Here is a 58,351-nt window from a genome sequence, read left to right as displayed (position 1 = left end):
TGGGATCTGTAAACACCGCAAACCCGGAAGGAGAAGAATTACGAATTACGAGAATTTCTGAAGCCTTATGCGCCTCGCCTCATCTATACGCTCTTGCCAGTATCTGTCCGCGTTGTCGGTGACAACAAGCCACAGCACCAAGACCAGCAACACTAACGACTCCATGTCCTCCATGTTTATTGTTTACTATCCGGGTCGTGAGACTACCGCTTAAAAGATCACTGATGTCACTGTTTGCGCTGCTTAACGACATCACCTGACGTCCACCCACTTTCGCTAACTCCACCCAATGTGTCCACCCACTTCCAGCCAGCACGGTTCAGCGCGGTTGTAGTCGAAATGCAACTCCAACAGCCCCGCTCAGCCCGACTCAGCACGGCACGGCTCAGCCCGACTCAGCCGCGTTTGTAGTGGAAAAGCGGCAATTGATGCTGCTAAAACATCCAGTAGTGTCTTTTCATCCTTGAAAGAGCTGTTGTGATATTGCGGGGAGTTCTGACATGTGATTCTTTGTTAAGGGCTTTGGTGCGACTGGCGTGGTGACAAACACACAAGATCGTCATGCACATACTCTGACAACGTAACTATTTTCAGTGTCTGAAGAGCAAGTTGGCTCTTCATGTAATGTTAGTCTATTTATAATGTTAACTAATCAAGTTTAAGTTGGAAATGGGTCTATTTTTCATTAAAATTAAATTATTCCATATATTATTCTTTATATTCTCTATTCAATACTTTATACGCTGCAACCATGCTAAAATGAACTCTTTTACTGTGAACTTTCGCATATATCGAACGAAGTTCATGTCCCTGCCTTTAATGACAGTCAGAGCAGTCGAGTTAACAATATGTGTTAATGCCATAAAACAGAGGCTTACTAACAAAATCACTCACCATTATCGAGAACTGCAATCATTAACTTAGAAAAATCCCTTAAAAGGACTTGGAGTTAAAATCAGTTTTACTTGAGTCTTTACTCTGTAAGCACTGTTGTCATGGCTACTTGTTGTCTCATCCATATGCGTTGGCACTCTGAGCACAGCACCATGACCATATTAATTACCATGCGCCTGTTCTGTATTAGAGCGCAATCACAGCGCGCACTTATAAGGACTCGGCGAAGTGTACACGCTGTACCCAGTGTCTTACATTATCAAGCCTTTGGATCTGTTTATTGCTTTTTGTTTATTGCTTTACTTTACTTTTTATTCTGTTTGTGCCTCACTCCACCGTTTCCCACTCCACGACCCTGCGTTTGTCTTACGTTTTTGAACTGTTTGCCTGCCTGTTTTTAAATAAACACTCTTCCTGTGATTACATGACACTTGAAAATGTAATATCCTCTCCATTGAAGAGAAACTTCTTCACATCCTGGAGCGTCTAAAGCTCAGTGAGAAGGCAACAAATTTGTCTAAAGAATACGGTATCATGAAAAATTCAATTTCAACTTTTCAGGAAAAAGAGCTGTGAGACTTCGTCCCTAACTGTAATCAACATGACAAGCTGAAAAGAAAGAAGATGCGGTAAGCAAACAGCGAGTGTGATTTATTTCCTTTACTTTGTAAATATGTAAGTGAATTAAATGTAAATATAAATTTAAACACAGTTGGTCTTGTTTTACGTAAGAGTGAGTGTTTGGTGTGATGAGTGGCTCTGTTTCAGGATCACAAGCTTTTCAGTATAATGAACTAGTTGGACACACCCCAAGGAGTTCGCTATAGCAGAGTTGCAGTATATTTTATAAAAAGATTATATAAAAAAGTTGAACACGGGTAACCACTTCTGCTTCATTTCTTTGAGGGCTGAAATGTATGCTCCAGTCTTTTATTTAAAAAAAAAAAAGAAAACTGGAGCATACATTTCAGCCCTCAAAGAAATGAAGCAGAAGTGGTTACCCGTGTTCAAGTTTATTTTTTTTGACCATTTGTGAACTATTAAACTCCTTTACCATGCTTTGTGGGTGTGGCCTTTTTGCTGTGCCATCACTATTCATAACTATACAACCAGTATGTCTCATCTCATCTCATTATCTGTAGCCGCTTTATCCTGTTCTACAGGGTCGCAGGCGAGCTGGATCCTATCCCAGCTGACTACGGGCGAAAGGCGGGGTTCACCCTGGACAAGTCGCCAGGTCATCACAGGGCTGACACATAGACACAGACAACCATTCACACTCACATTCACACCTACGCTCAATTTAGAGTCACCAGTTAACCTAACCTGCATGTCTTTGGACTGTGGGGGAAACCGGAGCACCCGGAGGAAACCCACGCGGACACGGGGAGAACATGCAAACTCCGCACAGAAAGGCCCTTGCCGGCCACGGGGCTCGAACCTGGACCTTCTTGCTGTGAGGCGACAGCGCTAACCACTACACCACCGTGCCGCCCACAACCAGTATGTTTGTGATTAAATTACTAAAGCACAAATCGTTTAGCACAAAGTTCTTCATATATCTAACCATTTAGTTTTGCTCTCAAAGTGCACTAGACTGATGCATTTATCTTTAAAATATATAGAATGTTCTTACAGGGGGCCGTGCCCCTGGACCCCCGAGAGGGTCTGAGCAAGGTCCACTCACCATCGTCTCAAAAAATCCTGTGGGAAACTCCATAATATGAATCCACTTCTATTAAAAGGAACGACTTAATGCAAGCCCTTAGCAAAAAGTAGTATACTTAAAGTTCATTTTATTCAGTATGCTTCAGTATAAGTATAGCAAGTATACTATAGACCACGTACTTTTAGTGTACTAGAAAGTATACAAATTTAATACTTTTTCGGACTAAATTGGAACATTTCAAGTTTATAAAAGTATACTTTAAAGTTAATTTTAAGTTTGCAAAAGTACACTTTAAAGTATACAACAAGTACACTCATCTACTATCAATGTACTTGGTATATCCCTCGCGTATGCTTAAAGTATACCACAAGTACACTTATCGATATACTGCCATTGTACTAGTTATATACTTCGAGTCCCTATTTTTAGTTTATTATTGTATACTTTAAGTATACTGTTATAAACGTTGGTTATTTCACTAGTTTATTTGTTATACTTTAAGTTTGCTTGGCATATTACTTGTAGCATACTATTTATATACTGGAAATATACTCCTTAATGTATTCTTAAAGTGTACTCATACTGTATGTATACAAGAGTGTGATGCATTTACAAAATCACAAGACAGAATGTTGAAAACAAGTTTGATATATTTTCAAACATTTCAAAAACAAAGACCTATGAAATCAAGTCCTTCCTTACTGGAGAAAATGAAAGGAAAAAGTGCACATTTGTATGTAAAAATGTAAACATAATGGTCTCTTGATCAATAAAGTCAAGTCAAAAGTTTGTTTTTGTGTATGATTTTAAGGTACATAAAGATAATGCAATTGAGCACACATACTATATACTGTAAAGTTTTAAACTCCAGCATTATATTATATTAATATATAAATTAAACGTTAAGTATGAGTCAATGACTTGACCTTATTATGCACTTGGAGCAAGATATACTAAGTATTAGTACTTTGTGGCAGAAAAACGTAAAAAGTACACTAAAGTATAAAGTATAAGTTTTAGTATTAAAGTATAAGTGTAAGTCTTAGTATTAATGTACTTAGTCTTAGACTTTTGTTTATACTTTTCAGTATAAGCCAAGTATACTTCACTATACTATTCTTAAGTATATAAAATATAGTTTATAAAAAGTCAACTTCAAGTATACTTCCTCAGTTTTAGTAAAAACTAAGTATACTCATAGTACACTTGAATAAACTTTTTGCTAAGGGAGGTTTTTCTGCTTACGTTCTTTAGCTTCTCACACTCCCTCTGACTCTCAACAAACATTATCCCAATGTTCTGGATGGTTCCTCGCAGTGACACCACATAGTCTGACAGGTCAGACTTCTCTGTCTCCAGCTGTTCAATGATCTCCATAGCCTTCTGATGTTTCTCCTCTGCTTCAGCCAAGGAGACCTAAAAGTACAATTAAGGCTCGTTATCGTCTCGTTATCTCTAGCCGCTTTATCCTTCTACAGGGTCGCAGGCAAGCTGGAGCCTATCCCAGCTGACTACGGGCGAGAGGCGGGGTACACCCTGGACAAGTCGCCAGGTCATCACAGGGCTGACACATAGACACAGACAACCATTCACACTCACATTCACACCTACGCTCAATTTAGAGTCACCAGTTAACCTAACCTGCATGTCTTTGGACTGTGGGGGAAACCGGAGCACCCGGAGGAAACCCACGCGGACAACATGCAAACTCCACACAGAAAGGCCCTCGCCGGCCACGGGGCTCGAACCCAGGACCTTCTTGCTGTGAGGCGACAGCGCTAACCACTACACCACCGTGCCGCCCACAATTAAGGCTTGTTGGTTTTATTTACTTCTACACACACAGGTCACAATAGCAGTGGTAGTTACATAAGGGGGAAAAACCCCTTTACCTTCAGTAACTCTTCTCCCCTGAGAATCACGTTTATCTCTTTGTTCTCTGCATGAAGGATGCTGAAAGCCTCCTGCAATCGCTCACACCCCTAAAAAACACACAGGGTTCAAATGAACTTCAAACTTGTATGTTTAATGTTCACATATTCAAGGTCCTTTTCTATTCAGGAAAAAAAAACTACTGCCTTGAAAGTACGGTTTACATTTTGGTTGAATGAACATCATGCAGCATAAATATGAAAATTCCTCATATTATTACGAAAAGAAAAGAACTGTTTTTCACAGAAGGGTTTTCTGCTTACATTCATGAGCGTGTTACAGTCCTGGAGAGTGTTATATAAAAGGCCCCCCATATTCTGTATGGTTCCTTGCAGTGACACCACCTGGTCTGTGAGGTCAGACTTCTCAGCCTCCAGCCGTTCAATGGTCTCCAAAGCCTTCAGATGTTTCTTCTCTGATTCAGCCAAGGAGACCTAAAAGTACAACAATTAAGGCGTGTTGGTTTTATTTACTTACACACACATTTAGAGACTTTTATGTTTTGGTGCCAAAAGGATAAAATTTTCCCAAAATGTTACTGTACAAGATTATACACACACACACACACACACTTTTTACTTTACTTACTTACTGGCTGTCTGTCGTATCCGACAATGACGATCTATTAATTGCTCTTTTCCATCCTGTTCTATCAAGTGACAAACGTTGCCAGGTACCAGGTGAGATGTTTCTTGCGGCTAAGTTCCTTTTTAAGGTGTCCTTGAAACGTAACCTAGGCCTTCCAATTGCGCGACTACCCTCACACAGCTCTCTGGTCTATAGGAGTGCTCTTTGTCAAGCATAGTGCGAATATTCCATGAAGCGAGATTTAAATTCATATTTGGTTGGACCTTTTTATCCTGGGCGACGTCCGGCCAGTATGAGACTTTATTAGTACAAGATTTCATAGGAGAACAATAGATTGCTAGCAAACAGAAATTTGTAAGGCTACTGTGAGTTTTGCCAGTTGTCATAGCAGCCCTCTCCACTGAGGGGTGAACCTAGAACTGGCAAGGGTGAACCAAGACAAGTTCATACACCCAACAGTCGCAGTGACAGGCCAAAAATACCGTAAAGTATGCAAGTATCACGCCCTTACAGAGTGTCACGTATCTGGCTTTTCTGTCTGGGTTTTTCATCCCATATCGGTTTCCGATGAAGGTACACACACACACACACACACACCTAAAAAGCACACCGAGTTGAAAAGAGATTCAAACTCGAGTACTTTTTCACATATGGAATGGGCCACTTCTATTAGACTTTTTTGTAAATTTCCGTTGTAAAAAGAACCTGTGATAGAATTAAACCTGCATCAGGATTTGCCTCGATGTTTTCTTTACTGTTGCTTCTCCAATACATATCAGGGATCACTTTATGATATTTTATTTTTTAATTTTTTTTTACCTGGCGGCACGGTAGTGTAGTGGTTAGCGCTGTCGCCTCACAGCAAGAAGGTCTGGGTTCGAGCCCCGGGGCCGGCGAGGGCCTTTCTGTGCGGAGTTTGCATGTTCTCCCCGTGTCTGCGTGGGTTTCCTCCGGGTGCTCCGGTTTCCCCCACAGTCCAAAGACATGCAGGTTAGGTTAACTGGTGACTCTAAATTGAGCATAGGTGTGAATGTGAGTGTGAATGGTTGTCTGTGTCTATGTGTCAGCCCTGTGATGACCTGGCGACTTGTCCAGGGTGAACCCCGCCTTTCGCCCGTAGTCAGCTGGGATAGGATCCAGCTCACCTGCGACCCTGTAGAACAGGATAAAGCGGCTAGAGATAATGAGATGAGATTTTCCATCAGTTATTTAAGAAAGTGAAAATGTTATATATTATAGACTCATTACACATAAACTAAAATGTTTCAAGCATTTTTCTATTTTAATTTTAATCAGTATGGCATACACTACAAAAACATAAAAAAACCCATCTCAAAATATTAGAATATTTCATTTCGAGTTTGAGTAAAACAGTATGAACACAGTGTATCTCTCGGTTTAGTTCAGTACACACAACCACAATCATGGGGAAGACTGCTGACTTGACTGTTGTCCAGAAGATGATCACTGATGCCCTCCACAAGGAGGGTAAGTCACAAAAGGTCATTGCTGAAAAGGGTGGCTGGAAAAGGTGCACAAGCAACAGGGATGGCCGCAGTCTTGAGAGGATTGTGAAGAAAAGTTGAAACTAATTCTAGATGTTTTTGTTTATACCCAGAAAAGTATTGAGAATTAATTGGTGCATTATCTTTTGCAGTGATTGAATAATGCCAGAATGCATTGTAATATATGGGAAAGTTTGCCATCCACATTACACTTGCGACGTTTCGTGCAGGGTATAGTGAAGTCACTCAATGAATATACACTACCGTTCAAAAGTTTGGGGTCACCCAGACAATTTAGTGTTTTCCATGAAAAGTCACACTTTTATTTCCCACCATAAGTTGTAAAATGAATAGAAAATATAGTCGAGACATTTTTCTGGCCATTTTGAGCATTTAATCGACCCCACAAATGTGATGCTCCAGAAACTCAATCTGCTCAAAGGAAGGTCAGTTTTATAGCTTCTCTAAAGAGCTCAACTGTTTTCAGCTGTGCTAACATGATTGTACAAGGGTTTTCTAATCATCCATTAGCCTTCTGAGGCAATGAGCAAACACATTGTACCATTAGAACACTGGAGTGAGAGTTGCTGGAAATGGGCCTCTATACACCTATGGAGATATTGCACCAAAAACCACACATTTGCAGCTAGAATAGTCATTTACCACATTAGCAATGTATAGAGTGGATTTCTGATTAGTTTAAAGTGATCTTCATTGAAAAGAACAGTGCTTTTCTTTCAAAAATAAGGACATTTCAAAGTGACCCCAAACTTTTGAACGATAGTATATATTGCACCTATGTTATGTTATCATAAAAGCTATAAAATAACTGATATGCTCTTGCTGTAGCTTCCTAGTGATGCACTCTGTACCCAAGAATATCGTGACTAGGTGTTCTGAATCCTTCTTTTTGATTGGACTGGAAATATTCAAGTTAGCAGATCTTGAGATGGATCCAAATTGTTCCTTCTTTTCAATCTTCTGTTCATGTTATTTATTGACTTGTCAAATGTTTTTCTATGTTTTTAACACTTTTTTTATTAAATTCATTGCTATTCTCACATCCTTGTTACGTGTGCAGCACAGTAAATGTGATGCCTCATTAATGTTTGAGTGGCAGTATTCTCTTCTGGCTCGTATGCCATCATGTCTGATGGTAATGTCAGCTTAAGGGTTCTTCAAAATACCCTTTTTCTGAATTTTCCCCTCACGTCACAGTTTGGCTGCAGTGTTCATGGAGTGACCCATATCGTCTGCAAACTTGAGCTTCACAGAGTCAATCTGAGAAGTACACTGATCGGTATTCAGTGAGTAGAGCAGGGAGAAAGCTGGTGTAAATGTTTTGGCATGAGAGATGTCCAGATGCTACAGGATGCAGTGCAAAGCCAATTTCATGGCAATGTCCACATATCTCCTAGCTCTGTGTCAACTGGAGGGAATACTGAAGGACCTCAGTCATGGTTTTGAGGTGGTGAAATATTCGTCTTCCACAGCACTTTAAAGCCACAGGTCTGTAATCCTAATGTTTGTCCACTTCCTGAGACCTGGGGTTTTGAAACGGGCAGGAACATGCGCTGACCTAGGGACTGATTAAACAGATCAGTAAGAATGGGAGACTGATTTTGTGCAGCACCTCGAATATCATTATTTTATTTTATACCTCAAGATTATTATAAAATTATTTTTATTTTATACCTGTTTAGAGCTTCAAAACGTGTTGTGGTCACAGTTACCTTAACTGGAACCACAAAAGTGCATTAGTCTTCCTACGAATATTTTTCTAAGATCATTGAAAAATTATGGTGTATTACAAAGCCTGAATTTGTGATATTCTACTGGGGGGGGGGGGGGGGAGTTCTCCATTTAAGCTGAGCCTAGGAACAATTTGGCTACGTTCACACTGCAGGCTGAAGTGACTCAAATCCGATCTTTTCGCCCATATGTGACCTGTATCCGATCTTTTATTGACAATATGAACGACATAGATCCGATTTTTTCAAATCCGACCCAGGCCGTTTGGATATGTGGTCCTAATTCCGATTCCTATCCGCTCTTTTCATATGCGACTTCAGTCTGAACCGCCAGGTCGCATTCATCCGACTTACACGTCATCAACAAGCCACAAACGTCACTATTCTGCGCTGAAGTAGGCGGCGGGTCTCTCAAAAAAAGTTACAACAACATGGCGCATAATCAAGGGCGCAGATAGAGGGTGGGACGAGTCATATTTAAATTCACCTCGTTCGGTCCCCCCCACTTATAGGGAGGAAAAACGTCTATGCTGTCTTTCTTTGCATAAGGCAAACCTCACGGAAAAATCAAAAGACTAATTACCATTCGGTTTATTGAGGTGCACAGCAGTGTATACATAGTTGCAACAACTCGCATAAAACAAAGACTGATATTCGGTTGGTTGAGCTGCGCAGACTGCACAGGTTGCGAGCTCGAGCTTGGTTGCTATGGTTACTAACAACAAGTTTGACAGGCGGGTTGGGGTTGGTTTGCTGGCAGCTTTGTCCCCCCCAGTTCAAAAAACGTATCTGCGCCCCTGCGCATGACATCAATGCGAGGGACGCTTCGGGCTGTGAAGGTTCTGAATCTTCTCAATGGAAGGACGCAGAGGTTAGGGAGCTGATTTCCATTTGGGGGGATGCAGCTATTCAAGCTAGATTGGATGAGTCATACCGCAACCGGGCGGTTTTACTTCCGTAAACACTGGCCATGCTCACTGCGTGTGACGTCGTCGTATCCTGCAATGCGCATGCGGAACACTTTTAGGTCGCTTTTCGTTCATACTGAGGATCACATACAAGTCGCATATATTTGTTAATGTGAACGACCTCACAAAAAAATCGGAATTGAGCATTAAGCCTTGCAGTGTGAACGTAGCGTTTGAGTTCAAATATTGAGAGGATCTTGTGTGTAACCACAATTGTGGAATCCCCCCCCAAATCACTGGTTGTTAGAATTGTGGATCACTTAAGGTGCTAAACACAGACCTGCTAGTGTGTGGTTTAAAAGCTTTGGAGGTCATGTGGTGAGAGTTATGAGTTGGCCTGTATGTGCTTCAGCCAATCAGAAGTCTGTGTTCAAACAAAAGTTATTTTTACTATAATTTTAATAGGTGCTGCCATTTTGTTTTGGGGTGTTTCTAGGGAGGTACTTAGTATTTGGTCAGTGGTTTTAAAGTCATTCCCATCTCCTGGACGATTTTTTTTTTTAAAGTGTGATTCTGGATAATGTTTCTACACAAAGACACATTAAGGGAACTTCTACTTTCGTGTAAGTGCATTTTTGGCTACTTTTGAGGTTCAGACTTCCATGACACTGACTGCAAGGCTGAGTCTATACTCAGCCTTGCAGTCATTGTCATGGAAGTCTGAACCTCAAAAGTAGCCAAAAATGCACTTTGTAGCTGGTAGTAGTGACACGAGGGCTAGCTTTGTTTTAATGCTACTCATTTTGTCTAACCCAAGGTTCTGTTAAACAGTGTACTAGTGCATCTCAAAAAATTAGAATATTGTGAAAGTTCAATATTTTCCATCAGTTATTTAAGAAAGTGAAAATGTTATATATTATAGACTCATTACACATAAACTAAAATGTTTCAAGCATTTTTCTATTTTAATTTTAATCAGTATGGCATACAGTACAAAAACCCCATCTCACAATATTAGAATATTTCATTTTGAGTTTGAGTAAAACAGTATGAACACAGTGTATCTCTCGGTCTAGTTCAGTACACACAACCACAATCATGGGGAAGACTGCTGACTTGACTGTTGTCCAGAAGATGATCACTGATGCCCTCCACAAGGAGGGTAAGCCACAAAAGGTCATTGCTGAAAAGGGTGGCTGGAAAAGGTGCACAAGCAACAGGGATGGCCGCAGTCTTGAGAGGATTGTCAAGAAAAGTTGATTCAAGAACTTGGGAGAGCTTCACAAGGAGTGGACTGAGGCTGGTGTCAGTGTATCAAGACCCATCACGAACAGACATCTTCAAGAAAGGGGATACAACTTTTGCATTCCTAATACTCCTGAGCCAGAGACAATGACAGAAGTGTCTTATCTGGGCTAAGGAGAGAAAGAAATGGACTGTTGCTCAGTGGTCCAAAGTCCTCTTTTCAGATGAAAGTACATTTTGCATTTAATTTGGAAATCACGGTTCTAGAGTCTGGAGGAAGAGTGGAGAGGCACAGAATCCAAGGTGTTTGAAGCCCAGTGTGAAGTTTCCACAGTCTGTGATGATTTGGGGTGCCATGTCATCTGCTGGTGTTGGTCCACTGTATTTTATCAAGTCCAAAGTCAACACAGCCATCTACCAGGAGATTTTAGAGCACTTCGTGCTTCCATCTGCTGACGAGCTTTTTGGAGATGCTGATTTCCTTTTCCAGCAGGACTTAGCACCTACCCACAGTGCCAAAACTACTACCAAATGGTTTGCTGGCCATGATATTACTGTGTTTGATTGGCCAGCCAACTTGCCTGACCTGAACCCCATAGAGAATCTATGGGGTATTGTCAAGAGGAAGATGAGAAACACCCGACCCCAAAATACAGATACGCTGAAGGCCACTATCAAAGCAACCTGGGCTTCAATAACACCTCAGCAGTGCCACAGACTGATCACCTCCATGCCACACCGCATTGATACAGTAATTCATGGTAAAGGAGGCTCCAACCAAGTATTGAGTGTACAAATGAATATACTTTTCAGAAGTTGGACATTTCTGTATTGTAAATCCTTTTTTTGATTGATCTTAGGGAATATTCTAATAATTTGAGATACTGGATTTCTGATTTTCATGAGCTATAAGCCATAATCATCAAAATTAAAACAAAAAAGGCTTTAAATATTTCACTTTACATGTAATGAATATATGAAAGTTTACCTTTTTGAATTAAATTATGAAAAAAGGAATTTTTTCATGGTATTCTAATTTTTTGAGATGCACTAGTACTGTATATGCTGTATTTACTGTATGGACATGTGATCAAAAAACTTTTATTTATAATCAGTAGCCCCATGGATGCATAGGGGACTGATATATATATATATATTTTTTTTTTTGCGATATCTTCCTTCATATTCATCATAAGTGCTACTGGGTGAAGTTTGTTTTGCCTGGCAACATTTGTTTGTTTGTCTCATCTCATCTCATTATCTCTAGCCGCTTTATCCTTCTACAGGGTCGCAGGCGAGCTGGAGCCTATCCCAGCTGACTACGGGCGAAAGGCGGGGTACACCCTGGACAAGTCGCCAGGTCATCACAGGGCTGACACATAGACACAGACAACCATTCACACTCACATTCACACCTACGCTCAATTTAGAGTCACCAGTTAACCTAACCTGCATGTCTTTGGACTGTGGGGGAAACCGGAGCACCCGGAGGAAACCCACGCGGACACGGGGAGAACATGCAAACTCCGCACAGAAAGGCCCTCGCCGGCCACGGGGCTCGAACCTGGACCTTCTTGCTGTGAGGCGACAGCGCTAACCACTACACCACCGTGCCACCCTTGTTTGTTTGTTCATTAATTCAGTTCCACACTTGCACATCAGCCAGAGGAGCCAGTAATAAGGTTTCACTGGAGCATTTACGGTATTGCTACCGGAGACACCTGAAAACTGTGCGCAAAGGTGTGACAGTTCACCTGCTGTGCAACTTTTAGCTCACATGTATATCTCTATGCATCGCCACCAAAATGCCTCATTTTCATTGATAACCCATCGCAAACCATTGCGAGCTGTAGTGTGACTGTAGCATAATGAGGCGGATGTGACGTCAGATGCAACCCAGCAATTGTGCCCTACTACGAGTAAAAATTAGCTTCAACTTGGGGGAAAAAACATTTGTGGCCCACTAGATGGCGCTTCACCAGTGGTTGAAAAACACTGCACTAGAGCAACTATAAATGTAGACGCAGTTTTCAACTCTCGCTTGATTTTAAAAACATAGGTGATAACAGACATAATGACAGATTTAACCAAGTTTTAATATTTTAATTGCAAGAACACACACACACACCAGATTATTCAAATGAGATGCAGGACCACACACTTAGCAATTATACTGAATGATTTCAGAGTGCCGATTGCAGGGGCTTGGGATCTGAAGGATTATTTTATACCTCAAGATTACTGTTTAGTTTGCTGTAGAGCTTCTAAATGTATTTAGATTCTTGTATCTGAGGCCACTGTAGAATGTATTTTTTTTCACCAGTTTAAAAAGTTAGTACTCTCTCATTCGAATAATTTAGAGGTCTGAGACAAAGGTTCATTGGCCTGCTACGAATATTTTCCAAAGATCACTGAGAAATTGTGTTGTATTCCTTAGCCTGAATTTACGATACTCGACTGAGGATTTTTCTGTCACAAGGCCATTGGCTGAGCCGCGGAACAATTTATGAGTTCAAATATTTAGAGGATCTTGTGTGTAACCATGATTGTTTTCTTTACCATTGATTGTAATCATTGTGGAAGCACTTAACACAGACTCCTATTATTTAGCTAAAAGCTTGGTGTTGTCTGACTAAAGTTACGAGAGTGGGCCTGTGGGGTTTTTTTGTTTGTTTTTTTTCTTCAAATTTAGCAGAAGTGTGTGGCCATTCAGAAGCCTGTGTTCAAACAAAGAAAGGTCCTTATACAATGATTTTAATAGGAGCCACCATTTTGTTTTGGGATGGTTCTAGGGAGGTGCTTTGTATCAGGACTATTTTTTTCGACTGCTCTCATTTGGGGTCGCCACAGCAGATCATCACCACCTGCATATTTGATTTTACACTCGATGCTTTAAGTAAAATACTTGGCGCCGGTCCCAACCCCAGATAGACCGGGGAAGGTTGCATCAGGAACGGCATCTGGTGTAAAACCTATGCCAAATCAAATATATGGATCCAAATGGTCTGCTGTGGCGACCCCTGACGGGAGCAGCCGGAAGATGAAGAAAAATTGCTTCTGACCAGCCTCGAAAAGGGAACGTCCCCGCAATTATCGGAAGGGGCAAATCAGACCCCAAATTTGCCCCCCCCCCAAAAAAAAGGATTATCCTCTTGTGTGGGGCCAGGCTAAGCTCACTGCATAATTCTGGAAAATGCTTTTAAAAAAAAAAAAAAAAAAAAGGTGGGTGGCGAGGCAGGGCTGAGCCTCAAACAGGATATATTTGTAAATGATTGCGGTTTCGCAGACTCGCGCTCAGAGGCTGGGACTGGAGGAGATTGCCCACTCACTTCTAGTTAGAGCAAATTATCATTCTTTGTATTTTGATAAATGATTTAATGACGGGGCGGCACGGTGGTGTAGTGGTTAGCGCTGTCACCTCACAGCAAGAAGGTCCGGGTTCGAGCCCCGTGGCCGGCGAGGGCCTTTCTGTGCGGAGTTTGCATGTTCTCCCCGTGTCCGCGTGGGTTTCCTCCGGGTGCTCCGGTTTCCCCCACAGTCCAAAGACATGCAGGTTAGGTTAACTGGTGACTCTAAATTGAGCGTAGGTGTGAATGTGAGTGTGAATGGTTGTCTGTGTCTATGTGTCAGCCCTGTGATGACCTGGCGACTTGTCCAGGGTGTACCCTGCCTTTCGCCCGTAGTCAGCTGGGATAGGCTCCAGCTGATCTGCGACCCTGTAGAACAGGATAAAGCGGCTACAGATAATGAGATGAGATGAGAAAATGCAATTTTTTTTAAATAATTGATGTTTTATCACAGTACAGTCACATCATTACAAATTTGTTTTACACCTCTTTTAAATTATTTTTTTTTAGATAATTTGACCTGTTATTCAAGATATACTTGGCAATAAAAGCGTTAAAGCAGCAATAATACAGCTGTTAAACTGCACATAAGGACAGATAAACAGTGTAATGTGTCATTTGTGAAAATAATAATAATAATAATAATGTAGAGAAACAGTCCAGTTTGAAAGAAGCTCTGCTGTTTAATCAGAGACTTTACACTGGAGGGTTAAAGTCAGGAGCAGGAAAGACTCACCGTGACCCGGTTCTTCTTAAGAACCGCTGTGGTTTGGACCAGAGCCGGTCCCGGAGTTGTGTCCTTACTTTTCACAAACCAGTAAATGCTGGTGGCAGCGGCTGCAGCTCCGACCGCAACCAGCAGGGGCCGCCAAAGACTCGCCAAACCAGCGCCGCCTCTGTTCGTGAAATTCATGACTTTTTTTTTTTTTTTTGTCTCCTGTTCAGAGCAAGTTCATAAAACTCACCTCATTCACAAAGTTCGGCGGAATTCTGAAAACGCCACACTGCTTTTCCACCCAGTTATGACGTCAGAGTTTATGTGACGTCACAGAAGCACGCGGCATTAAATAAAAAGCAGAGCACAGCAATCATGGATAAAAACACTAAGGCTCTTATTATTAAATACAGAATATTATCAAGTTCAAACTGTTTATTGTCATATACATAGTAAGGACATGAGCTCTTGCACAGTGAAATTCTTAGTTTGCTGTCCACCATGAATGCCAATTACAAATAAATAGACGGAAGAAATCATACAAAGTAAAGGCAATATAGTGCAAAATAAAAGCAAAAACCCAATATAGTGCAAAATAAAGGTAAATATAGTGCAAAAAATAGGTAGTGTAATACAAGAAATAAGGCAATGATCAGTCGTAGCAGCAGAAGGGCAGTAATGTGCAAATATGTGCAAGCAATGTGCAAGGTCACCACGACAGTGTGAGTTCCTTTTATATCATCAGGACGGAGATATAAAATACCACAATGTAAAACCGTGTTATAAAAACAATTTTGTTCCTGCTGCCATCAGTCTTTTTAATAAAGTCTTAGTGGGGGTTTATGTGTTTATGTTGTGTTTTATGTCACTTTTTTATGCTATATGTTTATGACGCTGTGTTTTATGTTAGATGTTTTAAGTGTTTAAGAAAGCTGACTCACTTCACTGCAAAACAAGTTTAGCTTCAAGTATAAATAAAGCTACTTGAGAGCCATTCCATCAAATTGGTGCCATTTCCGTCCCTAGAAAATTATATGTATAAATGCACATAAAAATGTACTTTAAAATACATTTCCTTATTATGCAGAATGTCCTGCACATTGATCTGATTTCAAATTTAAGATATATAATTGTAAGGATTAATAAAAACTACCTAAAACACTGAAAAATAGCATGTGTTACCTGTCCCCGCACTCTATCTTTATACTTAACTATGAAATATTATAATTAAAATCCTTCAGAAACAGTATTTCTTTTGCACTGTTGTGTGACTCCATATCCTATCCATGGTTTAAATATATTTTTTTCAGAAGAAATCCACAATATCTTAGTTAAAATACACATTTTAGTCGTGTCCCTGGGTTTTCACTCAGTCCTGTTACCCAAACATATTACCCCATCTGACAAATTTGGAACATTCCATAAATCACATGCTCAACAGGAAGTTACATCAGTTGTGTCTTCTGAAGGCCATGGGAAGACCAAAAGTTAGTTCTCTCATTTGCTTTTCTGTATATTTGATGATTTTTTTTAAACTTTGACTGATAAGGTCAATGTCAACATACTGTCCTGTTACTTAAATTATTTCTTAGATGATATTTGTTTATTTTAAAAATACAGATTTTTGGTAAATCACTAGAATGTGCTAAGTGTGATCATGCTATTAGCGATGACACCATGTGGCTTATTAGCTAATCCTAGGCTAAAAACTCAGTCCTGTTACTTTCAGTCCTTTTACTCATATAAAGAGTATGCAGTCATCTTTGACTTCCAAACCTTGTAAAAAAAATAACGTAGCCTGAGGTTGACCAATACACGTGTGTTATTATAATCAGTATTGAAAAGATATAACAAATTAAGTTTAATTTGGGAGTGGTACAACAAGCAAATGGCACCCATTCGGTGGAATGTCCCTTCTTGAATGTAAACAGTCAAGGAACAGCAGCAAGAGAGGCAGTAATGTGCAAACAAGAATCTCATCTCTCATCTCATTATCTGTAGCCGCTTTATCCTGTTCTACAGGGTCGCGGGCGAGCTGGATCCTATCCCAGCTGACTACGGGCGAAAGGCGGGGTTCACCCTGGACAAGTCGCCAGGTCATCACAGGGCTGACACATAGACACAGACAACCATTCACACTCACATTCACACCTACGGTCAATTTAGAGTCACCAGTTAACCTAACCTGCATGTCTTTGGACTGTGGGGGAAACCGGAGCACCCGGAGGAAACCCACGCGGACACGGGGAGAACATGCAAACTCCACACAGAAAGGCCCTCGCCGGCCACGGGGCTCGAACCCGGACCTTCTTGCTGTGAGGCGACAGCGCTAACCACTACACCACCGTGCCACCCCATCATAAAATCTATAAAATAAAATAATCACAAAATATTTTTTGGTCAGTTTAGTTTAGTAACCTATAATAATATGCTTTGGGCATAATAATAATAATAATAATAAACCACTGTATTTTGTCTATAGATAATGAACACAATGTGCACACACACACATATATTCCTAATGTTTTAGGTTACACTTTCTTTTCACTAAATTCAATAGGTGTTCTGATTTTTTTTCCTCTGATGAAAATATTCACTGCGCAGGCGCACAACAGGTCATTCACTATTTCATACACGCCCATAAACATGGAGTGAATTGAATGAGGGCTGGTGGAGGACTCGGGGTGTGTGTGGAGGTCTGAGGGGTTTCACTGCTCGGTCGTGTGTGTGTGTGAGAGAGGTTTCGCTGCTCGGTGGTGTGTGTGGAGGTCTGAGGGGTTTCACTGCTTGGTGGTGTGTGTGTGGAGGTGTGTGTGTGTGAGTGAGAGAGGTTTCGCTGCTCGGTGGTGTGTGTGAGGTGGTGTGTGTGTGTGAGTGAGAGAGGTTTCGCTGCTCGGTGGTGTGTGTGTGGAGGTGTGTGTGTGTGAGTGAGAGAGGTTTCGCTGCTCGGTGGTGTGTGTGAGGTGGTGTGTGTGTGTGTGGAGGTGTGAGTGAGAGAGGTTTCGCTGCTCGGTGGTGTGTGTGAGGTGGTGTGTGTGTGTGTGTGTGGAGGTGTGTGTGAGAGAGGTTTCGCTGCTCGGTGGTGTGTGTGTGTGTGTGTGTGTGGAGGTGTGAGTGAGAGAGGTTTCGCTGCTCGGTGGTGTGTGTGTGTGTGTGTGGAGGTGTGTGTGAGAGAGGTTTCGGTGGTGATGCTGTGCCTCAGTAGTCGCGCTGAAGGAAGCGGATTGTGTGTGTTTATTCACTGTGGAAGGATTTCTGTGTGAAAGTGAAGAGAATCGCGGAGCTGTTACAGTTTGGAGTTTATGGTTTTGGTAATGTGTGGAAAGGAGGAGCTGATGATGATGATGATGAAGGGCAGTGTGCAGCTGAGGAAACACAGCGCCGCCATTTTGTTGAGATAAAAAACATTTAATTTGATTGTAAACCGGAACTCGGCGCAGTTTTCAGAGCTGCTGGAGGTTTATAAAGTGAGTATTTTTTTTTAATTTCTGTGTCTTTTCCTTCTTTTCTGTCTGTATAAACTGAGATGATGAGTGTAATAGCTCATATTAATATTAAACAAGCCATCTTTATTCGCCATAATTCACAAACTTTAATTTTATCTTGCATTTTTTATTATTATTATTATTATTATTCCGGTATAAGTTTCATTAAGTTAACTGCCATTTAAAATTCACTTCAGCAGATACACATCCAGTGTTCCAATTTTATTGACCTTTGAAAAGCTTGTACTTTTTTGTCTGATTTTCTTCCCTGTTTTTAAATATTGTTTAACAATTATTCACTGAAAGAGAAGTGTTAATCTCTGTTATTATTATTTAAATAACCTGGGCTGGTGTTGAGTGGTATATCAGGTATATTCCATTCAGCTGGTCCGATGCTGAGGCGCGGAGCTGAATGGAGCAGATCTGATGGAGGAAATCCAGCCGTTAGTATCAGTAACCGTACAGGGCACAGTAAAATTAAGGATCAGTTTCACGAGTGATTTTTCAAAACTTTTTGAAATCACGAGTGAAATTGATCCTTAATTTTCCTGGGCCCCGTTCGATTACTTGTTTATAATATACAGGGCCGAATTCACACTTGGGAAGCCGTTCAAGTTCACAGCATTTGTCGTTGACGCTTTCTGAACCGATCAGGGTGCGAGACTATCTTGCACATTTGAACAAAGCGTTCCTCGTTTTCGCAAATCTCTCGCTTTTCCCTCAAGGACTTTCCGCAATTCTTGAAAAGTAACATCTTTCAGGATTGATCCCGGATATTTCTCTCGTCTCCGATGCCGATCCAGTGCTGCCTGCATTACTTTTAAGAGAGTCCGGCTCGTAGTTTTCCCCATTTTCTTTCCTCACTTCTGCACAAAACTGCGATCGCACCTTGTCCAACTCTCAGCACTCATACGCCACTGGAAAGCCATTTATTTGTCTTTCTGTGGCCCATTTCTTAAAATTCATACTTTTTTTTTTTTGGTTATTTTTGCTTGCAGCTTTCAATCGGTTTATCATTTCTTTGTCAAATATAGCGAAACTTGGCATTGCAGAGTCAGCCATTTTGTTGACACAATTTGCTAATTTTTGTAACCGTAACCAAGCAACGAACTAGCCAATAGCATTTCAGAAATACGGCCCCGTGTTAAGGAAAAAAGCCCTCCTTGATGGACAATCAGAATTGAGTAAATTGACCCTATGTTTTACTTAGTTATTTATTAATTATTTTATACACACATTCTCTTCATATCGGCATTCTGAAAGGCCAACATGACAAAGTGCATATCACGGGTAAATTCAGGAGCAAGATCAATGTAATTCTCCTATTTTATATTAAACTTTGGTCAAATATGTCACATTTTGCATTCTCTGCAATTTTTTTCCCTTGCGCAATACCAGAAAAATTCAGCTGAAATCAAGCCATTTGAGGCGAATTGGTCCACCTCTGAAAAAACTTGGCATTTGGATTTCCCGTCAAACATTGATTTTCATGACGTCGCGTGCTCTGAATCCTACGTCAGCGCTGGTTTGTTTGAGAAAACGACCTGGTGGTTTTCTGCAAATTTCTTCGTTATCGCGTAATTATTGAAATGGTTAACAGATGTATCGTAGGAGGGTGTAGCAACACCCATCATGATAGGATTAGTACTCATCGTTTCCCAAAAGTCCGGATGATGAGAGAAATGGGAGCACTTGGTCTACACAGGCTGTGCACTGAAACCGTGCAAAGCTCGCGCAGCCTGCTGGCACTTTCGCAGGTAATGTCACGATTCTGGCTCCAGACTCCCTTGGAATTTTTCCAGACGCGTTTTTTTTTTTTTTTTTCCTGCTGTAGACAGATGGCCTTGTGCAAAATTACCCTTCTGGATGAGTTTGTAAAGGGACATACTTTCATATAAAAAACGAAATTGGTCCAGAATATGCACTTTAACTGCAAGTCAGTGCAGCAGTGAAGTCGCCTTCCAGCCGGTGTAGTGTTCATCAGTAGTGTTTGCGAATGCTAGTAAAGCAGTCAAGCTAGTGCTATCTATCAAGAGCAGTTAGCACAGGCTAACGACCGAGAAACTAAGATTTCTGTCTTCAGACTTTTATCACACACTCACTACAGTATTTTTCACTCAGACTTAAGGATTTATTTCCCGACATAATTTACTGAGTTTCTTTTAAAATCAACTACACACAACGGAGCAACCTGGCAGCCTGCCGCTAATCCCTTACAAAATTCTTTACCCTGTTGCTTTTTTGGTGTCTGGCTCAGTTTTGGCTGAGCTCAAGTCCCAGCTCTAACAGTATCAGTTCACCAATGCTTGTAAATATGTATGAAGAATATCTAATGAAATTTTGGTAGCCTTTCAGAGGTTCAACGCGTCTTCCTTTTTCCCAGCGAGCAAAGAAATGCTTGTGTGCACGCACAGCAGAAAACTCTCTCTTTCTCATTGAATCTTCGCATCAGCTCTGACGTGTGACGTCATGTTGTCTTGACAACCATGCAATATTGTAAACCATATTCAACGCTCATTCTCTATTGGATAAAGTGATGTAATAGACGTAGGATAAGCGATTATGCTAACAATATTGCATGCTATCAAACCAAATGAATGAAACCCACTAGAAGGGAATAGAACACATATTTTTATTCCATCAAAAATGCGTCCTGTATGTAGAATAATTCCCGATATTCACTGAGCCTGAAAAAGAGAATTGTTTTAGTATAAAGACACAGGTGATTCTTTAAAACAATTTTTTTTCTTTAAATTTAAAATCATGTAAATGTAATAATGGCGTTGTGCAAATTTGTCACTTATACCTTTTTGTTTTGAAATTTGATAAAATATATCACAATTCCACCTTACCTTTTGAATAGTTTTAGACCAAATTTCGTAGCACCTTTAGTGCTTTTATTTTAGGAACAGCATTTTCTTTCATCATTTTGTAATTCTTCCTCACTTACAGTGACAAAGTGATTGGCTGCCATTTCGCCACAAGTCGCTCGAGGTGATGGTTGAGAAATTTGGACTACTTCTCGATAAATCAGACAAAGTGTGAGTTTGTATGATCGCCTGCGTATTTATACTAAATATAAATATTGGTAATCACAAAGAAAGCTGATAGCGTGGTCACTGCTTTGTTGTTGCTGGAGGAATAACATTTATTGCAGAATATTATTATCCTTTGTTGTTGTTGTTGTGGGGCAGTATGGAGTCACAGGAGTGTCATTAAAAAAGTAATAAATCTGAGAAAGAAAATAAATGCAGTCTTTATTGCTTTTTCGATTGCCTGAGTGCCCAAGTTGTCAATCAGCTGGTTGTGTGCGGGCCTTCTTGTCCAGTCACTTCCTGTACACCATGATTCCTGATTCCTGCCGCGTGAACGTGGTGGCGGTTTGAACCGGGAGGGAGAGGGTTTTGTTCTTCTGTGTACGTAGTCCGTTCTCTGCTCTTATTCTTTTATAGTTTTAGTGTAACTTCATAACAGACAAATTTCAGAATTTCTGTTGATGATGACGTAACGTGTCGCCACTGTTTAGCAAGTCGTTTACGTTGCTCAGTTGTCTGCAATGGAACACGGGGAAAAAATGCTTTCCCTGATCACGTTTTAGTATTTTTATAACCGTAGGCTTTACACACTACTTTTTTTTTCAACAATATTTTGTCTATCCAGCTCCATTGCGGTGTCAGGAGCAGCGAGCCAATCAGGATACAGGAAACCTATCAGTGATATGATGTCAGACTTCACCCACAAAATGGCAGCGTGTCTGCGCTCTGAAGTGAGCAGGAATACGAAGGAATTTTAAAGCACTGCTTTACGTGACGGTGTGTCAGTACAGCGCAGTCAAAATACATTTGTGTAAAATGTGTAATCTTTCTAGCCGATGTTTATTTTTCTCTCTCTGCGGTTTCCTTTAAAGGCAACAGATCACGTGTCTAAACTGGAAGGGCACGCGGTCAAATCCATGCCTCCGCCAAGCCACATACCTGGATTTGCATCAAAATCTAATCAGTTGTTCCTTGGCCCATGGCCCACCGTTCCTCCAAATCTCATCAGAATCCATTCCAGCAACGCTGGCAGGGGTAATAAATCTTATGCCTGCTTCGTTATTAGAGTTTTAAACTTGCTTCATGTTTTCATTCCAGCTTTCCATTTAAAAGGACATGCAGCAGGCCTGAGAGGAATGTGAGCGAGTCAGCGCTGGAGCGTTTAACTCCCAGTCCAGAGAGGAACTGGGAGAACTGGATTTTTACACGGTGGGCTGTGACTCGCAGCAGGTTACTGTCAAAGGCTGTGGGTGTTTTTTTTTTTTTTTTTTCCCTGCGTGAACGTTTCATATATACAGAAAGAAAGAAATGCGCAGATCTGAGTATTTTAATGTAGTGTCTCGAAAGTCCCTATACAACCCCAGGTTTAAAAAAAAAAAAAAATGACAAATTGGGCTCTGTTATAGATGTTGAGGGTGTTTCCTTTCAATTAGCCGAGTCCAGCAGCTCGTTCAGGTCTGTAAACACGTTTTTTTTTTTTTTTTTTTTTTTTTAAATTAACTGCAGACTAATTTGCATTTTTAGATGTGCACTAGTATTCGTTTTAGAAATGCATATTACAACGTGATTTTTAAATAATTTTTCCCCCTGAAGATTGAGTGGTTTCTATAATTTCCCCTGACTTTCTCTTGGGGGGGGGGGGGGATACCGTTTATTAAAAATGTAATTGAATTTATTTGAGGTATATTTCAGAGACAATGTTCAGCTGTTAAACCAAAATGTTTGGTGTCATATCTGTGATTCGTTTTTGCTATAAAGTCAAATCTTGCTGCATGTAAATGTGTGGATTCTGTAATTTGTGCCAGGGGTTGGACAGCCGACAGGTTTATTCGTCAGGGTCACGCTGATTGGCGAGGAAATGAAATGGAAACTGAAAGTAGAGATGAAACGATATGAAAATTTATCATCATGATCGTAGTGAACAAAATGATGAGTTATCAGTATCATGGTATTGAGAAAATGTGCTGTAAATGCTCAATCACTAAGTTTTATACTGAAAATTAGAAAATTAAAAAAGTGCATAGTGTTAGGTTTTTTTTTTTTGCATAAATACTATAATAGTATTAGGGCTGCCACTAACACTTTTCTATCAGTGAATCTATTGACTTATTTGACAATTCTGTAAAATAATAATTATTCCTCTGTGCTCAGAGATGCTGGGGGCGTGTCCACTGAAGCCACGCCCAGTCGTGGGAAAGGTACAGCTTCTAATAATCTCTGACTGCAGGGTCACGGAGCTGCAGTTTTACACCAACACACACTGGCACTTTTATAAGCACCAAACTGAAATATTATGTGTAAATGTCCCAGTTTTAAAAACCTACAGCGACTGTGTTTATTTGCGTCAGATAATCTAACTCCCGATGACTTCCTGCACTCTCACTCACAGATTACACCGTCACATTTTAAACACCTGTGTGTTTTTAGTTACACACATGGAAAGAAACTTTTGTGAAACCCGGTCACTTGACATTAATGTCATTTGAGTGAAATGTTAAATATGAACAAATAAAGAACGCAAGTCGAGAAAGCCTAAATCTGGAAATTATAATAATAAATTAGACCAGGGATTCAATTAAAAACGTTGGTGCAGAAGTTGGTTCCGTTTGCCACGGTGTCGTCTTTTAATCCTCTACAACGCACTAAACATTAAACAGGGCAGTTTCACTCCCTCCCTCCCTGACTGACTGTGCTCCTCAAAAGTTTGTACACCCCTACTCTACTCCTTCATAGATGTTTCTGTATTGCGACTAGTTTGCATATTTTTGAACAATACTGAAGACATCAAAACTTTAAAATAACACATGGAACATGTATGTTATTTACCAGCTGGGAGGTCTGTATGGTGAAATACCGTGACCGAGGTGTTGAAAGTACTGAGCGAGGCCCTCTGGGCCAAGGTCAGTATTCAGGGCCGAGGTCACGGTATTTCACCATACGGACCGACCTTAAGCTGGTAAATAATATATATTATTTTTTTCTTTACCAAATTCTAACAGAAAACGAGAGCGCCCAAAAGGGAAAACCGAGCCGAGCCGCCATTTTGAATCCTCATTCACGGCTGTAATGCAAATGGCTTCCTCCTCGGTATACAAGTGCACTTCCATGGCAGGAAAAACACTACATTTTGCCGCCTATGTCGTCCCCTATTTATACAAATAGGAGTCATTCAGGATTTAGCCATGTTTTTGCTCAGCGTTAACAGTTAGAGATTTTTATCTTTCTCCTGAAATGTTTTCTTTTATTTCTTCTTCCTCAGGGGAGTAAAACTGGCTTTCGCTGTGAACACTGTCGTTATCGCTATCCATGCTGTAAAATTAATGCTGTTCTCCTGAGAAATGCTGGCAAAAATTTATAAGATTTTTGATAATCTTATAAAAAAAAAAGATAAATGTTGACAAATTCTACTACAGTATGTTTGTTGCTGTGAACAAGCGAGTCGCCAAAGGTCCGTAACCGGGGTCTGTAATACGGACCCGCTCGCCAGCCAATCAGAGCGCAGGATTTGATTGAAACCGGACTGCGAAAAAAATAAATGGAATTATGTGGTAAACAAAAAACTGTTAAACCCAAATATGTTTTTATTTTAGATTCTTCAGCGTATCCAGCGTTTCCCTTGATGACGCTTTGCACGCTATTGGCATTCTCCTAACCAGCTTCATGAGGGAGTCACCTGGAATGGTTTTCAGTTAACAGGTCTGCCTCGTCAAAAGGTAATTAGCGGACATGTTTCTTGCTGCCTTAATGTGTTTGAGATCAAATAGCAAGTAATAAAAATACAGTAAATAAATAGCCCTATTCCACAACTGTAGTAATCCATATTATGTCAAGAACTGAACTAAGTAGAAACATTATCCATCATTACTTTAAAACGTGAAGTGACTTTTTTTTTTTTTTTTTAATTAATAAAAGTAAAGAATTAGGTATGTCCAAACTCTTAACTGGTTCTCTGAGTTGTGTAAATAAATAAAGACTTGTATATACTGAGAGATCAGTTGGCCTTTTAATATTATTAAACCTGTTTTTATAAATAAATAAATAATGCATGAAAATACTTTATTTTTATGAAATCTAATAATTATTTCAAAAACAATTTACAGCATTTAATTGTATCAGTTCATTTCTATTAACTTGGCTTTACGTAGACTTTTCTTGATCACGGAAAAGTTTTCTCACATAACCGCTGTGTCGGATGCTGATCTATATGGCAGGAGATGACTTAAAAAAAAAAAAAAAGATATTTAGGCTACACCAATTTAATTAGTTGGTTCTCTTTTTTTTTTTTTTTCAGGAAAAATATGAAGCGAGCGCGTGAAATAAAAAAATAAAAAAATGCTCTGATGGTAAAATTAGCGGTGGAAATGGAGGGCTTTCATAATAGAGAAACAAAACAGACAATGCATTATTGTTCCACATTTCATATGGCTCTTTTAATAGCTTATCTTATTTCCACCCATATGCATTAAGGGCTCTGGCTGCACGTCTTTTATCAGGCAAACCAGTAAGCAGAGAGGCGAAATAAACGATTGAATTACAGTCAGTTGAACATCTACAATGCACAGAAAAAAGATTTGACCAGGAGTAGCTACTTCTGATGGCTAAATACTTCGAATGATTTTTTTGTTCGCCCCTCACATCAATCAGTGAAATATATAAATCAAACCCACCTCCACAGAGTCGTTGTCCAAGTTGGCACATCGCAGGGTAACAAGCTCACGGCATCTTGAGTACAACTGTGTAAAGTTTTCCCCCTCTTGAATTTCGACACACCTGTCAAAGATTTTACGCTTCTGTTCGCTGAATATCCGAACAATCACAAACAGGCTTTGCAGGATTCCCCTCCACAGGCATGCTTCTTCCACAAGTCTTTATCTAAAGTGAAAGGGGCGATTTGATTGGTTTTCGATGTCACGTGACCTCAACCTGCAGTCAATTTTATTTATTTATTTTTTGCATTTTCTTCAAGCGACGATTCCGAGAACCAACTACCGTATTTTCTGGACTATAAGCCGCTACTTTTTTTCCTAGGTTTTGAACCATGCGGCTTATACAAAGGTGCGGCTATTCTGTGGATTTTTCTTCCACCGCTAGGGGCGCTCTAACCGGAAGTAGAATCAAAAATAAGATAGACGAAAAATCAATGCAAAGAAGAATTAGCAGATCTTTAGCAGATAGAACACGCACGACAAATTACTAACTGGTAATTATTTTCAAATCCAGCGAAGATGATTAAAGTGACTTGTGGTTTCAAACACAGGAGAAATGAAGGTAAATAAATACCGGTTATTTTCTCTTGGTTCTGTTTCGTTTTAATCAGCAAAGTTGCTGCCGTGTTAAAAGGCACTGTTCGGAAAGAATCTGTTCAGGTACATACATGTACATTTTACAGTACAAAATCGTTCTGTACATGCACTAAATATCTAATTTTTCACCATAGATATCTGCGGCTTATAGCCTGGTGCGGCTTGTATATCTTTTTTTAAATTTTTTTTTAAAAAATAGAGCGGATGCGGCTTATATACAGGTGCGCTCTATAGTCCAGAAAATACGGTAATCTAATTGGTGTGGCCTTAAACGTTTTTGTCTTTTTATTCAGTATATGCCAATATAATTGAAATAACCAGCAAATGATGTATATCCGTTGTCTGAGGCATCTCAGGAAAGATTTACCAACTAAACACGAACCCTTGAAGGAGAAACCTGTGCTGGTTTTGAAATTAAACTTAAAGATCTGAATTAGTGCGTCACGAAGCAGCTTTACAGAAATCAGGACCTTGATTTTGATCACTAATGAGCAAGCGAGAGGCAATAGTGGTGGGTGATGCTTTATTATCAGACTGATACATCCAGGAACAGGAAACCTTTTTACACAGATGTTTCTAAAAGTTCGGGCTGTTTCCTTTTAAATGAAGTCTTCATAAATGAAGTGTACGAGTTTACAGATTATCCTGGAGTTGTTTATGGTTGGAGCCTTTTTCCCCCAGAATCACGTCTGTTTACACCTCATCATGGAGTCAGGAGAACTCTGGCTGTGCTCTTCGAGAGAACCTCCACACCCCCCTGCTCCGGCTGGGTCACAGGTAACAGCCACGTGTTTGTCAGGGTCTCTTCTGTTTGATTTATAAAGCTTTGAAAACCGAATACTAGAAGAGATGAAGTAAAGTTAGTGCAGTAAAAAGGGAAACGGTCTTTTCCGATTGGAGCGCAGATTGGTTTCAGTGTTTCAAACCAAACCAAGACGTTCTTCTAATAATCAGCTTCCTTTACTGACTTGTTGTTTTGGTCATTAGCTTTGTGGAGATGTACAGAGAGACATGTATTCAGCTTCAGGTGGAGGGACATCAGGCTTCGGGGAACACCTCATACCTGTGGACCTTTATAACCACGTCAAAAAGGAAGAAGCTGAAGATGAAGCCTACCTCTGTAAGTCAAAAGTGTGTATTACAGACCAGTAGGATGATCAGGAATCACTTTCGCTTTGACTAATTAAGTATAATTTATGACTGAATCACTGAGCTCCACATCACTGACCTTTTTCCCTAATTTTTTTGTACATCACATTGTTTGTTTATTTAAATTTAATTGATGACATTTCAGGCGAAGCAACGTCAGACTCTGTGGATCACCAGATCCATGTTAAAGAGGAAGAACCTGAAGATGAAGATGATCTGTGTAAGACAGCAGGGAGTATTAGAGTCCAGACTGGAGCTCAGTAACGTTTAACTCGGATTTCTATGTGATCGGACCAGCACTCGAGTTTTACCTGAGATCAAAGTATGAAAATGAACGAACAAATGAATGAAATGTATTTAGATGTAAATGTGAATTTCAGGTGGAGAGAGATCGAACTGTGTGGAAAATGTAGACCAAGAAATGACAGGGTTTCAAAGGAAGCCTGTAAAAATGGAAGAGTCTGAAGATAACGACTACCTCTGTGTCACAGGTAAAGGAACACCACCGCTGAAACACTCCCCCTAAAGCTAGCTGTACATTTCATTAAAAACAAGCTGTAGGAAGATGTTAGGTTTAAAGGGATACAGAAAGGACCAACACAAGTTCATTTATTCGTAAAGATTATAATATTTTGTCCACCAATACACGGCAGTTTTTATCAGTAAACACATCGTTTTTTACAAATTGATACAATAGTTTGAAATATCACCGATTCAAGCACCCCGCCGAAAACCGTTCTACTCGCCAGGAAGAAGTCGGATATGACGTCAGCGCAGTAACCAGGAAAATTCTCGGATGAATGTTTACATTCCTTTATACGCGTTGAGTTGCAGAATCGTTTTTTTTTTTGTTGTAGATTCCCCTACATATTATGTGAGAATGCCGAATCGATGTGTTGCTGCAGGTTGCTGTAATATTCCTAGTCGCAATGTGACACTTTTTAGGTTTCCAAAGGACTCGCATATGAGGAATCTATGGACAAAACAAGTACAACGAACCCGTGCTCAATGTAACATTCACAAAATATTATGTTGAAGGGATAGTTCGGGATTTTTGACATGAATCTGTATGGCATCCCCATCAATAGTGTCGTGCAAACACACTGACTTACCCCTGACAGCATCCTGTGAGTCCAGTTCTTGTCCAGTTTTGGTCCAGACGAAAGTAGTCCGGCAAGTTTGTTGGGGTCACGAAAGTAAAACGTTTTTCGTCTCAAAACAGTATGTGTTCAAAAGAGTGATATATTTGCATCACAAAACCGTTGCCAAATAAAAAGTCAGACCTCGCAATCGCTTGGCACTATTTTCTCTCCCTTCTTATCACTGCGCGCTGCCGGCTTCATCCGGCTGCGGCTCCAGCTTCAAGGATAAGCTGGAGCCGCATAAGTAGGAGTCCCGGTGGGTGGTTTGTATTCGATTCGTTTATATCCCGACCTTGTCAGCTGTCAGATTTATGTTCATGGACCCGGTAAGCTGGTAAATAATATTTATTTATTTTTTTCTTTACCAAATTCTAACAGAAAACGAGAGCGCCCGAAAGGGAAAACCGAGCCGAGCCGCCTCACGGCTGTAATGCAGATTGCTTTCCTCCTCAGTATACAAGTGCGCTTCCATGGCAGGGAAAAAGAAACTACCACTGCTGCCTATGTAGTGCCCTATTTATACAAATAGGAGTCATTCAGGATTCAGCCATGACACGGAGCAAAAACATGGCTGAAAGGACATTGCATGGACTGCATGGAGCAAAAATCATCAGACACTTCGAGTTCTGTATCTGGCACATATGGTTCAAATCGATATGGTTGAATATCTCTAGGTTGAACCTGTGAAAGTTCTCTTTCTTCTAACCCATTATCATCAGATAATTCTTCTGAAAATTCGGACAAATCCACGCTAATTTCACTGACATCCGAGTCAGACATTGCTTTTCCTTGTTGTTTACACGGAGTGGATTACTGCGCTGACGTCACAATATGGCGCCCAGATTATCGTATGGCAGCAAAAAAAAACGAACTGGGATAGCGGTTACTGCCGATGTTATTGTTAAATATCTTGGATTTTGTGATTTGGATACTAGCTTGCCGTATATCAAAAGAAAGCAAATTTTATGCTAGGTCGTGATATGGAAACAGTTTTAGGACAAATTTTAATGTCCATTCCCCTTTAACATCTGACGTCATCAGTGTCTTGTTGCTCATCAGTCTGGTCACTTGACCCTGTTCCTGTAGTAGAAACTCACTCTTCCTGTCCTGTTGCAGTACTTAAGGCTTAAGCACATGTAAAGAAATGCTGTCGACTGAAAACAGCTTCAGTAATAATGAAATGTTTCGATGTTAAACCGCAGTAAGCCATAATAAGGCAAGGCAAGTTTATTTATATAGCACATTTCATACACAATGGCAGTTCAATGTGCTTTACAGAAGTAAAAACAAAAACAGTAAACAATAGCGAAATAAAATTACATAAAATTTTTTTTTATTCTAAAACAATTAAAAGAATTAAAAGAAAATAATAAGAATTAAACAATAGTAGAAATAAAATAATACAATGAAGTAGTAGTTCAAATAGGAGGAGAAAAAAAGAAACCAGCAGAATAGTATAAAGAATAAAATAGAATAAAGTTAAAGTAAATTTAAAACATGCAGAGAAAGTAAAGATTAAAAAAATGTAAAGAAGACAAAATTATTTAACAGAAAGCATCTGAGAACAGCTTGGTCTTTAACCTAGATTTGAAGCTGCCAACAGCAGGAGCATTTTTAATGTCCTCTGGCAGTTGGTTCCATAGCTGCACTGCATAGTAGCTAAAAGCTGCTTCACCACACTTTGTTTTAACAACTGGTTTTAATCGTAAATTTTTCTGTTTTGATCTGGTAGATCTGATTGGGTTAGGCCGCTGCAACATATCAGAGAGGTAATTGGGCCCTGTACCATTTAGAGATTTGTACACCAGCAGCAATGCTTTAAAGTCAATTCTGTAGCTTACTGGAAGCCAGTGAAGGGACCTTAGAATTGGAGTAATGTGCTCTGTTCTTTTTGTTCGTGTGAGAACCCTCGCCGCTGCATTTTGAACCAGCTGAAGTCGTTTAATGGTCTTTTTTGGCAGGCCTGTGAAAAGGCCATTGCAGTAATCAACCCTACTAGAGATGAAGGCATGTATTAGTTTTTCCAGATCATTTTTTGACATAAGTCCTCTTAGTTTGGAAATGTTTTTTAGGTGATAAAATGCCGTTTTAGTGATTGCTTTCATGTGACTGTCAAAGTTTAGCTCGCTGTCAATGAAAACACCAAGATTTTTAACCATTTCTTTAGTTTTAATCCCTTTTGTGTCAAGAATAGTGGTAATCCTGAGTCTTTCATCTTTTTTTCCAAATAGAATTACTTCTGTTTTATCTGTGTTCAGCTGAAGAAAATTTTGTGACATCCAGCTATTGATTTGATCGATACACTGGTAGAGACATTCAAGGGGGGCATAATCATTAGGTGATAGAGCAAAATAAATTTGGGTGTCATCTGCATAGCAGTGATACAAAATTGAATTTTTATTGATAATTTGCCCAAGTGGGAGCATATAAAGGTTGAAAAGTAATGGTCCAAGAATCGACCCCTGGGGGACACCACAGGTCAAGGACATTGACGTTGAGGTACAATTTCCCAGGGTAACAAAAGCTTCTATCTTTTAAGTATGAATTTAACCAATTGATGATTTTACCAGTCAATCCAACCCAGCGTTCAAGTCGATATAGCAGTATGTTGTGATCAACAGTATCAAAAGCTGCACTGAGGTCCAGTAATAATAAATGAAACGGTCAATATCCATCCGTCTCAGGTCCAGTGATTTTATGCGGAAATGAGCTGTAGGTTTTACTGAGCGTCTTACAGAACCAGTCGCAGTTCTTTTGGACACTTTGTCTGTTACACTTGACTCTTAGTTTTTGCACCAGTAGCCGTCATTGTGTGTGTGGGGTTGCTTTCTTTTTTTTTTTTTTAACTCTGAAAAGTGCTCTCGTATGGAATATACTGCTCAGATGCATTTTTTTTCTGTAAATTTTTTGCTGGAAAAAAGACATTTGGAATGCAAATATGGTTTTGTGCTGACTCGATAATGTAGAAGTCATAAGTTTGTATGGGGGGGAAAAAAAAACAGTCAGCCATACCACCTGCCGAGTAGATCAACCGTTTCCTCACACCTCCGTACTATTTTCCCAGACCACCTTCTCTTCATTACTTCCATCATAAATGACTCGATGTACTCCAGTGCCGACTGCCTTAAACAGAAAGGCCTCCTGTTCTGAATCTGTGGTTGGTTGAAGAGAGCAACTGGACTTGTTTGAAGATTCTTGAAAACGTTTCGCCTCTCATCCTAAAGGCTTCCTCAGTTCTGTCTGACTAATAGTTTTCACATGACGTCACAGAGTCGGGGATTCTTCCTGGTGGCGGCCATCTTGCGGGGCAAGCTTACCGTACGGGTCACTGAGCACACATTGTAACGCGTGAGTTACATTTATATATTATTTACATTTATAGTTACATTATTACTATTTAAAGCTAGCAATGGTGCACACCTGTTGTATTCACGGCTGTCGTAATAGGTCAGATGATGAAGTCAAGCGGAGCTTTTATGTAATTCCCACTGTACAGGAGCACGAAGGCGAGCAAACAATATATATTACAAAGTTTATACTGACATGGTACTGTAATACCACTAATGGATGTAAAATTTGTCTTAAATCAACTCGATATTATACACACATATATTTATATGCAGTGTTGAGAGCTCTAAAATTCCAATGTTTACATACCTTGGCTGTAATTAGGACACGACTGTCACTTGGTTTTATATGGTGGACTTCACGGACCCAGCCACAGACAAAATGATTGTATGACTCCAGCGACTTGTATGCTTTGAGGTCAAGTGTGTAGGTGCTTTTAGTATTCATGAAATAGTTCACAATATCAGGGTACGATATGGATGGCAGCCTTGCATAGTCACTTGAAAATGCATCTTTGTCCACGTCGTAAGGGTCAATTCCCCCAATCAAGGCCAGTTTGGCTGCATACCGTTGTCGTGAGATGTCGTCCAATGTATCTATATACTTCCGTTTGCTTGATTTTGCCGACATTGATCTTTATTTTAGAAAACTGACTATATAACTTGATAAATTCGTCCGAGATAACGTAGCCGGTAATGGCGATGGTCCGTTTTGTTTGCCCCGCAAGATGGCGGCTGGGGGGCGTTCCTCGGAATGCCGTGACGTCAGTGAAAACTATCTATAGGGAGTATACAGTATTTATCCTCTCATGGATCATCATAGAATCCGAATGCTGGTGGCTGATGAAAGATGTCTTAGACACCCACCTCTGTTCAGTGATGGTCGTTCCAGGTTGACAAAAATGAATGATCCTCTCCGGCTAAGATGTCTGCCAGTTTTCTGGAAGTCCTCTCATAGGGATCTCATCCCAAAGTGCGTAGAAACATATCTGTGAAGAATCTCAGTCATCCAGGTCCATAGTAATCTGTGGTTGGTTGAAGAGAGCAACTGGACTTGCTTGAAGATTCTTGAAAACGTTTCGCGCCTCATCCTAAATTTTTTTGTCAACCTGGAACGACCATCACTGAACAGAGGTGGGTGTCTATGACATCTTTGATCAGCCACCTACAATGCAGCCATCAGCATTCTGATTCGGATTCTATGATGATCCATGAGAGGATAAATACTGGATACTCCCTATTAGTCAGACAGAACTGAGGAAGCCTTTAGGATGAGAGGCGAAACGTTTTCAAGAATCTTCAAGCAAGTCCAGTTGCTCTCTTCAACCAACCACAGATTACTATGTACCTGGATGACTGAGATTCTTCACAGATATGCTCCTGTTCTGAACAAGCCCACATATCTAATCAACAACAAACTGTTATCACTTCTCGTTCTTCTTAAAATATTTGCCCACGCTGTTTACAATCAGTCTCTGTTTTACCTGAAACAACCTCCAGAGTCCTAAAAAGTCCTCCAAGACTCTGCGCTGGCTCTTTTGTTCTCTCTCTCGGTGTTCTCATTTATTTATTTATTTATTTATTTATTTATTCATCTATCTTTTAAATTCAGTTCCATTGTATTTCTATAGTGCTGTAACGATGGACATTCTTACAAGTGGAACAGTTGCTTCTGCCACCAGGACCGGTGTGGCTGCTCTACTGACTGAGCTGTTTATTTCTACAGGAAGGTGTGGTGGACCTTTCTGTCAGAAGTTAATAATCAGCTCTACAGTGTGTTTGTGTGATATGGGTCACTCCACCTGGCGACTTGTCCAGGGTGAACCCCGCCTTTCGCCCGTAGTCAGCTGGGATAGGCTCCAGCTTGCCTGCGACCCTGTAGAACGGGATAAAGCGGCTACAGATAATGAGATGGGTCACTCCATGAAAACTGCAAACACACACATGTATAAAAATCAATGAGCTTCAACTTTGCAGTGAATATCATAAGTAACGTGAGGTGTTACACCTTGAGAGATACAGAATGTAATTTCAATGCCGTCCTGTTCCTAACTACTGTTAAAACATGGTGTCTTTCTAAATTCTCCCCATTAATTCGTGTCCTTTTATTTTATTCTTGAATTTCTACCCTTTGCTGTATGTCTTCCTGTTTTACTAGAGGCAACTTGATAGTTTCCTCCGCCAACGTTGGAGGTCATGCTTTTGCCTCTGTTTGTTTGCTGTTCTCAGTGTAACTCAAAGTAGTGAACAGATTTGGAGGAAAGGTGATCCATGGGCCAAGGAACAAATTATTAGATTTTGATGTAAATTCGGATATACAGTGGTGCTTGAAAGTTTGTGAACCCTTTAGAATTTTCTATATTTCTGCATAAATATGACCTAAAACATCATCAGATTTTCACACAAGTCCTAAAAGTAGATAAAGAGAACCCAGTTAAACAAATGAGACAAAAATATTATACTTGGTCATTTATTTATTGAGGAAAATGATCCAATATTACATATCTGTGAGTGGCAAAAGTATGTGAACCTCTAGGATTAGCAGTTAATTTGAAGGTGAAATTAGAGTCAGGTGTTTTCAATCAATGGGATGACAATCAGGTGTGAGTGGGCACCCTGTTTTATTTAAAGAACAGGGATCTATCAAAGTCTGATCTTCACAACACATGTTTGTGGAAGTGTATCATGGCACGAACAAAGGAGATTTCTGAGGCCCTCAGAAAAAGCGTTGTTGATGCTCATCAGGCTGGAAAAGGTTACAAAACCATCTCTAAAGAGTTTGGACTCCACCAATCCACAGTCAGACAGATTGTGTACAAATGGAGGAAATTCAAGACCATTGTTACCCTCCCCAGGAGTGGTCGACCAACAAAGATCACTCCAAGAGCAAGGCGTGTAATAGTTGGCGAGGTCACAAAGGACCCCAGGGTAACTTCTAAGCAACTGAAGGCCTCTCTCACATTGGCTAATGTTAAGGTTCATGAGTCCACCATCAGGAGAACACTGAACAACAATGGTGTGCATGGCAGGGTTGCAAGGAGAAAGCCACTGCTCTCCAAAAAGAACATTGCTGCTTATCTGCAGTTTGCTAAAGATCACGTGGACAAGCCAGAAGGCTATTGGAAAAATGTTTTGTGGACAAATGAGACCAAAATAGAATTTTTTGGTTTAAATGAAGTGTTATGTTTGGAGAAAGGAAAACACTGCATTCCAGCATAAGAACCTTACCCCATCTGTGAAACATGGTGGTGGTAGTATCATGGTTTGGGCCTGTTTTGCTGCATCTGGGCCAGGACAGCTTGCCATCATTGATGGAACAATGAATTCTGAATTATACCAGCGAATTCTAAAAGAAAATGTCAGGACATCTGTCCATATACTGACTCTCAAGAGAAGGTGGGTCATGCAGCAAGACAATGACCCTAAGCACACAAGTCGTTCTACCAAAGAATGATTAAAGAAGAATAAAGTGAATGTTTTGGAATGGCCAAGTCAAAGTCCTGACCTTAATCCAATGGAAATGTTGTGGAAGGACCTGAAGCGAGCAGTTCATGTGAGGAAACCCACCAACATCCCAGAGTTGAAGCTGTTCTGTACGGAGGAACGGGCTAAAATTCCTCCAAGCCGGTGTGCAGGACTGATCAACAGTTACCGCAAACGTTTAGTTGCAGTTATTGCTGCACAAGGGGGTCACACCAGATACTGAAAGCAAAGGTTCACATACTTTTGCCATTCACAGATATGTAATATTGGATCATTTTCCTCAATAAATAAATGACCAAGTATAATATTTTTTTCTCATTTGTTTAACTGGGTTCTCTTTATCTACTTTTAGGACTTGTGTGAAAATCTGATGTTTTAGGTCATTTATGCAGTCATATAGAAAATTCTAAAGGGTTCACAAACTTTCAAGCACCACTGTATGTGTGGATCTAGGATTTATTTCATCTCATCTCATCTCATTATCTCTAGCCGCTTTATCCTTCTACAGGGTCGCAGGCAAGCTGGAGCCTATCCCAGCTGACTACGGGCGAAAGGCGGGGTACACCCTGGACAAGTCGCCAGGTCATCACAGGGCTGACACATAGACACAGACAACCATTCACACTCACATTCACACCTACGCTCAATTTAGAGTCACCAGTTAACCTAACCTGCATGTCTTTGGACTGTGGGGGAAACCGGAGCACCCGGAGGAAACCCACGCGGACACGGGGAGAACATGCAAACTCCACACAGAAAGGCCCTCGCCGGCCCCGGGGCTCGAACCCAGGACCTTCTTGCTGTGAGGCGACAGCGCTAACCACTACACCACCGTGCCGCCCCTAGGATTTATTTATTTATTTTATTTTTTAAAAATCTGTTCCCAGCGCAACTCGAAGTAGTGAACGGATTTGGATGAATTTTGGTGCACAGCTTTAATATTATCCTTGGTTCAAGTGATTTTGATGTTGATAGCATGTGGCTTGGTGGAGGTATGGGCTCTACCGAGTACCTTCTAGTTACAGTGGATATAAGTTTACACACCCTGTTAAAATGAGCTTTTTTTTTTTTTTTTTTCCATGGTTTATTTTGAAAGTTTTCTTAATACATTCAGGAGATGCAGTTGAAATATAATACAATCCGGTATGGAAAGTAAAACATTAACTATAATAGACAATATAATAAACAAGATCCACAAATCCCCCTCCAACCCACCCACCCACCTGAGCTTATGTTGTGCTTAAACATTAAAATAAAATAATAAATTAAAAAAAAAAGCCTAACAAAGACAATAGAAGAGAAGGGAGAGAACACAAAAGAAACACACACACACACACAAAAAAAAAAACCAATAATAATAATCGCTCTAGAGAGAGCACCAACAGAAAGGGGAGGGGGGGGGGTGGTCTTAGGTCAATAGTACATTGTGGAAGATGTAAGAGCAGGTGAATTACAAGGCATCTGGCAGTGTCAGGTCTAAGGATTCAACATGGGCAAGAAAAGGCTCCCAGATTTTATAGAATTTGGACACAGCTCCTCTCCTTAAGTGTCTAATTTTCTCAAGTTTTGAAAAGAATAGCACTTCCCTTATCCAAAGGGAGTGCGAAGGAGGATGCTTGGCTTTCCAGTAAATCAAAATTAGCCTCCTAGCAATAAGAAACATAAAAGCAGCGAAGTCTAATTTGGATAAAGATAACTTGATGGTGTCTGGGAGGACTCCAAACAAGGCTGGTATAGGGCAAGGTTCTAATTCTATTTGCAGTACATCTGAGACAGAAGAGAAAATAGAACACCAAAATGTATGTAAAGAGGGACATGTCCAAAACATATGTACCAAAGTGCCACGATGTTGGCGACATGTATCACAAAATGGATCAGTGTTAGGATAAACACGGGACAGTCTAGCCTTGGTCCAATATACACGGTGTAGGAGTTTGCACTGAATCACTCCGTGTCTAGCACACACTGAAGACGAATGGACACGACCAAGGATCCAATCCCAGACCATTGTCAAATCCATTCCCAAGTCCTGGGACCAGAGTTCCAGTAAGGTTTGATCAGAGGAGGAACAGAGAGATAGTATAGTTGTATATAATATGGAAATCAGCCCTTTTGGAAAGAGAGGCATCTTAAAAAACTTGTCAATAGAGATATCAGGAGGTATGTTAGGAAAGTCTGTGTATATTTTCCTATAAAAGTGTCTTACTTGTAAGTACCTAAAAAATTGTGTGCAGGGAAGTGCAAATTTCTCAACTAGTTGTTCAAATGTAGCAAATAAACCATCCACAAATAGGTCTTTAACTGTGGTTAAGCCCTTCTGGTGCCATAGACTGAAACTACCATGCTCCATAGAAGGAGGGAACAGGGGGTTGTAGCTAAGTGGCATAAGTAGAGATGGAGTTTTTACTCCTACATGATTACAGAACTGTCTCCAAATACGCAATGTGGATGTGACAAGCGCATTCTTTCCACGGTTTGTTTTTTTAAGTAAGGGGGAGCAAGTTATCAGTGCATATAGAGTGTCAGGTGTACTGTACTTGAAAGCGCCTCCAGCCAGCACCAAACAGGGGATTCCTCAGGGTCTGCATGCATCCAGTACTTAATGTGAAGATTGGCTGCCCAATAGTAAAATAAAAAATTAGGTAAAGCCATACCTCCCTTATCTTTAGGTTTTTGTAGTACTGCCTTACGCAGCCTTGGAACCTTTTTTCCCCAAATAAACTGTGATATTGCCATATCCAAACGGCGAAAGAAAGATTTGGGGATAAACATGGGAATGGACTGAAAGAGGTATAGAAACTTGGGGAGGACATTCATTTTTACTGAGTTAATTCTACCAGCTAGAGACAAAGGTAGCAATGACCAGCGCTTAAGGTCTTCCTTAACACGTGAAAATAGTGTTTCTAAGTTCACTTTAAGGAGATTGTTAAATTTAGGGGAGATTGCTACACCCAGGTATTTAAACCCATCTTTTGCCATTTTGAAGGGTAACTGTGTCCCTGAGCTCAAGGGGTTTTTTTGGCCAATAGGAAAGACTTCACTTTTATCAACATTGAGTTTATATCCAGATAGTGTCCCAAAGTGTGTTAACATCTCAAGAATATGTGGCATACACTCTAGTGGATTAGAAACATATAAGAGAAGGTCGTCAGCAAATAATGACACTTTTTGTTGTATGCCATAGCGGGCTATTCCCTTAAATGTCTCAAGGCTATGCAGCGCAACAGCTAGCGGCTCAATTGCCATGGCAAAGAGGAGAGGGGAGAGAGGGCAGCCCTGTCTAGTGCCTCTATAGAGAGGGAAGCAGTCAGAGAAGTTACCATTTGTATGTACTGATGCCAGAGGAGAAGAATAGAGGAGCCGCACCCATGAAATAAAACCCTCACCAATGCCAAATCTGGAAAGACAGATAAAAAGATAGTCCCACTGGACTCTGTCAAAGGCCTTAGACGCGTCCATTGACACGACCACCTCAGGACACTGGGAATTATCATAAATAATATTAAAGAGACGTCGTATATTAAAAAAAGAGTGTCTGTTTTTGATGAATCCCGTTTGATCTGGGTGTATAATGGAGGGGAGAACAGATTCCAATCTAAGAGAGAGAGCCTTAGCTAGAATTTTTTACATCTGCATTTAGTAATGATATAGGCCGGTAAGATTCACAGTCATCTGGGTCTTTATTCTTCTTCAGTATTAATGAGATGGAAGCTTGTCTGAGAGAGGGGGGCAGTGTGCCAGTTAATAAGGATTCATTAAACATGTTTAGTAAAAGAGGTTCTATTTTGGTGGAAAACTTTTTATAAAATTCTATTGGGAGACCGTCCAATCCTGGGGACTTTCCAGACTGCATAGCAGAGATTGCTTTTTTTATTTCGTTTACTGTGAGAGTTTGGTCAAGGGTCTCTTTCTGGGAGTCAGTAATGGTAGGCATATCAGCATTTATTTTATCAAAAAAAGACGTCAATGACTGGGGGTCTGTGTTATGTTCCGGTGTATAAAGGGTACTGTAGAAGGCTTTATTGATTTCTAGAGGGTCAGTAACAATGCCTGTTGGGGTAGCTATTCTTGTTATTAGATTAGATGTGGAGGCCTGACGCAGTTGGTATGCCAATAGCTTGGATGGTCTCTCCCCGCTCTCATACAGAGAATGTCTCAATTTAAGTAGTTTGGATTCCGCCTGTTCTGTAGCTAAAATATCAAACTCAGATTTTAAGGTTATAAGTCTTTTAAATACCTCTGGTGTTGGGCAAGAAGCATAGTCATCATCAAGCTGTGCTATATCAGCAAGAAGCTGAGCCTGGCGTTCCCTTTGCTGCTTCCCCTGAAATCCACAAAAGCCTATAATTTGTCCTCTAATGAATGCCTTGAAAGTTTCCCAAATAAGTGAAGCAGAAACCTCTGGAGAAACATTAGTGGACACAAACATATCTATCTGGGCTGATATAAAATTAACAAACGCCTCATCTGAAAGAAATAGTGGGTTGAAATGCCAAGGGACGCGGGTGTTGGGCTTCTCAGGGAAAGATAGCACTAAAGACACTGGTGAATGATCTGAAATTACAATGGGATTATAAGATACTGTACGCGTGTGAGAAAGTAGCCTCTTGTCTAAAAGAAAAGTCAATGCGAGAAAATGAGTGGTGTACTGGAGAGAAAAAAGACAACTTTTTAGCCTGAGGATGTAGAAACCGCCAAGGATCACTAACACCATATTCCTCCATAAAAGATTTGATCACATGAGCTGATTTTGAGTCGCGAATAGCTCTATTGGAAGAGCGGTCCAGAGAAGTATTTAAACAGCAGTTGAAGTCACCACCTAGTATTAGATAATGAGACTGGAGGTCGGGAATCATAGAGAAAAGCTTCTGGAAAAAATGATCATTATCCCAATTGGGTGCGTATATACTGGCAAAAACCACTGGCGTATTATACAAGGTGCCTGAAACAAAAACAAAGCGCCCATTAGGGTCAGCCACAGTATGTAACACTTTAAATGGGACAGCTTTATGAATTATAATAGCTGTTCCCCTTGCTTTGCTAGGGAAATGAGAATGGTATAGTTGCCCAACCCATTTACGTCGTAATTTGCTGTGTTCCAAGGACCCTAAATGAGTTTCCTGTAAAAGGGCAACCATTGCACGCAGGCTATGTAGGTGATTCAATACCTTACTGCATTTGACTGGAGAATTTAAACCCTTAACATTCCAGCTAACAACAGAGAGGTCACCTCCCTGGGGGACAGAACCACTAGCTGTCATACCACATACGCAAGAGAGAAGAGTAGATGAGCCTGCCAGATGAGAGCAGGCATGATAAGACCACAGTGGGGAGGGGAGAGGGGGGCAAACATACAACCAAACAAAAACAAGAAGACAATATATATATATATATATATATATATATATATATATATATATATATATATATATATATATATATATATATATATATATACATACATACATAAAAGAAATGAGGCTAAGCACAATCAAAAGCCAGATACAGCTTCCCAAACAAGCTGCAGATTTTAACGTCTTATCTTCCAGAATGGGCGGCACAGTGGTGTAGTGGTTAGCGCTGTCGCCTCACAGCAAGAAGGTCCTGGGTTCGAGCCCCGGGGCCGGCGAGGGCCTTTCTGTGTGGAGTTTGCATGTTCTCCCCGTGTCCGCGTGGGTTTCCTCCGGGTGCTCCGGTTTCCCCCACAGTCCAAAGACATGCAGGTTAGGTTAACTGGTGACTCTAAATTGAGCGTAGGTGTGAATGTGAGTGTGAATGGTTGTCTGTGTCTATGTGTCAGCCCTGTGATGACCTGGCGACTTGTCCAAGGTGTACCCCGCCTTTCGCCCGTAGTCAGCTGGGATAGGCTCCAGCTCGCCTGCGACCCTGTAGAACAGGATAAAGCGGCTAGAGATAATGAGATGAGATGAGATCTTCCGGAACTTCAAGAAGCTAACACTTCAACAGGAACATGAGATGGTAATTATCATAAAGAGTGATGAGTGAGTACTACACATTTGTTACGGTTCAGATGTCTGCTGGGCTGAAGTTGCCAATGGACACAAAAAAGAAAATAATTGCATGGCCTAAGTGAGCAAGCAATAGTGAAATAGAGGTCAGTTTGTAAACGAGATAACAGTCAACATTCTTTTTAGGAAAAACAAAGCCTGTGCTGGGCACCTCACACACTTGCCCACCTTCAAACATAGGGCTATGTCATTGGCACGGTTAGTCCATTTCCACTACCTGGTCAATAGATGCGACGCCGTCGTTCGGTTCAGTTGGCTTTTCTTGGATCAATCCATGCTGCTGGATAAAGTGTAGAGCTGCCGCAGGTGTCTCGAATTTGTGCTGCTTGCCGTCCAGTAGAGTAATTTTCAGGTTACCGGGGTAACCGCATCCATAGTCTTTGACCCCCGAATTCCCACGAAGCAGGCGTTTGACGTTGGTAAACTCCTCGCGCTTCTTAAGTTGAGCATTCGTGAGGTCGGGGAAAAGATGTACCCGTTTGCCATCATACTTCAGTGAGTCGCCCATCTCTCTAGCTTTTAGAAGTAGGGCGGCTCTGTCCCGCTGGTAAAGCAATCGTATAATCATCGGCCGCGGTGCCTCGCTCTGTTGTCTACGGAGGGCTCTATGAGCACGATCAATGGCAGGTTCAAAGCTAAGATTCAGAGTGTCGTGTAGCCATTTAGCTAGCCAGCCAGCTGCATGAGGACCCTCGGCGCCCTCCTTCAGGCCAATTACTCTGATATTATTCCGTCTAGACCTGCTTTCCAGTTCCTCACATTTTGTTTTCAAGGACGACACACCACTGGTCAGAGTGGCGACGGCGGTGTGTAAATCACGTACAGAATCACCACAAAACACAGCACTGTTCTCCACTTCGGCTAGTCTATTAGCATGAGAGTCCACTGAAATTTGCAGAGCGCTGGTGGTGGAAGTCAATTCTTCACGCACAGCCGATATCTCCGTTCTCAGTGAACCGACTACTGACTCAATTTTCCCAAAAAATATCAGCCTTCAATATGTTCAGCTGGTCAGTAAGAGTCGTAACGTTTAGAGGAGCATCAGGCTGGCTATCCTGGCCTTGTGTGCAATGTCCAGTGTCTTTAGAGCTGGCAGCTAGGCGCTTAGCAGCATTCGGCATGGTAGTTGGCAAAGAAAAATTTAACGTCGCAAAAAATCCGATTAGACAACCGGTGACCAAGAAAGTAATGCACTCTAGATTAACCTAGTGTATTAAAAATAGACATTGAGTGTGTACTCATCTAAAAGATAACAATTTCCATCACATTTCCAAGGAGCTCACTTAACCGCGTCCACTCGGCTCCATTACCCGGAAGTCTCCCCATGATGAGCTTTTCTGATGTAAAAAATAATGAGATCACGATAAATAATTTCAAAACTTTTCCCACCTTTAATGTGACCTATGACCTGTACAATTCAATTGAAAAACAAATGTTAGGGGGGAAACGCATATAAAAAATAAATGTAAAATAAGCTGGCTGCATAAGTGTGCACACCCTTAAACTAATACTTTGCTGAAACACTTTTTTTTTTTTTTTTTTTAAGAAAAGAAAGGAAGCACAACTTTTATTCATCACACACTTGTGAAATTCCTCTCTGCATTTAACCCATCTGAAGCAGTGAACACACACGAGCAATGAATGCACACCCAGAGCCGTGGGCAGCCATGCTAACAGCGCCCGGGGAACAGTTGGGAGTTCGGTGCCTCGCTCAAGGCCGTCCCATATTATTCTAACCTGCATGTCTTTGGATTGTGGGGGAAACCGGAGCACCCAGAGGAAACCCACGCAGACGGGGAGAACATGCAAACTCTGCACAGAAAGGCCCTCGCCGGCTGCTGGGCTCGAACCCAGAACCTTCTTGCTGTGAGGCAACAGTGCGAACCACTACACCACCGTGCTGCCTTTTGATTTAATTACAGCAGTGTCCTTTTCGGGTCGGAGTCTATCAGCCTGCCACATCTAGACTTGGCAATATTTGCCCACTCTTCCTTGCAAAAGTGCTCCAAATCTGTCAGATTGCGAGGGCGTCTCTTGTGCGCAGCCCTCTTCAGGTCACCCCACAGATCTTCAACTGGATTTAGGTCTGGGCTCTGGCTGGGCCATTCCAAAACTCTTTTTGGAGTCATTGTTGTGCTGAAAGATGAAATTCCTCTTCAGCTTTCTAGCAGACACCTGAAGGTTTTGCGACAAAATTGACTGGTATTTAGAACTGTTGATGATTCCCTCCACCTTGACTAAAGCCCCTCTTCCAGCTGAAGAAAAACAACCCCAAAACGTGATGCTGCCACCACCATGCTTCACCGTGGGTATGGGGTTCTTTTGGTGATACGCAGTGGTGTTTTTACACCAAACATGCCTTTTGGAATTATGGCCAAAAAGTTCAACCTTGGTTTCATCAGACCAGAACACATTTTCCCACATGCTTTTGGGAGAGTTGATGTGTGGGGTATTTATTTTAATTTTTTTAAATTGTTCATTTTTGGATTACGCTTCATTTTTGTGGCTACTGCCTCAGAGTAAATGTATTTACTGTATGGATATGGGATCAGAACTATTTTATTTATAAGCTACATGAACCCATAGGGGACTTTTTTTTTTTTTTTTCCCCCCTCTCTCATGATTAACATGAAGGAAGAAATCACAAGTGCTTCTGGGCGAGGTTTGTTTTGCCTGGGAACACTTGTTTTAATTGATGGTAGGTGTGAACCCAAAAAGACTGAATGCTGTAATTAAATGAAAAGATGCTTCAACAAAGTATTTAGTTTGAGTGTGCACACTTGTGCAACCAGCTTATTGTATGTGGGTTTTTGTTTTATTATTATTATTTTTTTTTTTGGGGGGGGGGGTCCCTCTAATGGATTGGTTTGTTTTTCAACCGAACTGTACAGGTCACATTAAAGGTGTGAAAAGTTTTGAAATGATTTATTGTGGTCTCAGGTTTTTCTGATGCAAAAAAAAAAATCATTTTAACAGGGTGTGTACACTTTTTAAATATCCACTGTATCTATGGGAATGGTTGGTTGTTCAGAGTCACACCCTGTTTTGGTTGCGAGGTCTAAGTCATTGCGAATGTAACCATTGGTTTCTGTATGGGTTACATTCAAACTGTTTCAATAAAAACATGGTTTCCGTTAGTAACAACAGTATTTCTGTCAGTCGACCAACCAATATTTATGGTATTTAGAAAAACTGAGAGAACGCAGTCTTTTAAGGTTTGTAGTAGTGTTGTAGAACTCGACCACTTTTTGAAGGTCTCATCTTGGAATGGACCATGTTTTTACTTGGTCTTGTCTCGGGATTTTATTTTGAACCCAGTCAAGACCACAACTGTGGGGATTTCACTAAATTGCCTGTATGTGGTCTGATTTTGTTAACATGGTTACTGTGATTGGATGTAAAATTTCCTGCTTCAAATGCGACCAGTAACGTGACTCATTGCTAATTTGAAATTTTTCTTCCTGTTAACGGCTGTGACCCCTCCCTCATCCCCCTTCGCAAACACTGGTCTGGTTCTTGACTCGGTCTCGCCCTGCCTTGGTCTTGTCTCAGTCATGTCTTGGTTTAAGTGGTCTTGACTACAACACTAGTATTGTGGGTGTGTTGCACTCGAAGCAGTTGCAGTTTTATTCCCAAGAGTCGAATTTCCCACCAGACCCCACGTTCAGGCATGACATGCGTCATCCCAGAGTACATCCAGCTCTCCTACAGTAATCATTCAACATCGTGGATTGCAGGCATTTTTGACAAACTGTGATGTTCATGTCCAAGTAAGTTATGCTTATAACTTGGATATGTTTGAGCAGAAATGAAAGCCACCCTCCATTTTATGTGAGAGGAATATCATGATGATTTTTTTTTTTAAACTTTGGATTGATTTCCTCACCCATCGCCGATGCTTGCTGTTGATTTTGCATGTTGGGAAACACGAACGTGGGTTGTGTCCATTGCTATGTTCAGCTTTCCACTTCGGTATATTCACCTGAAAATTTCTTAGGGTAGATTTTTCTGGTCTGTCTAGGCTACTTGTGTTTAACAGAATCTTAATCACTGTCCGTTAACTGAGTTTGCATGGTGTACAGCAGGGTCATGTTCGCAGGCATGTTACATTCATCACATGGATTTAAAAGAAATCCATATTTTAAAACGCCACTGAATGAGTTCCTTGAGAATAAGGTATGGAGGTCATTCTGTCAGGACTCTCTTGAGGTATTTTAATCTGAATTTGATTTGAAGTGAGAATTCAAGAGATGCTTTCAAACATTTTGAAGATGACTGGAGACACCAAGCCCCACTTACTTTGAGGTCCTGGTTACTTTCACAACATGCATTTATTGCTGAGGCCAAAGACATTCATTCAGAAGGGGTGGTGTTTTTTTTATTTTTTTTCGTTTTTTTTTTCTCCGCTTCATGTTGGATTATTTCTTGGAAGTTATCCACTGCACATTTCCCTCAGATGTTTCAGAAGGAATTAATTCCAAAACCTGAAAGTTGTCAGATTGGACTCCAATACCTTCTTATGTTCACAATGAATACTTGCCAAAGGCCACCAAGCCAACTTGATCCAACATATTTTCTATTTACTTTTGGAATATTTTATTTCAAGTCATTTCCTTAACATTATCTCTCATTATCTTGCCGGTTTAATCCATGTTATGAAAGTAACTGGAGACACTGACTCAGTCCTAGTCCCTGTCAAATAACTATTTTTAAAACTCCAAATGAAAATGAAGACCAGTGTGGATGATGGCTGTTTTATTTGTTTAACTTTTATTCCAGCAAGCGGTATGCCCTCTCTTCTGAGAATCAATCTCTGGGACCGTCAGCAGATCCCCAGGAACCTGCCAACTGCTCAGCCTCATCAACTACCTCAGCCATGTCAGCAGACCAGCAAGGCACCACTAGGCTCAAAAGAACGTTCCAGAAAATTCAGAGAGAATATGAAGAAAGATCCAGAAAGGTTATGAAAATTAAATATTTATTGATATTCATCAATTTGAAACCTGGAGAGGGTTTGCTTTCAGTTTTTTCTGCTGAGTACTGGTGGTCAGTCTTTCTTTCAAGATGTCGAGTGAAACTGCTTCAACCTTTTTCCGTTATCCATGTTTTGTTGGCAGTCTGAAAGGTAAAACAGCCGTCAGAATGGCGTCACGTTAATAGCTATTCCCAAAGCTGGTATTTCTACCTAATGGGTCACTCAATGATTTTATGATCAGTAGATTCTGGGTTTTTTAAATTTTTATTAGAATCCATAGATATTTCAGGTTAACTCGTACTAAAGACTAATTACTTTTTTCCTGTGGCTTTTTTTTTCTTTTTTTTTTTTTTAGGTATAAATTGTATTTACAAGAATCAGCAGTTAGATCGAAATTATATCGTGCTAGCATGACTGACGAGAAAAGAGCCTTCGAGAGAGAAAAAGCAAAGTTACGGATGCAGAAGTACAGAAGTCATCGGAAGACAACCCAGTTGGAAGCGGAGAGAGGGGACGTGTCCTCTGGTCCTGTTAAGTGCACTACACATGGAGATGAAGAGAAGAAAAGACAAGAACATGAAAAATGGAAAATTGCTAAAAGGAGTCAGAGAAAATTAATGTCTAGTTTAAAGAAAAGAAGAATAAATGAGATGATGAGAGTCTTGTACCACCAACAAAAAATTGAAGTTGGTAAAGGAAGTGTTCAGCAGCACAGAGCACCCATCTTCCCACACGTCCCAGATCCAGCTACCAATAATGATTTTGCAGAAGAGGACACCTCTTCTGACAGGGGTGAAAACCACAACGACATTGGGACCAGATTTTATGGACTGGAACCTGAAGACACTGATTCTGCCCATGATGCTGAGAATTGTAATGAGCCACAACAATCGGAATCAAAAGCAGAACAGACGAGGTGTAATCCGAAAGATCAGAGACCGTTCCTGTTGCAGGCGAACAGAGCACAGCATGGTCATGCGCGTCCAGCAGGAGAGAGCATGAACTTCCGTGAGTCAGTATGCTGTGTGACGTCACGCGGTGAAGGTCAGGACCTGTGTTGCATGCGTTCTTATGACGACGTGTGCATTTGTGACTTTACAACTATGAACCTCAAACTTGAGCAGAGAGCAAATATCAAATTCTGTGTCAAACTCGGGAAGTCAGCAAGAGAGACTCTTGCGTTGCTTCACCAAGTCTACGGCAATAAAACGATGAGCCGGGTGAGGTGTTTTGAGTGGTATTCACGCTTCAAGAGGGGCAGACTATCACTGGAGGATGACGAGAGGTCAGGGCGACCCTGCAAAAACAAAACCTCTTGAAAAATGTCCAAAAAACTGAATGCGTTGTGCGTCAGGATCATTAGATCACCATCAAGGACGTTGCTGACATTGTCAATGTGTCTGATTTGAACATTCACCGTGTTGCTGCCAAGTTTGTGCTCAGGCTCCTGATTCCCAAGCAGAAGCAGCACCATGTCAGTCTGTGAGAATCTCTGTCAACAGGCCTGTGATGACCCGAACTTCATGTTGAGGATCATTACTGGTGATGAGAGATGGGTCTACAGCTCCGACCCAGAAACCACAACAGTGGAAGAGTCCACACTCCCCAAGACCAAAGAAGACAAGGCAGGTCAAGAGCATGACCAAGAGCGTATTTGTCACTTTCTTTGACGTTCACAGGGTTGTGCACCATGAATTTGTCCCCCAGTGTCAGACTGTCAGTGCCAACTTCTACTGTTGCATCCTGAGGCATCTGAGGAGAACATTTGGTGCAAACAACCTGAACTGGGGCATGCCGGCAATTGGATGATCCATCATGACAATGTGCCGGCTCACAGTGCATCGAAAAGACGTGAGTTTTGCAACTATACCAACATGATTGTCGCTACCCACCCCCCCCACTCAACTTCTTCCTCTTCCCCAAGATGAAGTTGAAGCTGAAGGGTCGTTGTTTTGACACGGAGTTGTGGAAGATGCTTCCCAGGCTTAAAGAACGGGACTTCCAGGAAGAATTTCAAGCATGACAGACACGCAGTGAGTGGTGTATTGCTGCGTAAGGTGACCACTTCGAAGGGGATGATGGCCAAATTTTAAATCTGGTGTGGGTTTTTGCTTTTTATAGGCATAGTCTCTGAACTTCCAAGACCAGGCAAACGGACTAGAGCATCCCAAAAGAAAGCCCTACAAAGAGCTTGAGGTGGATTACTGGAAAAAGGTAAATGGATTAGCATTTAATTCGTCCTCGTCACCCATAATGGAGTATGCGGCCTCCAACGTGCTCAATCTGGAGCCCATCTTTCCAGGTGGCCAGAGCAATGAACAACATACCCAGAGCAGCAGTTGGGGGTTAGATGCCTTGCTCAAGGGCACTTTAGCCATTCCTGCTGGTCCAGGGAATTGAACTGGCAACTTTTTTTTTAGTCCCAAAGCTACCTCTCTAACCATTTGGCCATGACCTCCCCTTTCTCCCTCATGTCCTTTTCAACTGTCCTCCAAGTTTCCTTGGGCCTGCCTCTGTTTCTCTAGCCATCAGGAGTCCATCTGAGGGCTACTCTCTATACTGATGTGGATGGCATGTGCACGACGTGTCCAATCCATCTCCGGTGGCACTTCCGCACTTCAGTTTTATTTTATTTTTTTGGATTTGGTGGATGATGTTCTGTGCATCTTGATGTTGGAGATGGTGTTTGGCCAAAAGATGTTAAGAGTTCTTCTGAGATGTCTGTTCTGGAAGACTTCCAGCTTGTGGCTTATGGTTTGTCATCTTCCAAGACTGTGTGCCAGATGAGAGAGTACTCAGGACATTGCTCTTGAAGAGTCTCTGCTTGGTGTTGGTGCTGATGCTCTTTGCTCACCATGTGTTTCTCAGTTCTGAGAAGGCCTGGCTGGCTTTTGAGATTCTTGCCCTGATCTCTTCTTCTGCATCCCTGCTCTTGCTCATTTTGAAGTTCAGATAAGTGAAGTGTTCCACATTATCAGTTTCAATCTGATGTGACTGTCTAGTGTGACTATCTCCACAGTAGAGAAACGTCTTTATACCTGTTCACCACGCAAACGGGGGGCTTTAAAGAAATGAGGACTTCAGAAAGGAAGCAGCAGTCTGCTCTTCAAGGTTGTTGACGCCATGACTATTGTTACACACGCCAATGAAATAGAACATAAGTTGTTCAGAAACTAATTCTAAATGTTTTTGTTTATACCCAGAAAAGTATTGAGAATTAATTGGTGCATTATCTTTTGCAGTGATTGAATAATGCCAGAATGCATTGTAATATATGGGAAAGTTTGCCATCCACATTACACTTGCGACGTTTCGTGCAGGGTATAGTGAAGTCACTCAATGAATATACACTACCGTTCAAAAGTTTGGGGTCACCCAGACAATTTAGTGTTTTCCATGAAAAGTCACACTTTTATTTCCCACCATAAGTTGTAAAATGAATAGAAAATATAGTCGAGACATTTTTCTGGCCATTTTGAGCATTTAATCGACCCCACAAATGTGATGCTCCAGAAACTCAATCTGCTCAAAGGAAGGTCAGTTTTATAGCTTCTCTAAAGAGCTCAACTGTTTTCAGCTGTGCTAACATGATTGTACAAGGGTTTTCTAATCATCCATTAGCCTTCTGAGGCAATGAGCAAACACATTGTACCATTAGAACACTGGAGTGAGAGTTGCTGGAAATGGGCCTCTATACCCCTATGGAGATATTGCACCAAAAACCACACATTTGCAGCTAGAATAGTCATTTAGCACATTAGCAATGTATAGAGTGGATTTCTGATTAGTTTAAAGTGATCTTCATTGAAAAGAACAGTGCTTTTCTTTCAAAAATAAGGACATTTCAAAGTGACCCCAAACTTTTGAACGATAGTATATATTGCACCTATGTTATGTTATCATAAAAGCTATAAAATAACTGATATGCTCTTGCTGTAGCTTCCTAGTGATGCACTCTGTACCCAAGAATATCGTGACTAGGTGTTCTGAATCCTTCTTTTTGATTGGACTGGAAATATTCAAGTTAGCAGATCTTGAGATGGATCCAAATTGTTCCTTCTTTTCAATCTTCTGTTCATGTTATTTATTGACTTGTCAAATGTTTTTCTATGTTTTTAACACCTTTTTTTTATTAAATTCATTGCTATTCTCACATCCTTGTTACGTGTGCAGCACAGTAAATGTGATGCCTCATTATTCATGTTTGAGTGGCAGTATTCTCTTCTGGCTCGTATGCCATCATGTCTGATGGTAATGTCAGCTTAAGGGTTCTTCAAAATACCCTTTTTCTGAATTTTCCCCTCACGTCACAGTTTGGCTGCAGTGTTCATGGAGTGACCCATATCGTCTGCAAACTTGAGCTTCACAGAGTCAATCTGAGAAGTACACTGATCGGTATTCAGTGAGTAGAGCAGGGAGAAAGCTGGTGTAAATGTTTTGGCATGAGAGATGTCCAGATGCTACAGGATGCAGTGCAAAGCCAATTTCATGGCAATGTCCACATATCTCCTAGCTCTGTGTCAACTGGAGGGAATACTGAAGGACCTCAGTCATGGTTTTGAGGTGGTGAAATATTCGTCTTCCACAGCACTTTAAAGCCACAGGTCTGTAATCCTAATGTTTGTCCACTTCCTGAGACCTGGGGTTTTGAAACGGGCAGGAACATGCGCTGACCTAGGGACTGATTAAACAGATCAGTAAGAATGGGAGACTGATTTTGTGCAGCACCTCGAATATCATTATTTTATTTTATACCTCAAGATTATTATAAAATTATTTTTATTTTATACCTGTTTAGAGCTTCAAAACGTGTTGTGGTCACGGTTACCTTAACTGGAACCACAAAAGTGCATTAGTCTTCCTACGAATATTTTTCTAAGATCATTGAAAAATTATGGTGTATTACAAAGCCTGAATTTGTGATATTCTACTGGGGGGGGGAGTTCTCCATTAAGCTGAGCCTAGGAACAATTTGAGTTCAAATATTGAGAGGATCTTGTGTGTAACCACAATTGTGGAATCCCCCCCCCAAACCACTGGTTGTTATAATTGTGGATCACTTAAGGTGCTAAACACAGACCTGCTAGTGTGTGGTTTAAAAGCTTTGGAGGTCATGTGGTGAGAGTTGTGAGTTGGCCTGTATGTGCTTCAGCCAATCAGAAGTCTGTGTTCAAACAAAAGTTATTTTTACTATAATTTTAATAGGTGCTGCCATTTTGTTTTGGGGTGTTTCTAGGGAGGTACTTTAGTATTTGGTCAGTGGTTTTAAAGTCATTCCCGTCTCCTGGAGGATTTTTTTTTTTTAAAGTGTGATTCTGGATAATGTTTCTACACAAAGACACATTAAGGGAACTTCTACTTTCGTGTAAGTGCATTTTTGGCTACTTTTGAGGTTCAGACTTCCATGACACTGACTGCAAGGCTGAGTCTATACTCAGCCTTGCAGTCAGTGTCATGGAAGTCTGAACCTCAAAAGTAGCCAAAAATGCACTTTGTAGCTGGTAGTAGTGACACGAGGGCTAGCTTTGTTTTAATGCTACTCATTTTGTCTAACCCAAGGTTCTGTTAAACAGTGTACTAGTGCATCTCAAAAAATTAGAATATTGTGAAAAAGTTCAATATTTTCCATCAGTTATTTAAGAAAGTGAAAGTTATATATTATAGATTCATTACACAAACAAATGTTTCAAGCATTTTTCTATTTTAATTTTAATCAGTATGGCATACACTACAAAAACATTAAAAAAAAAACCCCATCTCAAAATATTAGAATATTTCATTTCGAGTTTGAGTAAAACAGTATGAACACAGTGCATCTCTCGGTCTAGTTCAGTACACACAACCACAATCATGGGGAAGACTGCTGACTTGACTGTTGTCCAGAAGATGATCACTGATGCCCTCCACAAGGAGAGTAAGCCACAAAAGGTCATTGCTGAAAAGGATGGCTGGAAAAGGTGCACAAGCAACAGGGATGGCCGCAGTCTTGAGAGGATTGTCAAGAAAAGTTGATTCAAGAACTTGGGAGAGCTTCACAAGGAGTGGACTGAGGCTGGTGTCAGTGTATCAAGACCCATCACGAACAGACATCTTCAAGAAAGGGGATACAACTTTCGCATTCCTAATATCAAGCTACTCCTGAGCCAGAGACAATGTCAGAAGTGTCTTATCTGGGCTAAGGAGAGAAAGGAATGGACTGTTGCTCAGTGGTCCAAAGTCCTCTTTTCAGATGAAAGTACATTTTGCATTTAATTTGGAAATCACGGTTCTAGAGTCTGGAGGAAGAGTGGAGAGGCACAGAATCCAAGGTGTTTGAAGCCCAGTGTGAAGTTTCCACAGTCTGTGATGATTTGGGGTGCCATGTCATCTGCTGGTGTTGGTCCACTGTATTTTATCAAGTCCAAAGTCAACACCGCTATCTACCAGGAGATTTTGGAGCACTTCATGCTTCCATCTGCTGACGAGCTTTTTGGAGATGCTGATTTCCTTTTCCAGCAGGACTTAGCACCTACCCACAGTGCCAAAACTACTACCCAATGGTTTGCTGACCATGATATTACTGTGTTTGACTGGCCAGCCAACTTGCCTGACCTGAACAAGAGGAAGATGAGAAACACCCGACCCAAAAATAGATACGCTGAAGGCCACTATCAAAGCAACCTGGGCTTCAATAACACCTCAGCAGTGCCACAGACTGATCACCTCCATGCCACACCGCATTGATACAGTAATTCATGGTAAAGGAGCCCCAACCAAGTATTGAGTGTATAAATGAATATACTTTTCAGAAGTTGGACATTTCTGTATTGTAAATCTTCTTTTTTTTTTTTTCTTTTTTTTTAATTGATCTTGGGGAATATTCTAATAATTTGAGATACTGGATTTCTGATTTTCATGAGCTATAAGCCATAATCATCAAAATTAAAACAAAAAAGGCTTTAAATATTTCACTTTCATATATTCTATATTCATTACATGTAAAGTTTACCTTTTTGAATTAAATTATGAAAAAAAGGAACTTTTTTCATGGTATTCTAATTTTTTGAGATGCACTAGTACATACACTCAATGGCTACTTTAATAGGAACTTGTTGATTCTAAGATCCCTGTTCTTGGCTGCAGGAGTGGAACCCAATGTGTTCTTTTGCTGTTGCATGCTGAGATGCTTTTCTGCTCACCACGGTTGTAGAGTGATTGAGTTACTGTATCCTTCCTGGCAAAAAAGCTCGAACCAATCTGTCCATTTTTCCTCTGACCCTCTCTTATCAACAAGGCGTTTGTTTCCACCCACAGAACTGTCGCTCACTCACTCAATGTTTTTTGTTTTTCACACCATTCTGTGTAAACTCTAGAGGTGTGTGAGCGAAAAAACCCCAGGAGATCAGCAGTTTCTGAAATACTCAAACCAGCACCCATGCTACAGTGAAAGAAAGTCACACTTTGAGGTCACAATCCTACCCAGACGCTCTAGGATCACGCTGTGTAACAGCCTTATCTGCTCACTATTCGATTATGCAGATTTCATCTGGGGTAATAAACACACATCATGAGCCAGCTACAAATCCTCCAAAATAAATGTGCTAAATTGATATTCCGGTATACTCCTCTGCGACTGATGCTCTATGTGAACTTAAGTGGAAAACACTTAAGCAACATCGTACCCATCATAGAATATTACTGGCCTTCAGATATCTCATGGCTTTATCGAGTGTGACCTCAAAATCAGACACAGCAAGGACTTCCATAGCTACCACACCAGGAAATGACCTTCGCTTAACAAAGGCCAAAAGGAATTGGGGAAAACAAACACGACTACAAAGTATTGGCCAGGACTGGAACAATTTGCCAAGGGACCAACGTTCAATTGAAAATTAGCATATTTTTCAATTGAAAGCTAACGATTAACTTCATAATTGTAAACGTATTTTTTTTGGTGTTATTTGTGAATTTCCTTATTTTTTTTCTGTAATTATTGTGATCTAGACAGGACCTCATTGAAAATCACGCTATGTGACATGAGCTTCCTGAATAAATAATATTTTTTTTAAAAAATTCCCATTCTGATGTGTGAACATTAACTGAAGCTCTTGATTTGTATCTGCGGGGTTTGATGCATCGTGCTGTTGTTGAGGGATCGGCTGACTAGAGAACAGCATGTGGGTGTATAATCTTTTGATCGATAACTGATTCTATTTTTTTTGCATTTCTTCTAGCGCAAAAGATGAGACTCGAGACTGAAAGTGGTTTAAGGCCTCTCACCTACAGTCATTGCCAAGATTTAGAATGTAAGGGTTCTTACATTCTCGATGAGAGAGCTGTACTGCTGAAAGGGAACGTTAGGGTATGCTTATAATTCCTGTTCCCGAACAAAGGGGAAGGAGGTGTAACATCAAGCTGTACTGTAGAAGTCATCGACTGGTGAAGAGAAACTGTTTAACTTGGACTGGTGACGGTGTTGCTGACGTGACCCTTTGTCAGCCCACATCACTTGCTGTAAGATGTGTGACTAGACGTGTCTTCAACCAGATGCATGAAGACCGGTTATCCTGAAATACTTGTTATACCTTGGTGGGATAGCTTAGAATCCCCCCCGCCATCCACATATTTTAAGTTATTCTACAAAATTGAGTCGTACATGAGCTGATAGCTGACAAGGCGCGTAGCACCAAGTTGTCTATAAGCCATGTACGATGAGATTGAGTGGGATAACTCTTATTCTATCTACGTTCACTGGATTTTGAAAAACGGAGCATTTTTTTTTATTTTTTATTTTTTTGCCAATTTGATAACTTCATACAAAACGTCCAAAATTATTTCCACTTAGGTGGACTTCTTAACCTATTGATGGTGGCACGAATTGACTTTACTGTTTTGTAGAAAGGGCTGTTGTGCCGAGGTATAGAATAGCTTTTGACGTTTTAATTCTTCCTTTGACATCTCAGTTCTGTAATGTTCAAACTTTTTTCTTTGAGCTTTTGAACCAGTCTAAAAAAATTTCAATAACTTTTTTTTAATGTTTAAAGATGATGAATGTGAACAAACTGGTGCAATAACAGTAGCAGTTTGTGAAAAAAGTGATGTGTTTGGAGTAGAGTTTTTATTTTGTCCTCAGTTGGTTCAGCAACACGCTCCACCATTTTGTTTTTCTTTACTCCCAGTATATGAGCTGATATGCTAGTAGAGTAGCCAATCAGAGCACGCAATTGCTCATATCCAGTGAATGTGGAGAGAAGAATAAATGGATGTTTCACGCCTGCATGATTCACTGTAGGTTACATTTTTCACTACTTCTGATGATTCATAATTCATAGGTCCGTTTGTATTTTCATAGAATTTTTCCAAATTTATTTATTTAACAAACAAGTTTCTAATTGTTCATTTTTGCTTCAGAAATAAATAATGGCCAGTTACAAGTCTGCTCCTGGTGTTCACTTTCCTTTACATCTCAAATTTACCTCCACAAACACATCAGAAGATCCCACCATGAGAGACAGTCAGTCCGGAGTGCAAAAATAGTTTTATTCAGAGGAGCCATCTCGTAAACCATCAGCGCGTTCATGTAGCAAAGGATCTGAATGCATGTTTAGTGTTGGCTGAAATTTACTTTTAAACATATACTGTACATGTGCTCCAGAAATAAGCCATCAGCATGTAGTGTTTTTTTTATTAATTTTAAAAAAATATTATAGTGGTACCTCAACAAAATACCCTTCTGATACAGTAAAAACTAGAAGGGCACACAGGAGAGTCTACACCGCTGCCAAGCCACATGGATTTGCATCAAAATCTAATCAGTTGTTCCCTGGCCTGTGGCCCACCTTTCCTCCCAATTTCATCAAAATCCGTTTACTATGTTTTTTGAGTTGCGTTGGGAGAAGAAAAAAATCCTGGATCCGCATACGTATCCAGATTTGCATCAAAATCTAATCAACTGTTCCTTGGCTTGTGGCCAGCCTTTCCTCAGAATTTAATCAAAATCCATTCACTGCTTTGAGTTACTTTGAGAACAGACAAACAAACCAAGGCCAAAACAAAACCTTCTCAAACACAGTTGGTGGAAGAAGTAGCCTAATCATCGCCTGAAACTGTGCCCTAGGTTACCACTGATTTTAACTCCCTTTTTCTCCTGTATTTATAAAAGTACAATTAGCAGAACTTTAAACTGAGTGTGGTACACTACATGGTGATGTAATTGGTAGAATTGTCACCTCACAGCTCCAGGGTATCTGATTCAGTTCTGACTTTGGGTTAGTGTCTGTATAGAGGGTCACATGTTCTCCACATGTGTTTATGGGTTTCCTCTACATTCTCTGGTTTTGTCCTACTATTTTTAAAATAAAAAAAAAAAAAAATAGTGGTAGGTAGATTGATTCTGCTGAACTGCTCCTTGGTGTGAACAGGGCTCTACAGTGCGCACATTTCACTCGCATTTGTGAGCGAATTTTTCGGCATGCGAACGACGAAAAAAAAAACGCGCATTCGTGCGAGGGCTTCTTGCGGCCGACAATTTAGGAAAGCACTGAGCACAGACGCGACGAGTTTAACATTCTAAAATGTATCAAACGTTAAACTGCAAAGTATGTAAATCCAGCGCTGGATAGCCTACCTGATATCATTTTTTACACTAGAGACAAGAAAATTACATCAATGTGTTCATCAGAGCCTTGTAGTGCTCAATGTGAAAATTTTGTGAATATCTCCTTCCGTTTTCATGTAAATCCCCGTAGTTTGGAGGGAGCGCTCTGTGTGACACTGTGTCTCTGCTCGCAGCGCGTGGGTAGGGGAGGGGCTGCTCGCTCTCTCACTCTCTCACACACACACAGGAGGGAGTGGCTGCTCCCTCTCAGAGAGACCCAAGCTTGAAGCATTATGGCAAGTCTCACATTCACACAGTACACCTAAGCTCCAGCATCTGTGACTGCCACGCGCACTGCATCACTCTCACAATTTCCCCTGGGGAATTGTCTCTAGTTAGTTATAGAAACTCAGTTCAGCTACAAAACTCAGGATATTGCACTGTATTTGGTATTGTATTGGGTATGGATGTAAAAGTGTAGAAATATAAAATATACAAAAGCTATAAAAACTAAAAAGTTGCTCTGTGAGGTTGCACTGTAATAAGTATTGCACTGTATCAGGTAAGTGTGAGAATATTGCCCTTTTAGGTCCTTGTTGGTGCATTGTTGCACCTGCCAGAAGTGGCATCAGTCAGTGCATGTAATTAGCCTTTTTTACATTACGTCACTTGCAGAAGAACCTCACATCCGTTTCCAGCCTTTTGAATGGAAGAAGAGGCGGCATGCTAATCTGCTGGCTAACAAGTAGCAACCATAGAAAGTCAGTAAACTTCCTTTCCAAAACAAGGCAGATAGGTGACTGGAATGGTCGCTAACAATACGTAATGATAAACAACAATGCGCAATATTATTATCAGTCTTATCTGTGAATGACACAGTTTTGTTAACATATGTTGCCGCCGTATACCTCTTCTTCCATTCAAAAGGCTGAAAACGGATACGAGTTCCCCTGCAAGTGACGTAATGTGAAAAAGGCTAATTGTTCAAGGTGGTTATGGCCTGTGGGGAAAAAACTGTTTTTGAGTCTGTTGGTCCTGTAACCTGTAACGCCTGCCTGAGGGCAGCAAGTCAAAGAACTCAGAGCCAGGGTGGGAGCTGTCCTTGATGATGATGTTAGCTCTGCTGAGCTCTGCTCTCTGTTTAGCTACTGTTTGTTCATTCATTCAGTTGTTCGTTATTCATTTGTTTGTTCATTCATTCTCAATTGAATTTTGCGTTATGTGTTGGTGTGTCTAAGGTTTGCGCTGCAATAAACCTTTAAAATGAAAACCT

General features: G+C 40.7%; 1 protein-coding gene across 12 annotated transcripts; it reads left to right on the top strand.

Moving 5' to 3' along the window:
* The first annotated feature begins 17,195 nt into the window (after positions 1–17,195).
* Positions 17,196–55,915, top strand: LOC132883075 (uncharacterized). Of its 12 annotated transcripts, none has more exons than XM_060916252.1 (11): positions 17,196–18,021; positions 21,700–21,851; positions 21,947–22,109; positions 23,226–23,272; positions 24,665–24,787; positions 27,059–27,154; positions 27,365–27,497; positions 27,672–27,746; positions 27,907–28,017; positions 46,307–46,487; positions 46,858–50,655. In XM_060916252.1, exons 6-11 carry the CDS (start codon positions 27,083–27,085, stop codon positions 47,819–47,821), a joined length of 1,536 nt encoding a protein of 511 aa, XP_060772235.1. In that variant the 5' UTR covers positions 17,196–18,021; positions 21,700–21,851; positions 21,947–22,109; positions 23,226–23,272; positions 24,665–24,787; positions 27,059–27,082; the 3' UTR covers positions 47,822–50,655. The 12 variants fall into 12 exon arrangements, with proteins under 12 accessions (XP_060772235.1, XP_060772231.1, XP_060772229.1 ...); XM_060916248.1 differs by having other exon boundaries at positions 21,947–22,283; XM_060916246.1 differs by having other exon boundaries at positions 17,196–17,677; positions 17,731–18,021; positions 21,947–24,787.
* The last annotated feature ends 2,436 nt before the right edge of the window (positions 55,916–58,351 follow it).

This window comes from Neoarius graeffei, chromosome 3, assembly GCF_027579695.1.
Source record: "Neoarius graeffei isolate fNeoGra1 chromosome 3, fNeoGra1.pri, whole genome shotgun sequence".
In the NCBI taxonomy this organism is placed as follows: Eukaryota; Metazoa; Chordata; class Actinopteri; order Siluriformes; family Ariidae; genus Neoarius; species Neoarius graeffei.
This window is presented reverse-complemented; position numbering and strand designations above follow the sequence as displayed.

Excerpts from the sequence above, each read along its gene's own strand:
- LOC132883075 (XM_060916246.1), top strand. The coding sequence starts at position 27,083 with ATGGAGTCAGGAGAACTCTGGCTGTGCTCTTCGAGAGAACCTCCACAC. Across the intron at positions 27,498-27,671 it reads TGAAGATGAAGCCTACCTCT|GCGAAGCAACGTCAGACTCT; the intron begins GTAAGTCAAAAG and ends ATGACATTTCAG. Across the intron at positions 28,018-46,306 it reads CGACTACCTCTGTGTCACAG|CAAGCGGTATGCCCTCTCTT; the intron begins GTAAAGGAACAC and ends CTTTTATTCCAG.